Genomic DNA, 69,684 nt, shown 5'->3' on the forward strand with positions numbered 1-69,684 from the left:
TAGCACAAGTTCAGTCTAATCCTTCTGTAAGCAAGGTGCCGATGTCTGAAGATTGTCTGCCATGTAGTGTATGTGAAGTTCTAGTGCAGGAGACAGCCAGGAGGGACAGTGGCCGAAAGGAGAGAGCATGGACATGAAGGCAGATGCACAGGTGAAGGATCGGGGAGGCTCCGGAAAATGGAGTGAAAAATCATTGCTTTGAAGGATGTGGAGTGAGTGAAAAGGATCGTGGTGTTAGCAAGGGGAGAGAAAAAGAGGAGAAATCTAAGGGCTTTTCTTAAATGATTTCTGCTATGTAACTTAGGCAGGTAGCTAAATTTCAGTTTAATGCATTGTTGTGAACTAGGTATTAAGAAAATGCTGCGTTACTCTTCTAATTCAGGAAAATTCTGGGCAGAGAGATTTTGTTTGACTGTATAAATGGCTCTTCATGAAAAACAAACCTGACCAGCAAACACCTTCCTGCAGTAGCACTTCACTGGTTTGATAGTTTCAAACTCTGCTAGCCCTGTCTTCATTGGCTGTGCCCTGGGAATATTAGATGGTCTTCTCTGGAAACTGCGAGCAGGACAAGAAGGAAGTCCCTTCCATGAGAGGACAGTAGGACAGTTGGAGCCCAAAGCTCTAGTACACATGAATGCCATGTTGCCCGTGTCCATGGGGAATGTTACACCAACAAAAGGCAAATAGCTGTTGCACAAATCCCAGGGATGACTTTTATTTTTACTAGCTCCAGTTGTCAAATAAGTTTGCATTATTCAGTCAATTTTGGGAGTTTTGGAGATGTTTTAGTAACTTCTGTGTTTATTCAGCCAACTGACAGGAAAGTAATGTATTAAAAACATTGATAAAGAATTCATTTATTTGTCTCTCATCTGCTCATGTGCTGGCAGGCGCCTGGCTCTCTGGCGTGGGGGGCTGCTGTAGTGGGGACTGGGGACCGGCGGTGGCAGGGGCAGTCCTGCTGGCAGCAGAGCTGTGTCTGCTCCTTTTCAGAAGGGAAATAGCTAGTAAGATAGTAGGTGCCTCCACAGTAGGCAGCAGTGGGTGCAGAGCAAAAATCTGCGAAAGCAGCGGTGATTTCTGAAGTGTTACCTGGAGGTTTTTTGTACGAACTCAAATCACCATTTGAGCGTCTGCTGTTGCTGCTTCCCCGAAGCCGGCTGAAGCTGTTGGCATGAGATGTCTGCGAGAAGCTGATGGTCACTGCTATGGACTCTGTTACACGTCTGTACGGTGCAGGGGCTGGCACTCCCTCTGCTCACAGCACGGTGGGTTCTGCTCAACAGCAGCTATTTCAATGGGCTTCCACTCTCTCTTACATTCACGCTCTGCTGCTGTAGGAGCCTGTGACATGCATGGTGTTTCTTCCTGAAAGCACACACTTTATCCTGCGTTGGTCATTCACATTCATTCCGTGGGATTGTCGGCTGAAAAAACCCATGTGTTTGGCAGCACTTCAGCAGCTCCCTGCGGCCCGGGACCGTACGCTGTGTAATCTCTCGGCGGGGGGGGGCGTGCTTTACAGAAGTGGGAATTGCTCCTCTGACAGCACTCACTGCTTAGCGCATCGCTTGGCATGGCGGTGGGAAGTGGCTGGCACCGCAGGGAGGGAGGGACGGGGGGATGCTGTGGGGACCCAGGATGGGGATCACAGGCAGCCCCCTGCTCCAGGAGCCCTGGGCGGTGGGTGGGAAACATCTCTGCTGTCCCGCAGCCCCCAGTTACACTGAAGGTGTGCCCGCGGGGCTGGGGGCTCCCTCGGGGCTCAAGGCACCGTCTGTGGGGGGAGAAGGTTGGCAAATGAGTGGGAGAGGAGTTCTTTGGTGGTAAGAAGTTTATTCATCGTTCTCTCCACTGTGATAGCTGGTTAGAAAATAACCAGTAGTCGTGACTTCTGTTAATTAACTACTAAGAGTTAAGTAAGTGGTGTTGGGAAAACTGGCCTGTGTTTGTTTGGCACGTCTTTCCCCAGAGAAGGCTGGTGCTAGTTGGTACATGCTGGGTTTCTGTGCATGTCTGCAACCTGGTTTGATGTTTTCCGTCTCTATTGATTTTCATGATGCATTGGACGTGATGCAAGCAAAAAGCACACTTAGATGGCACTGGAGACAGCCGCCTGTTAAAGTGGGACGTTTATGTGTGCTGAAACGGCGCCAGGCTCTTTTCCTTCACTTTATCAAGTAATGCACACCAGTAATATTTCTGTGTTTAATTTCCTTTTCTAGGTCACTGGTATGTCACCTTTGTTGCGTTCAGAGAGCTGTGGTAGATTCTTACTCTGAACTTGAGTATCAGTTTTGTTCCTGTTATTTTTCTGATAATCCTTTTTGAGGTTACTTTGAAGTGGAGAGGGCTTTACATTGTGTTTGGGAGCCTGTATGAGAGACTCAGCTTTTCTCCCAGTAGAGCTGTTTTGGAAGGTACGTGTGGGAAATTTGGATAAAAGCAGAAGCCTATAAAGCTCTGGAAGCTGCTATGTAGCTTTTTCCAGTACTGATCTGTCTCTCCTCTTTGTATGGCAGGCTGAAGTTCCAGATGTTGTTTTGGCTTGGAGATAGCGAGTGAGGGGAAAAATAAGCATTCTTAATGTTCACAGAGTCAGACTGGCTGGTTCTGTGCTGACAGGGAAGCGGGGAGATAAAGGCTCCATTAGTGGTGCACATACTGCCGGAGGAGCCAATAAAGCACCGCTGGTTTCTCAGGGCCCGGGCTGGCAGTGGTCGGTGCCGGCTGCGAGGCGGACAGCCGGGGGTTGTAAAGGAAAACTAAACATCGGCTTGCTTGGAGAGCAGTGGAGGTTTGGTCGGGTGTGCAACACCCCCACACACCCTTTTTCCAGTTAAAAGTGAATTTTTAGCCCCCTTTCTTCCCCACCCCGTCTTAGACTCCTATGGGTTTACCTTCTGTACTGACGGTGGCTGTTGGGTGCAAAGCTGGGTGCAGGGGTGTTTTGGGGGGCAGATGGCTCTGTGGCTCTTAACTACAGCAGAGTGTGGTCTCGGACCACCGGTGTGGGTTTTGAAGCTCATCCCCCCAATGAGCTCCATGCGCTGTGAGTCGTGGAGCGGTTTGGGCACGTAAGGGCTGGCTCCCTTCTGGAGGCCACCAGGCTGCTGATCCTGGGGTGACCAGTGTGCTCCAGCCGGGGATCCGGGCGGGAAGGTCTCGGCCCCTTCGGGACGGCTCTGAGCCACCTGTGGAACCGGCAGCTTCCCATGCAGGGACTGGCTAAACCCACCGTGAAGTGAAACTGCTGAAATCCTTGTTAGGAGTATATACGGTGGCCAGGAATGCCATTTCCTGTACTAGTCTGTAGGCTATATGTATAACAGTCTATCCTTTTTCCATGTTATATTAAATATATAAATACGCTGTGTCCTGTGTCTCTTCCTGACCTGTTCCTCCTGTTGTGCTTATTGCTAAAATGTATGAGCAGTTTGTTTTTAAATGATTGCTGCAGTTCTGCATATTTCCTCCTTAATATTTTTTTTTCTCTCTCTCTCCGTTGCTGAGACTGGTGAATCGTGGTTCCTGGCCAGTGGGCTGCTCCCGCCACTGCCTGTCCCTGCCACTGCCGCATAGCTGTCCTTCAGGGGTTTTTCACCTGGATGGGTGGTTGTTGTAAGAGTGCTCAGTTCACTCGTCTTGTTTAATACCAGAAAGCTAAAAGTTGGTAGTGCTGACGCTGCCCGGTGTGGGTGAGTACAGCGGGCACAGCTCTTCTGCTGGCTGGAGTCTTCTCTCTGCTGCTTGGGATTGGGATAAACGTGTCCATGTCACAGTGGGTGTAATTTATTGAAACGAGGGTTTGGCTTTGTGTGGGAGGGAGGGAACCGGTGTGTGTGTCAGTGTAACAGAGTGAGAGATAACCTGGACAGCCTTAAGCCAGTGGGAGTGCATGTTACCATAGGCCAGGATTGCTGTGATTTAACCCTTTTGGCCTCGTTTTTGCCACAGAGGAGGGAGTGTGTGCCCGGAGCTGGCTGGCTGCCCCCCTGTGGTTGTGTAAGCATCGCCTGGAACCCCAGAAATACCACCCTTAGGAATACCAGGGGACGGGGCTGTAGGAACAGCTTCAGCATAGCCGGGCTGTTGCACAGGTTTGCTGGAGGAGGATACAGCCAGAGAAGCGGGTGCTGCTCCACATTCCTGCCCCCACTGCCCCGGGGCGTCTCGCTGGCGTCTTGCTCCTGTGGTTCCTGACTCAAGCCAAGCCCAGATGTTTTCATGCCCGGTCTGGCCTAATTTCTGAGAATCATTTTGGATGCCTCAGTCCATTTTATTGTGGTTTCCTTAGCGTCTCGTCCAGCTGAAGCTCAGATGATTCCTGGCCTAATTGAATGCTCACAGGCAACATGGCAGCTACTGCTTTATCTCTGCAGCCCTGTTCCTGCTAGCTTCAGAATGCTCGGAGTTAGATCCACGCTGGTGAGAAACTGGGGTTTTCTGTTGCCGTTTGTCTTTGAGGGGGAAGTTTTGCAGTGTGAAACTCAGAAGAGTCTGTCTTGTGGCCAGGAGATAGGTGAAAACTCTCTTGAGCGATTCCTGCCTTGCTGACCGCTTTGGCTCTCCATTTCCACTGAGCAGCAATGAGGACATGGAGACCTTTTCATCAGTACTATCATCCGTGCTGACAGGCTGATAACAATAACTATCCAGGGCATCCAAAATTTAGTTCTTTGTGCTTTTCACAATGCTTTTTACCCCTTTTGCAGGAACAGTTTCTGTAAAAGGTTATTTGTGGGAAGTATCTTCACTCCTCTAACTTGTGTATTCTCATCTCAAAAGAAAACAGCTTTATGCCAAATACTTCCTGATGTTAGAAAAAAAAAGTGGTGTGGTCACCTACTCTCTATGAACAAGTGCCATATTGTAGCCTGTTTGGAATGGTCTCTTGCTCCATCACTTCCCATAGTGAGGAGGGCTTTGACCCAAAGCATATTTGGGCACTTCCTTCTTCAGAAGCAGTTGGTGAACATATCGTTGACTTTTCTTCAGTCTTCTAGATTAAACAGTCATAGCTGGATCCTCTCTGTGGAGATGCTGAGCCCTGGAAATCGCCGGTGGATGTTTGTCATGCTCTCTTGATTGAAGTGAGACTACGGCTTCATTTCTACGTCATCAGGGAAGAGTTGCTTTTAGGCAGTCCTTCCCACAGACATCCAAAGCTAGGCTTGTCTGTAAAGAGGATTTCAGCTTGCATTTTACTTCACGTTTGCAGCTAGGAGTATGTGCAAGATCAGCCATGGTAATTTAGCTGTTAAATAGTAATTGGATTGATTGCTTTTGGCATGTGTAATAGCAATTAAAACAAAAGTCTGGGTAAATATCTGGAGCAGTTTTCTGAAGGTATGCAAGTACAGTCAGGTTTGGCAAGGCCATGTGAGATGCGTGAATTTGAAAGCTTACAGCTAAATAAGTGGAAAGGGAACACTTACAACAGCTCTGGAAAGATGTGTCAGAATTGTATATGTTTGGAATGAATTTGCCAAAGGGAGAGGTGACAAGATGCCTGGTGATTAGACGGAGGGTTGTGTAGTGTGGTGGTGATGAACGTCAGCTGGGACATGAAAGGGTAGTTCTGCTGCCAGGAGGGACACAGAGGTTTGCCATGAGATCAAGATGGACACGGCTACAGCAGCAGCTAAAGAATGTCAGGACAGAGTAATCTGGAGAGAAAAAGGTAAGGCTGGGGTGTGAACAGCAGCACAAGTGACTCTGAGGTTAGTATCACTAGTGGGGGGACACAGAGAGGTCTAGGAGGGAGAAACCCCCAGCTGTTGGGAGCCTCACTGGCTCCTTCCACTCAGCTCTGAGTTACCTTCATCTGAGAGTGGCGCCTGACCCCCTGATGTTACGTGTCCTGATTTATTGAGGTTCTGTACACCTCTGCCTGGCAGTGTCCAATTTGCATTATGCTGGCTGAAGAAGAGAGGTTGGGGACCACCGTGCCCATAATAGAACGTGCTTTTGTCTGCACTTCGTATTTAAGAACAAAATAATGTGGCTCTGGCCTGTCCAAACAGGCAAGACCAAATTGTAGAGCAATATTGTTAAAATTCTGTGGTGGTGTAATATAATCTCTGAAGAATTTTACTTTCTCGTGCAGCAGGGTGTTTCCTTCTTTTCTGGATTGCTAATTGCATTTGGCTTTTTGGACTCCAAAGTAATACTTAATGAAAGAATCTGATGAGATGAAAGGCTGTTCAGCGACACGTGCCTATGGAGCATTAGGAACTTCTGTTCTCGGTCTGATTGTTCTAAAAATATGTTGTTAATTTGTATTTGGCTTCCTCTGGCTGCTTGACGTTGGGGAGCAACTCAGCTTTAAGTAGTGCTACCTTGCTTCTACCTGTCCCTTAACCTTTCCCACTTTGTAGCAGCCCATAGCTCCTGAAGGATGCTGTTCCAGTCCCAGTATAACCAGTGGGCTCTGGGCTGGCGGCGTGGGGCAGGATCTCCCCACGTCCCTCCTCTCCCCACAGCCACCCCATGCCGTTCCTCTGCACCCCTGCTCCTCTGCATGGATCAGGGGGCCGTATCGTAATGGGGGCCTGTTTGCTGGCTCACGCTGCAGGTATTTTATTCTGCCAATGCGATGACATGGATTTTATAAAAAAAAAAAAAAAACAAACAAAACCAAAACCAAAAACCATAGCTATTTTTCATCAAAATACGAGGAGTTGTGTTCTGGTTAGGATGCTTGGGCTGAGGGATGTAAGCAGAATATTCCTGTGGTAACGACCCAGTGAAAATAACTGTGGAGGTTCGGATTTCCCCAGGCAGGCAAAGGATTAGTGATGTGCAAATGAGGGTCCTGGCTGGGGGTGAAATTCCAGCGCAGATAAGGGCTGACCGGAGGGTCCTGCAGCTCCTCACTGGGCTTGGCTGGGAGGGATCCAGCTGGTAACATCACAGCCTGGAAATAAAAAGCATTTGCGCCTCTCCAGGTCCCTGCGTATGTGAAAACACAGAACTAAACTGTAGTGAGACACCGCTTAATTAATGCATTTGTAGGAACTAGGCTGTGTTTTTATCTTTCAGCAGGGTTTGCCAGCATGAAGATGGTCTTTAAATGCTGTTCCTTCCCATCATATAGCCAGACCCTGGCTTCTCTACTAAAGGAAAAAAAAACAAAACCCACAAAACCAACCCAAGGCGAAGAGATGAGTATTTAAAATTTGTGTAAAGAAAATCCAGGGGAAAACCAGAAAAAAAGAGTAACTTTTTTTGAGGAAAAATTAGAATTTTTGTTGGTGAGACTGCTAATTTTCAGAAATGTTTGTTTTGTGTTGGCTGAAGTGTTCTGCGAGAAATTTTTAACAGGCAATCTATGTAATATTTGAATAGTTCATAAAAAGCATTTAAAAATCCTTAGATTAGAAGTCATTGATCTTATGTAGACAATAACTTCCACTGTCTCAGTTTTTTCTGATAATAATGCAATTCTCTGGCAGAGAGAAAACAACCTGTAGGCCAGGGGGTGTTTGGTATGTCAGGGTCCGCACACCGTGCCCCAGCCTTGGACTCCTGCGGGTCCGGAGGCGGGGCAGGGGGTTGGATCCCCGGGCTCAGTCCAAGGCCATGGTGTAACGTGTTTGACCATCTGGGGAAGCTGCTGCCCTGTCCCGCAGCCTGCTGAAGCTTCCCTGGGCTCCTCGGGGGGCTCAGGGTTTGAGGAGCACAGTGTTATTTTCAGTTTCCCCGGGGTGGTCTCAGGAAATGGGCAGGACCCGGCTGCCCGGAGGGAGCCGGAGCTGGGAAGGGCTTGGCCAAAGGCAAGTGAAAGTGAGGAGGGAAAACAGGAGCTTTGTTCTTGACTGGAAACAAAGCAACCAAAAGAAACAAACATGGAAGAATGTTCTGATGAAAATGTTTCTTTACTTGGCTGATTGTTAGGATTTTGCTTTAAAAAGGTATACTTTATTTGGAGAGCTAGTGGGGAGCATTTAAGACCCTGCCGTCTCTCTTGCGGATTCTCTTGTAGGGACTGAAGGTGTGTTTTCACTATGATTTTTTTTTTTTTTTCCCCCTTTTGTTTGGGATTTTGCTGCTACTGAAGGGCTGTCCGTCTCTGCCCCAGCTGTGTTCCCACCACCCCTGCCCTGCCGGCGCTGGCAGGGTTGTGCCATGGGCTGAGCCCCGCATGTGTGGTCATGGTGAGGACCGAGCAGCATGTGGGGCGATGGGTGGCCTGATGTGGGTCACCCCATGGCCAAGAGGAGGGGCGAGCGCCTGCTCAGAGCGGTGGCAGTGAGCCGGGGACACGGCTGGATGGCCGGTCTGGCACTGCCGGGGCTTAGATTGCTCCAGACTGGTTGTGAAACCCTACCCTAATAAAACCTGAGTGGTTCTGGGTCAGACGGGGTGCCCTTTGGGTGCAGATGTGAAATCAGCTCCATGTCTCTGCCCGTACTTCTTGTTTCTGTCACCTGTCAGGACAGACGCCCAGGGTGTGACAGAAGCAGCGCTTGACAGGCTGTTGTGAAATGCCTGACAGTATGTTCCTCCCCAAACTCCTTCCTCACACACTGCACAGATCAAATCCTTAATAAATAAAGCATTGCTGGCTGGCTGGGAGTCTGAAGAGAGAGACTTTGAGTAAGTTGGAAGTGAGTAGCGGTTACTGTGCGCATATTGGGTTTGTGTGCTTATTCTCTTTTTCCTAAAGAAAGCAGAAACAGCTTTTACAGGCTATTTCTGATAATGTGGCAGTTGAAAATATTTGTGTTTGGGTCTTATTCACAGCAGGTGGATAAATCCAGGTTTTCTGTTTAGATTAGAGGGAGTTTATATCTTCATTGGCAGTTCTGTGCTAAGGTCTGACAGCAGATACTGCTTCCAAGAGAAGGATTCTAGGGAAAGAAGCGCTGTGTCTTGCGGCAGGATTTGGGAGGGGATGTTGCATATGCCCAAGGCCCAGCACAAATGAAGTCACCAGATGTTAGTGCTTTGTGTGGGCACTTGGAAGGGCCGTAGCAAAGCCAGCGGTACCCACAGTTGTCTGCAGCCCTGAATTGTTTCTAACAGGGGAAATGCCCAAGAAACTTTCTGCTGCAGCCGTGCAGTGGAGCTGTTTTCATGGCAGCTACAGAACGCAGGGCTCCCCTCCAGTAGGAACTGTCTGTGCCACGCGTAATGCCTGTGGAGCAATGAAATGTATGCACTGTAATAAAATAACATCTTTGTTTATATGTGAAATATGTGAGAAGCCACGATAATTCATGTGTATCTAACAGTATTTGGAACTGATACCGGCTGGATGCCTCGGGCATGCATGCTGTAAGGTGGAGCTGGTGCACACTTGGCTGGCTCATGATCTGCTTACAAATTCCTGTCTCTTAATTTGCCCGTGTAAACGAAACCGTGTGTAGTTGGTTCTCTGCACACGTGGAATTGCATGCCTGACTCCCAAGATGCTCACAGGGATGACCCCATCAGTGAACCATATGCAGTGACTTGCGAACGGGTGTTTTTAAGGGATGCTGCTGTGTGCGGGCTCCGCAGACGAAAGCTGTTCCAGGGAGTGATGTTAACCCTTGGTAGCTGCCTCCCGGGGAATTTATTTACCCTGCAAAGCAATTAATGGTATGGAAAGATATGTGTTTGGCTTCAAAGGCGCTGGGAAGCTGTAATATGCATTGAGGTTTTCAGATCAATTTAAAGCTGTCTGTGCTTACTTCATCACTTGTAAGCCATCCCCCATCGGGTTGCCCAGGACACCTGTATGGATGCCCGGACACAACCCCAGTTTTACACTGGGGCTTTCTAACAACAAGCCTCTCCTGCCTCCTTCAGCCACACAGAGGGGTTCTGCTGCCCATGTTTGAGGTGGTGAGCCCGCCTGCTCACCAGGGGAACCTAGCGTGAGTTTTGGTGTCTGCTGTGCCCCTTGTGCGTCCTGGGCCTTCTGCTGGTTCTCCAGGGGCTACCCCTGCAGTAGCCCTGGGCACGGAGCCCTGCTGGCCCCTGCCTCAGAGGAGAGGCTGTGTCTGTGTCACCGTCCTGCCCCAGCCTGGTGAGGGGCTGGCGCTGCTCTGCCCAGGTAGGGGGTGTTCCCTCTCGGAAAAGCGGTTGTGTTGTCCCTCTGTGTCGCCATGTGTCTGTCCCCCACTCCGTTGTTGTGGGTGTTCCTTGTTTGTTGTCTCACGCGGTGCCATCTCTGCAGTTGGTGTGTCAGCTGGAGCCCCGAGGTGACAGCATAGGCAATAAATGGATTCTTACGGCATGTGTCAGGACGGAGACCAAACAGGATTTTATTTCTGTAAGTGATTTTATTTCTGAAGTTACCTCTTTATTTAAGAACTGAGGCAGCGGCTCATCAGGAGCATGGTCGGAGCTCCCAACCTCATAAGGAGTGACTTCCATGGCGTTTTACAGCGTATGGGTTGTGTTCCTCCTGGTGGCTTTGTTCTTACTCAGCAGCGTTGTGACTTTGCATTGTGTATGAGGGGCATGGGAGGACCGGTGTCTCGCTCGCTTGGCTCTCTCTGTTTTTGTGGTGGTTAGTGTTGGAGACGTTCTGGCTCCGGAGATGCCGATCTCTCGCAGCTCTCCCGGAGCTGAGGCCTGTTGGTGTGTGCCTCGAGCGCTGGGAGGCGGCTGCCAAAGGGGGCTGGTGGCTGGCTTCCATCTTGCGGAGTTCTGGCAGCAAGGTTTGGGCTTTAAGAAAGGAATACCCACGGTTGCCACTCGCTGCTGTTAGGAATGCTTTTGTGTGTGCTCTCCTCAGGCTGGTAGTCAGTTTGGGTGAGTTTCAATTAAAAATAAAAAAAAAAAAAAGCAAGCTGTGAATTATTGCTTTTAAATGCACATCTTTCCTTCTAAAGACGCAGCTGTAGATGAATTTAGCTTGTGTGGCCATTGTGGATGGCAGAATTGCAATCCAGTCTTATGGATGTTTTCTTTTGATAGAAATCTGGTGAGGTACATGCAAAATATGTGCAGCCTTTGGGCTCTTGGCGGGCTGCCACCGGGACTGCCGGCGATAGTGTGGGTGCTCTGATCTCATCGGGGACGTCTGAACTCCTCTAATGGTTCCTCTTCCCATGTCTGCGTCACATGGAGATGAAGCGTCATCTCCAATTTCTGCACTAATTGGGCTTGCTCTTTTGTCTGGCGCAGTCCTTGCTCTGGAAACGCAGTGTCCCCAACAGCCTGTGGTGGTGTTGCTGTGGTGGTTCGTGTCCTCTTGTCCCGTGGCCTGTCGCAGCACCAATCTTGGTGGTCCCAGCTGGGGGCCCGGGGTCTCCCTCCCCTCCACATTGCTGTCGGGCCTAAGGGAATGATTTGGCAGGAGACAAATAGCTTTCTTGGAAAGAAAAGAGGAAGCCATTCAGATTTGCTGTGAAAGTGGAAAAGGCATTGGGGTTTTCAGGGTAGATGATTTAAAGTGTTGGGACTTTATGAGTGCAAACTCTTAAGAATTTCATCAGTTCTTGTATCTAAAACAATCTGTTGTGCATCTGTATGTTAAGTTGGGTATTCTAACCACGTATTATATCTGCCATGTGATATGCTTATTATTGTTCATTTAGACTTCTGAAACAGTTCAATGGATGACTCCTTTGGAATCCAATGCTGGCTTCGGAGTAGATACCGGCCCGCTCTGGAGCTGGGTTCACTTCATCTGCACTTCACAGCGGGTTTGTCTGGAAATCTGTTAGTGCCACTTTAAAGGAGACTTTTCCATCATCACCTAGAGCAAGTTTCAGGTTTTCTAATTATATGCTTTTGTAGGAAAAAGTTAAACCCAAATGATCTTCTTCTCGGTGTAGGTGGGTGAGGTACAGAGACAGGTACCCTGTGCCCAGCCCGGCCGGGGGTGCGTGAAGAGGCTCGGGGTGCACTTGGGGTGCTGGGCTCCCAATGCCCTCTGGTGGCTACCGCTGCTGTGGGAGCTCCCCTGCAGCACGGCTTCCAGAGCTGCCCCACACCACGGCAAGGGTGGCACGTCTAGAGAGGAACGTGCCTTTTGTGCGTTATTTCCTGGTTGCTTTCTAGTTCCTCTTTCTTTATCTGGATTAAATCCCAGCCCTTCTCTTTGGTAAAAATCCTTGTGGATAATAACTGGATATCTTCTGGATCTCTAGATTCATAGCAACTTGCTATTGAGTGTAATTAAAGAGAGTTTTGTTCTTTACATTGAAACTTAGTTTTCTTCCTCTCTAAACAAGTAGTAAGTGGAAGAGACATGCTTGCTGGTGTCTCTAGAATCAGACTTTGGTTCTTAGGTATTACTAATTGCTTTTGTATTTTCAGCAATGGAAACAGGACTTTTAAACTCGTCCCTTGCTGTGCCTGCAGTTTGCAGCTGAAAGCGAACCAGCAAAAGCCCGGCTGCGGTGTTGTGTGGGGTTTTTGTGCCGTCACTTCACAGGGTGCTATGGGAACACAGACGACTAAAAACCAGCACAGGGTTTTGGAGCTGGGGGCCAGCACTGCCATCCCGGCTCCATCCCAGCACTGCGTCCCGCAGCCGCTGTGCTCTCCAGGATTATTTTTAACTGCTAACTTCACAGCAGCAGGGACGGCATTCCTGAGCAAAAATGGCAACCGGGAAGGGACAGTGACACTGCTGCCCAGGCGCTCCAGCAGGATTTCAGCTGGTGCTGGGTGACAGCGTGGGCTGGAGCAGACCTGGCCTGAGCTCACCCGAATTGTTCCCCGCCCCTAGAGCAGGGATGGAGGACTTGACATGCTTTTAATATAGTGAAGGGTTTATTTGCCACTTTTAATTTTTAGAGTGCTCTCAAATAATTTTTGAAGGAAAAATGAGTATTTTGCAGCGGTCAGAGGCTCCTTCCCTGCTCCCGGTGCCCCAGCCCTGGTGCAGGTGGTGTCACTGGGCTGTGCGGGGAACTTGCCAGAAGCCCCAGAGCTCACTGGGTCTGCACATACACGGACAGGATTTGAATTGGCCATAAGTACATACGGGATGGGGTTTTTATGGGTCATTCAGCTGGCCCTTCTGAGGGCACTGGGCAAGCCGGTCCTGGCCTGTGCTACATGCTTAAATGCATTTAACGATAGATTTGCTGTGATTTCAGGTGTGTTCCTCAATGAAGGAGCTTCGTTGGGCTTTGTTGAAGAGGAAATCTGAACAATGTTTTGGGTGAAGGATCGAGAGTGACTGTTATCGTGGTTTTGTGGCATTTTTGCGTATTTGATCCCTTTGGTGAGGACTGGTAAAATCCCTCCAGTTTGGGGAATCGTTGCCTGTCCCAGCCCGTGCTGGCTTTGGCCTGCAGCACAGAGGTGGGCTGGGGACCAGAGGATGGGGAGCTGACTTTAGCACCCCAAAGTGTGTTACAGCTCCCCGTCTAGAGACGGGAAGTGGTCACTGTGGGCCAGCTCCCACGGGAGGCTGTTTGCCTCTTCCTGGGGGGTGCAGTTTGGGTTTCCTTCCTCCTCCTCCCCCTGAGAAATGCGGGGCAGGGGCGCGTGTGTGTGTGTATATATTTATTTACTTTTTAGGGAATTGAACTGTTTGAAAAGGAAACAAATAGGTATGTGGGACTTGCAGAGTTTTCCTGGTTTCTGTAGCGTTTTCTGCTTCTGGTGTTTCAAATTCCACCGCTGTGGCCAGCTCGGGTCTGGTGTGTGGGTCCTCCTGCGCTGGCAGAGGTGCTCTGAGCCCTTGTGGGCAACGCAACCGCTCTCTGCGTCAGCAGCAGTTTAAGGTCTTAACCCACCCAATGTTGTTAAATTCACTTTTTGTCTCTTGTAAAGCTCTTTTCCGTATGCTGGGTGTCCCCGCTGCTGGGGGGCTCCCCATGCTGCCTGTCCCTGAAGTGCTGCCCGGCTCCTCGCTCCTTTTGTTGCTGAAATCAGCGTGTCCTGCCTCTGCTCTTTGGACTCTGTGTGGTGAAAGAACAGGGGCAGGTCTCCCGCGCCACCCTGGCCTGGGCTTGCGGAGTTCCCCGGGTGCGGTGCGAGGAAAGCGCTGGGACAGGCTGCTTGGCGTGGGGGGGCTGCAGGGGGACAGGGTCGCTCTCTGTCCCACAGCCACCCTCCTTGGAGTGACGGACCCCCCTGAGCCCATCCGGAATGCTGAGCAGCTACTCGCTCCCCGGGCTGGCGTGCTGCTGCTTTGAACTTCCCATAGTGGATTGCTCAAAGGATGGTGCTGTGTATAACTTCATTTCTCCGCCTTCTCCAGTGAAATTGCTGAAGGTTAAATATTGGCATGCGTTAATTACGTATTGACGTGTATCAGGAACGAGGAAGGCAAAGTTACTGGGTGAATGGGTGTTGGAAAGCGAGAGTTTCACTCCGGGGGAGTGAGTGGTGAATGCTGCCTGATCCCTTCTGTAAGGGCGAAAACTCTGAGTACTTGTGTTCAGAAAGCTTTTAGATCATTGTAGCTGATGGTGAAGCGATTACTGAAATGCTTCTCATATTCTGCAAAACAAATCCTTGTCAGGAAATAAATATAGAGGTAAACAGCTTGGCTTTCAGCACCAAGCACTTAAGCAGCCTGTTAATGATTTGAAAAGGCAGCAACAGAAGGTATCTGAAAGAAAAATGGCAATACCAAATTTATTTTAAGTTTCATCTGCTTCACTAGAATTAAATCTGAAAAATGAAGACACATACTCTACACGTAAGAAGAATGGTCGTCAGTGCCTTGGTCAGGGAGAGTAACTTTGCTTTGCGCATCCTACTTGCCACTACTTTTGACCGAAATTCTGTGGCTGTGCTTAGGCCAGAGTCTCTGCAGGAGCCGAGCAGCAGAGGAGAGACGAGCCCTTGGGGTGCTCCAGCCCTCCTGGTTGGGCTCCGTCCCAGCAAGGGCTGATTGCGCTTCGTCTTCCTTGGGAATAGTGACCGTTGAAATGCAGGGTTTCAGAAACTGCAGAACAGTTTCTTTCCGGAAGCCTGTTAAATAATTCTTGTTTCATAGTAAAAAGTGGAGCTTTTATTTTCTTGTACAGACCAAGTATCCTGGAAAAGATTGGAAATACACAGGAGGAATCACTCATTGTTTTAGAGGGAGCGTGTGCCTCCTCTGATATGCTGGGAACAGCCTGCGTTTTCACACAAGCTGTAGTTATCTGTCCTCGGCAGCGGGGAAGTGACGCTGGGCTGTCGAAAGGAAAACCTTTGGAAAAGCGGCTTAAACTGGGAAATCACTCTTCTGAGAGTGGTGTTTTCCCTATATACAACTTGCTCTTTTTTTCTTGCTGTCTAGCAATGGTTTCTGCTGCTTAAAGAAAGTTTCAGAGTTTCTGAAATCTTTTCTATTTCCTCTCAAAGCCCAAATAATACACAGTGGTACAGACCTTATTTTCAATTCACTATAATTTAACTTCTTAATACCTGGCTGAAAGAACATATCTTCTATTTTGCGTGCCTGCTTGGTACTGAAGGGGTTGATGTTTTCCTACTAGCATGCTTCTGTGCATGCACTGTAGTTGCATGTGATGTTTTTGTGACTCTAGAAAAAAACCAGCCAGTTTTAAGAAATTGCAGTAAGTGAATTTTATAAATGAAGGAAATGACTTAGGAAACAAGGCGCAGTGAAGAGGAGAGCAACCGACCTTCCTGGTTCTGCGTTTCATATCGGGAATTGATGGCTGACATTGCTAACACTGATTTTGGGGTGGCTGCATTTTAAGACAGCAGCGAAAGCGTGCACAGCTCTCACGTCTCCTCTCTTTCCGCAGCTCCGCCATGGCCCATGGAGTCCTGCTGCTTCCTGTGCTGCTGCTGCTGGCCTTCCCCTGCCCGAGCTGGCAAGGTGAGTGACCCGCATGGAGGGCTCTGCGGGCCCCTCTCTCGCTTCCCCAGCTCCTCTTGGCACTCAGAGCTTTGCTCCTCCATTGCCGGCAGCTTCCAAGGGCGTCTGTTGCCCATTTCTGTACAGAATTTGTAGCCTGCGCGACTCGCGTGGGTCTTGCCAGGGCCTGGGGAGGGGAATGGGGAGCCTCGTTGGCCCGGCAGTGACTGAGCTGTGTAACCAGCAGTTCCTCGCCCCTGGGCTGAGGGGCACTTCTGTCACAATTCTTGAAAGCAATTTTTTTTTTTTCCCCCTCTGGGAAGGCTCTTTGGAGTATTTAGTGTGGCGTTGGATAACTTTCCCATGGTTGCTACAGTGAGGCCTTTGGGTATGGAAAGTGACTCTTTATAAATCGTTTGCGTAGCTGTGTGCACACAAAGGTTTTATGACACGAAGCACATTAAGATTTGCCTCAGCAAAATGAGAGAAGGGTATTTGCGCTGTGGAGAGGCAGGAGTGGTGCATTTGAAGGTCTTCTGGATGCTTTGGGAGGTGACCTCCTGAAAGATGCATCCTTGCTACTTTGCAAACAGCCTTGTAAAAATGTTGGATACAAGTTTTCTGCAAATAACTTGCTTTTCTCAATTAAAAATTTTAAATGACTCGAGAGATGTATCTGGTGTTTGTTAAGGCATATCTATGTTCTTTTGTATTTACCATGTGAAATCTCTTTCTGAACTGCTCTGCTAAAGTGCACTTATTTTCAACCGTTGCTGCAAATAATAAAAGGCAGAGTATATCAAATGGAATGTCAGAATGGATTAACAATGCGTGGAGGTCTAATGGTTGACTTCAGTCATGTCTATGAATAGGAAATTGAGACAAAACTTAAAGAGGGAGGAACGTTGGATGAATGTTTGTGGAAGTACATTTAGCTGCTAATGTTAGGTTTGGTAGCAGTTATCACACTGTACCTTCTTATCTCTCTTGAAGTGCAGCTATCTGATTCTCGAAAATGTTTCTTTCAGCTTTTAGAGCTTCTTATATTAAAAATCTTAAACCACCTGCCTTACACATTCTTAATGTGAAGAGCAGCAGCTGGAGAAGAGAAACACATGGGAAAGCAAGGTGCACGTTAAGGTCTGAGGTTCTGGTCACTGTCTCTGGCGCAATGAGCGGACCCAGCCCCTATAGAGCTGTGTTACCAGCCGCCCTGTGGGCTGTCGGGTCGTGGGTGTTCGACCTGACTCCGCTTAAACACAGGAGAGTAGGTTCTAGGGCTTTAACGTTAGCTTTTTGTTGAAATGGTGCCAATAAGTGAGCAGCAAGAGAAGAGTGACTAAATCCATGCCAAGAGGTTTCCTTTCTTTTCCTGGCTGTCAGGGCAGTGGGACAGCTACAATGAACACTTCCCTGTACACGCCGTGGAGCTGCCGTGCCCAGGGAGAGCTTGTCCAATATCGCTTTTTAAAGAACTCTGTGCTTGGGCCTGCACTTCTCTCCCACAGTGATAGATAGAGCTCCCATGAAAGAATGTGTAGAAGAGACTGAAATAATTTGCTTTCCTTTTCTTGCTTTATTCCTTCCCTTCTCCTCCCCTTGTGCTTCCTATGGTGAGTTTTCTTTTTCTGTGAGCGATTGCTTGTCTAAGGCACATGAACAGTCCTGCTATTCCCCCTTCTCACGTTTGCAGTAGCGATGCTGGTCTGGTTCCTTTGGAAATAGTTCCCGGCTTCCAGGCTGGTTGTAGAGGAGTGTTTGGGGAGGCAGAAATACCTAGTGGAACCCTCAGCAAATTCTCATCTGTATTTCTTCATCCAGATTTTGGCTTCCTCACCGATGGAACAACGGGAGAACTCGGGGCTTTGTCCCTTGAGCGCCCAAGTGCCACTGAGGAGCCAGCAGCCTGTGGCAGGGCTGAGGTGGGGGCCCTGCAGCGCAGCCCCCCTGGGTTTGGAGTTGATGCTTTGGGGGAGAACAGTTCTTTTGTCTTCCCTTTGCACAGAATAACAACAACAACAAAAAAGCACAAAGCCTTCTGATCCCCACTGTGCATTTTATCCCAGATCGGTCCATTTCCTTTCACTGGGGTTTGGACCAGGTTGGTGGTTTTTTTGCATTTCTGATGAGTGGAAAAGTGTCTGGGCATATCTTTGGGTAGTGTTCAGGGGCAGACTCTGACTCTTCCTGCATTGCCTCTAGGCTTCAGGAGATGAGAGTAAACAGGATTTAAAAAAAAAAAAGCGCAGCCCACAACCCAACCCAAAAAAATCAAACACTGTGTAGAATTCTAAGTGCAGAAACACGTCTCTTCCCTGCTTGAGTGTCCAGAAAATCCTTTTATTCTAAAGGTTTATTGCAGCACTTACTGCTGTGTTACTTTTTTATTAGCCCTGTAAAGCGAGGAAAGAGGCTTTCCTTCATTTCCCAAGAAGCTAAACCCTGCTTCCTAAATAACGTAGTGCCTGTGCCTCAGAGCCTGAGGTTTTTCACTTGCCAGCGACGGAGCACAAGTGCTGTTTCCCAACACCAGCACTGGGAGCGCGGTGCCCGAGGTGATGCCTGTGCCCCTGCTCTCTCTGGCAACCGGGAAGGTGTCAGGGCCACATTTGTCTCTGGCTGCTGCGGCTTCCCTGCCAAAGGCAGCTTGGGCCCACAGACTGGGGACTGGACTCACCCTGGCCAGGAATTGTTTGGGGGCTCCGGAGGCCCCGCTGGCCCTGGGAACAGCCTGACCCCTCTCTGGTGCTGGGCTTGGGGGGGCTGCCCCTCTGCCTGCCTCCCAGCTTTCCCATGCACTGCCAGGGGCCGTAGCACCGGGGCTTTTTCTGGTTCCGGGGGGTTTGTGATATGGAGAACAATAATAAGGCTGAACGGCTGTTTCTTAGTGCTGGAAAATTCAAAGGCTTTTGTTAAATTAATAAATCCTATATAAAATAAATTATTATAGGCTGCCCACAGAGGTGGTTGAGTCACCGTCGCTGGAGGTATTTAAATGCTGGGCAGATGTGGCACTTCGGGATGTGGGTTAGTGGTGACCTTGGCAGTGTTAGGTTAATGGTTGGACTTGATGTTAAGGGTCTTTTCCAACCTAAATGATTCTGTTATTATTATTGTGGCTGTTGTATAACGCTTGTTACTGTATGCATTGAGAAAGAGAAAATAAAACTCTGAATGGAGCAGTCATCTCTACAAGCTTATTATTTTCTGTTTCCCTGAAACGGCTAAGAATCGTGAAGGGAAGCTAAGCATCAAAAAAGAGCTGTCTAATGTACAATTAAATGGACTCAAAAGAGACTTTAATTTTTCCAAGTCTACTTGCCTTCATCTTTAGTTTGTTATGGTATGAAGACCCAGTAGATCCCACCTCTTTCCCCAGTCGTAGTAATTTAAAATGAAGAAGAATATTGCTGCCTTTAAATACTTTAGCCTTAGAGCACAAAGTCTTTTTCATGCTCCTGGAGGTTTCAGCAGCTCTGAGAGATAAGCTTCCCCTGTGATTTGCAGCCTTTCTGATTTGATTTGGAGGTTTTTCCCTGGAGGTGGGGGGTCCTGCTGATGGGGTTCCCGGCCCAGCAGCGAGCAGATGGAGGAGGTATCCCCAGTGCTCTGGGGCTGGGAGCCGGCTGCCGCGCGTGCCAAGGCCGGCTGATGAGCACAGTGTCTGTGCATGCCGAGTATGCGGCTGGGGGGGGGCCGCCTGCGGGGCTGTGCAGCCGGGGTGAGCTCCCGGGGGAGCCCCTCTGCCCGCTCTGCTCCCTTGGGACCCAGGGTCACTCCTCGGGGTTTCCCTGCGCTCCTGGCTGAAGAGCGAGCGCTCGGATGGAGCTGTGGCTCTCACCCCTATGCTGGTACGAAGGCACGGCTTGTGGGGGGGAAGGACCCTTGGTGCCAGGCGTGTTTACCTCTGTCCCTCCCTGGCACCCGGCTGCTTTCTCCAGCCCCGGACTAAGAGGTCTGGTGGTCTCATGTGGGTCATCCCCCCAACGCTCCTGTGCCTGTGCTGGATGCGCTGTGTCGGTGCAGTCAGGTGTGCCAGGCTTTGTCTGCAGGGTGAGATTCTGTCCTGCAGGGAGCAGGGAGTGGGGCTTGATCCCTGTGGGTCCCTCCCAACTCGAGATATTCCGTGATTCTATGGAACTCTGCAAGGGAGGGTGTGCGGTGGTGGTGTGTGGCTGGAAGGAAGTGGTTTGATATTGTTAAAGCTCTGCTTTAAAAGGTACGTGTGATATAATTGGAGACTGTGTCTTTAGAAAGAAATTTGAGACTCTTACAGTATATGTTTTTACTTTTTATTGCTTTTTTAAAATTATGTCAATATTTGCTGACCATGTCACATAGTTAACATAGACATTTTTTCAAGCCAAAGGCAGGTGAAGAAGCTGTGTTCCAGTGGCGACAGTAAGAAAAGGTGGGCAAGTGCCTATTGTATGACCTGTTTTGATGGAAAACGAATGGCTCTTCTAAATGCAAAGAGATCACCTCAAGATTAAGATGTGTTCCCAGAAACTTACGTAGTGCATTTCTCCTTGGAGAGAAGAAGTTTGGTATTTCTACGAACAGTTAACAATGTCTCCAGTCTGGGAATTGGGTATAAAATATGAAATAAACCAGTATAGATTATTTCACGCAACCAATTACCGAACTTTGCGTAGAAGTAAATAACTTGTCTTTGTTTCCTGGCTTCTGCACGTTTCCATCACTGACCAGCGTCCTCCAGGTGTCCCGCAGGCAGGGCGATGGCTCCGAACGCACAGCACCTTCCAGCTCGCTGGCTGGAGCGTGGGGCTGTCTCGGTTCCTCTACTGTTGAAATACTTGGGTAATTAGAGTCAGCACTCTTAATTGTTGACTTTCACAAAGTGAGTAAGCAAACAAAATAAAGGAGCTTCAATTTTGACACTTTCATAATAATGAACTAATCCACTAGTTAATGAGAAGTTAATGCAAATCTCTGTGTCTTTGTGTGGCAGGTCAGATTTTTTGGTGTGCGTGCACAATGAATGCAGCAATGAGCCTCTGCATTAGGAAACAGAAGTAGATGCAGTGAAGGTGTTTGGGGCTGGGGGTATTTTTAAGCCTGGCTTCTTGCCTGCCTGTGTGGCCGGATGGGTCCACATGTCGCTGGCCGGCCAGCCTGGGGCTGTGCTGGAGGGGATCCCTGCCCCTGAGCTGATCTCCTGCAGCCTCTCAGCTGTGTTTCACTGCCGCTGTTGGGGAAGGAGAAGGAACAGAACTTTATTATAGGATTGTTTGACATAATTTTTCTTTTTCTTTTCTTTTTTTAAAGTTCCACAAAATTAGTGGAGTTATTAATTGGTAAGTGTATGACTGGGATCGTGTATGCCAGTACTTGAAATCAGTGTGACGGACGCTGTCTGATTTCAGGATTCTTTCCCTAGTTTGTGTTAGTGGTTCAAAAATGGAAGATCCTATTTGTGTATTTGTTCATTGTGGGAGGGGAGGGAAACAAAGCAGAAAACAAACTGCATTATGTTCCCAGTGGGCAGGCTCTAATGATAGGCTTGAAAAAGCCCAACACATGGTATGCTCAGCTGCTATTTTAGGAGCATCCAGTGTATTTGTGGCTGAAAATTTTTCTTGTATGTTAAAACAAAAAAAGAGAATGTAAATATGAATTAAATTGTCATGAACGTGTGCGTGTGTGCATGCGGGATGTGTGTGACAAAGTGACTTGTTCTGTCCTGCCCAGTTGTGCCGCTTCACAGTGGTGCTTTGGCTGTGTGCCACCATCAGCACCTGCATCTTCAGGGAACTGGGGACCTTCCAGTGCTCCCCATTAGCTGGCCAGGAGTGGTGTCCTCTCCCGCTGAGCCTGGAGTGACCCTGTGCCACCCCTGAAAGCAGCAGCGCTTGGGGTTCTGCCCCGAGAGAGGGCTTTTCCCAGCTGGGCATCTCGAGACATTTTGCTGAGGATGCTTCAGAGTTTAATTTCCTACTATATACCTTTTCAGAAAAGTTCTTCCTCTTGCTTGGCCTCTGGGGCTGGAAGGGAGGTGCTGTACCTGCTGATGGTCTCTGCTGCTTCTCCCTTTACCCTTTATCTCTGGGTTACTCACTCCTGAGGTGCTCCTCAAAGGCCTGTCTCCCTGGGAAAGTCACTCCAGACTTAACTTCTTGAGCGAGCCAGTTACAGCTGCACAGGATTTGCCAGGTGTGCCCGCTGCAAATGTAAATGGCCTTCATTGGATTTTGTTAAATCCATTTCCAGAATGCTTGAGAATAACTATTTCCATATAGAAATATCACATGGTGTAGCAAATCTGTTTTAAATTTACACTGTGTAAGTTTTTTCCCCTGCCGAGTGTCCCTGTGTAATGACCCTCCCACACGGTATCCTGCCTGCTGAGCAGTGATGGGGAATGGCACTGAACTCTGGAAATCTGAGTGCTTGGAGTGGGCAGATATGGCTGGTATTTCTTTGATGGTGCAGCTCATACCTTTGTCTTGCTCAAACGGCTGAGTTAGTATCGTTAGCTCCTACTTGGTGGTTCTTCAGCATGAGCTGCAAGTAGTATTTCTTCCCTTAAACAAGTTTTATGCTTGCTTCCCTTAAGCAAGTTTTATTTGTTCCCTTAAACAAGTCTAATGATTTCGTTATCTCAATATAACTAAGGCTATTAAGAATACCACGGTGTTTTTTTCCCTCAACTTTCCCCTTTCACAGATAATGAACTGAAGCTAAATATGGTCCACTACGAATGCGTGTGTGAAGGCATGTCCTGCGGGAACGGGGATCGTTGCCAAGGCCAGCAATGCTTCGCCTCCCTGAGCATTAACGACGGTGCTAAGGTTTACCAGAAAGGCTGCTTCCAGGTCTACGAACAAGGGAAGATGACGTGCAAGACACCTCCCTCTCCCGACCAAGCTGTGGAGTGCTGCCAGGGGTACCTCTGCAACATGAACATCACTGCGCAGCTGCCCTCCTCTAGAGGTGAGGAGTTGATCTGGAAACAGTGAATTCTGAGAAAGAGAAAGAAAAAAAGATTGGCTTTCACCTGATGTGATGGGAGTGAGGGCTTCAGTGGTAGCGAAATAAAGGTTTAACCAGCGTGGTAAGGTCCTGTCTGCGTGGTTCCCCACCCTGATGTCCACAGGGTGGATGGTCTGCACTGCTGGCTGGGTGGCAGGGGTTCAAGCACGCGGTCAGGGGTGAATTACTGCCTCCCAGGAAATTGCACGGTCGCAGGAGGGGTTTGTTCTGTAGGGATGGGGCTGTTCTCATGCTCTGCTGAGCCGCTGCCCCAGCATCCTGGGTGTCAGTGCACACTCACAGCTCCAGCAGTGTCACCGCTGCTCCGTCAGACGAGGTGGCTGCCAGGTTAAAAGTTGGTGTCAGTGCTGTTGGTTTTAAAGACTTTCTCTGGGAATCCACAGATGTATTATTTTCTCTCTCTCTCTCTCTCTCTCTCTCTCTCTCTCTCTCTTTCTCCCTACCTTTTTTCTTCCCCAGGGCAAACCTTTCAAGGAGAAGCTGCAGGTTACAGCATGGAAACACTAATCATCGTTATCCTGGCTCCCGTGATGGTGCTGATAGTTTTTTCTGCAGTAGCTGTGCTGATCATCCGGAGAATACAGAAAAACCACATGGAGAGGCTCAACTCTCGGGATGCAGAATATGGGACAATCGAAGGCCTCATTGCCTCCAACGTTGGAGACAGCACGTTGGCAGTGAGTAACCCGTGTGTGTGGGGAGAACCTGGGGGAGCTCCCTGTGCTTCCCAGCTCCCCTTCTCTATCCTCCGGGCACGGCCACATCCATAACAGCAGCTTTTGCTGCCGGGGGATGCCACTCAGCACCAGGACTTCTGTGGTGACGTTCCTGTGCTCGCAGAGCTGTAGTTTAAATGGCATTTAACCAAAAGAAAGCTTTTACAGGTAGAGCTCCTTTGACCTGGAGAATTGCCGTAAGCTGTAGTCACACTATTTACGTCCCTAGAAGCAATGTCTAAACAGCAAAACAGAGTATTAACCCTGATTGTTGGGTAGCATGAAGTGATGTGAAAGGTGTAAAAACGTACTGCGTCTTTGGTATATGAAAAACAGCCTGAAAGGTTGAAAGATGCTAGGGGAAGGAGAAAATACAGATATGTCTGACTTTTGAAAACTTAGAAGCTGACTCCCGTGATCTTAGTGTGTGTGTATATTTTTTTTAATGACTTTGTCAGTCTTTAATTAGCCCACAAGGCTTGACTCTGTGTAACTGTTCTAAAACAGCTGGTTTTGATGCCTTCACCAGCAACTAGGGGTGTGTGTGCCCCTGGTTATCTGTCTTTAAGCACTGACTTCCAGCTTTTACCGGCTCTTAACTCTTATCTTTGCAAGACCATTCCTGTTCCATTTGCAAACCTTTTGCACTTTGCGTCATTTGATGTTACTTGGAAACGATGATAAAACCTAGAAGAATAAATCAAAATTCTTTTCAAAAGAAACTGGGGAAGTCACAAACTGTAAAGGCTTAGTCTAATGGAGCTGTTTGTTCCCAGCTGCCAGACCCTCTTAGCTCTGTGCTCCCTGCTCTGAGTGCTGGGCATGTAAAAACACTATTGATAGTTCCTTGCCTCTAAACGGGCATCTAAACAGTCAGTCTCTTTTAAACTCCAGATTTTTCTTCTCCATTGTGTTTTAAATCGCTGGTTTTGTTACAAGTTAGATTAGTTTACATTTAGGATTAGTCTCCATAGTGTAGCACATGCTTGAAGCCCTCAGCTTCCTAATGGGGAATGGAAAGAGCCATGACCTCTTCAAATCTTGTTTTTACAGTTGCTGCAGATAAGTTTGGGTTTGGGGGTTTTGTTGTTTTTTTGTGGGTTTTTTTTTCTTTCTTTTTTTTTCCTCTGATACAAGCAGGAGGGAAATGAGCTCTGTGATCATATTAGAAAGTGAAATAGCAGTCTCCTGTCAGTCTTAGATTATCTTTTTCTTGAGTACTCACTGAAAAAATTTTAGGAGAGATTTCATTAGGTCTGGTTAAAGCCCAGAAGTGCAGTTTGGAAGTATCAGAAAGTTGATTATGCTTATGCTTTTTTTATTCTATTTTCGTTTGTAAAGAAAAAAGACTCCAGTAGTACAGTTGTTAATGCTTTGCACTAGTACGGAAGTGCTAGCCAGAAAAGTAGCTGGGTATTAGCATTTTAAAAGGCTAATAGGATTTTAACATTCAATTAGAATCTCACTCATGTTTTATAAGCTTACAGTTTAAAGTCATCTTTCCATGCTCTAAAAATACCAGAAGCTGATAAAAGCTTCTAAGACAGACCTTATGGAAAATTTTGTGGAGTATCAATGGCATGTGTGGTGTGGGCGATGCAGGTAATGCTCCTATCACCCTGGTGGTTGTAACACTCTTTGCAGTTATAAATAACTGTACCAAACCTGAGTAGTTCGGGCCAGAACTTCCCATGACTGTTAGCTAGCACACGAGGACTTTTCTTTTTGAGGGACTGTTCATCTGGCGTGGTTCAGCCACTGTAGGGAAAGAGACTTAGAATGAATTCTGTGGGTGTTGTCAGAAGCTCTAATTTGGGACAGGGACGTGAAGTTTATCAGAGAATCCCGACTGTAGGTTCTTCAGTAAAACTGACTTCCCTCTCCATATTACTTCGGACAAAATGGTCAGTTGAGCACAAATTGTGATTAAAAAGGTGCTGAAAAAGCAAGTTGTATCATAGGAATTTGTTGGGTTTATCTGTCTTACTATTTCAATTAGAAACTTTGTCTGATTAGAAGTTAGCCCCCAGGAATGTTCAAAAGTAAATGCTGGTTTTCTTTCTGCTAACTGTCTGGCAGAAAGTTTTAAGTATGGAAGTCAGAGAAAGTAAGTTTATTTCTTTTTGAGGTGGCCCAGATTATTGCAAGACATAGAAAACTTTTTGGGGAAAAAAAAAAAGTTGATACTAACCTATTTGAAACAGGTGACAGAGACAGAATTGAGAGAGCATAAGCTAAGTGAGAGAGGAGCAAAGTGCTGAAAAAGAGTAGAATTTCACTACAGAGGATGGCTTGTAGGCTACGAGTGAGCTTCCAGGCTCACAGGCAGTAAACTTGTAGTCATTTAGTTATTAAACAAAATAATACCATAATGCCAGATAAATGATAGAGACAGAAGACGACATCTGTGAATGAAACAGTACTGGACGGGTTTGCTGTTCCTTGTTGTGTTGTTTGTATCACACCAGCAGAAGGTGATTCTGCCCAAGTTGTCGCTCCCCTGGCAGTTTCCTCTGTGCCTGGGGCGTTCTTTGAAATGGTAAAACCGTGCAAAGAACACTCTCTGTCCATCTGGATGGTGATGGCAACGGTGTGTCTTGATCCTGAGTGCCCAAGTGGCATCACCAGAGCCATTGAGATACCAGTAAGCTTTAACTGAACCTGCCCTGCGAAGTGTTGTACCTCTGGGTATTGAAACGGAGGAAGAAAATGTAATTTCTCACAGGTAATAAACTTCTGCTTTTCCTTTTGCACAGGATTTATTGGACCATTCCTGCACATCTGGAAGTGGTTCTGGACTTCCTTTCTTGGTGCAAAGAACGGTGGCTCGCCAGATCACGCTTGTGGAGTGTGTAGGTCAGTATAATCCTTGTTCACATCTAGTGCCAAGTCTTGGTAACAAATGCAGGGAAAAGGCTTTATCTTCCATTGCAGTTAACTGGTTTTCCTCAGTTGCCTATATAATGGGTGGAATTCTTCAGGCTTCAGCTTACGGAACAGACTTGGGTTTGGAAAGTAAAGGGAAAAAATTCCTTCCAGTCTGTGCAGAGGAGAGGGGCAATATCATCTGTGCTTTATGATTGAAAAATTTAAGCTTTGTTCAGTAAGGTGATGTTAGAAAATCCAAACAAGCCTAGCTTGTGTACTTTGTGAAACAAACATTTGTTTGTTAAGTGGCGTTCAACTAGAAAGCTTTAGAATTAGAAAAAGGATCATCTGGATTTGAGATCTGGATTTGAACCATCAAGCAAAGTGGCTAATAAGGCATTTACAAAACCAAACCCAACCCTATGATTCTGGGCCATTAGAGTGGGAACCCGAATGGTTTGTCACTTGCTCTGTGCTGGGGCTTTGGGACCGTGCAGGTGATGATGTGCTGTTGCTGCACTTTTCCCCCGAAAGAGAGAATCTCTCCAGTAACTCTTCCCTAAAACTCTTCTGGGTCTATTTTTTTGCAGGAGTTCAGTGTTAAAAGGATCCATTAATTTTTTTTTTTCTTCAGCATATATATATTATTAATGGAATAGTGTTAAGTTTGAGTTTAGTAACTTTAGGAAGCGTTTGGGTCAAAGATATCCTGAGGTAGTAACGTTGAGCCCACTGTGAAGTGGTAAAAAGCATATGGAGGGAGCATCAAAGTACAAAGTAGGACAAAGCCACGGCTGCTGAGTTTGTCCTACCATCCAGCCTGTCCTTCTGTCCTGTGGAGACTGTTAGTTGACAACTTTTACTGTGTTTTTTCCCCCACCAGGAAAGGGCCGTTACGGAGAAGTTTGGAGGGGTCAGTGGCAAGGAGAAAATGTTGCTGTGAAGATCTTCTCTTCTAGGGATGAAAAATCCTGGTTCAGGGAAACTGAATTGTACAACACTGTATTGCTGCGGCATGAAAATATTTTAGGTGAGTAGGGCAACCGTGTCCATGTATCCTGGAGCAGCTGGTGGAAAGGGGAGGTAATGGAACAGTTCACTTGCAAAGCACTGCAGGTTTGCCAGGTATCTTGCAATCTGTGAGATCAGGTTCTTGTGTTTGTGATAAATAGTTGAAGGGACATTTTAAGGGGGAGACTTGCCAGGAGGGTGCTGAAGTCTTGAGTCTCATCTAGAGAATGTGCCGTAGCGACCATAAATCACTGTCCTCCTGCAATATTCAGGCAAGAAGCAGTCAGCCAGAGTAATTCATTGTGTGTAGAGGAGACTGGAGGTGCCATGGACCCGCACGCTCTGAATCCACCCCCGCGGCTCTCATTGCAGGGCAACCACAGGGCAGAAGAGATTACATGAGGTGCTGGGTGGAGAAGTTCCAGTGGACCTGTGTGTTCCTGTAACTTCAGTTCACCTGGGAGAAAAGAAGGGAGAAAAACTGGGGAGGTGTTTATAATGAGATTGAAATATTTGAATACTTTTCCTTGCCTGAATGACTTGAAGTACGAATCCATTATTTCCTTCTGTTTGACTGTTCTCAGGGTCAAACTAAGCTCCTTTGCTGTTAAAGCTTCAACTGTAGTTGCCCCTTTATGAAGCATCTCACTTCTGTGTAAATATGAAAGTGTGTTTGGATCTTCTGCATCCCTTGTACCTCATGTGCTCGGTTCTGAGAGCTTGGAAAACGGCTTTTTTGTGTGGTGAGCCATGGCTGAAGTTTAAGCAGCCCCTTTGATCCCTGGTCGCCGTGACCTCCTTTCACTGGTGTGCCACCTCGACAGATAAAAGCAGCAGTGTGTTTTTGACTGCTGACATCCCTCACCAGCGATCTGTCTGTCTGCAATCAGTTTTACTGGGGCTCCTTAGTCTCGTTTCCTGCCAGAGAATATTCCTTGGCTCCATAGCTCACCCTGCTAGATGTTTGTCTAATGTTTCCTGAAGCAGTTCCTTTGTTACTACAAAAATAATTTGGTGCCCTCCTGAAATGTGAATTATTGAACTTCCCTTCCCGAGAGAGCAAATAACTTGGCTGAAATTACATTACGTGTTTCCCATGTTCCTCTGTTTGTGTTTAGTCTTTCTTGATAACTGTCAAATTCGTTGGCTATTTTATAGAATTTTTTTAGATGCGATATTAAACAATATCGCAAATTACACAAGTGTCACATTGTGCAGAAATCTGACTTCAGGAGAGAAAGGTAGTGGGTGTTCTTCCTGACAAATGTCATATGTGGGCTTTTAATAAACACGATTTGTTCCTCCAGCTTGGGAATAAAACTTTTGTTGCTTCCCAGCTAAAGCTGTTGGGGTCAACAGTGTTGATACACAATAAATTCAGAGGTGACAGGAAAGGAGCTGCTCCTGAATTTTGGGTTCAGGTTTAAGACACAGTTTGGAAGCTGTACTTGAGGTGCACGAGTTTCAAAGAGAAATTTTTCTCTTCCTTTGTAGAAAATTGTTGTGAAATACAGCTATGATGCATAAAGGTGCTCTGCCTTGCTTCACCATGGAAGTGAGCTGCACACCAGTTGAGCTGTAGCATTTGAAGTAGAAGAGCAGCTGTTCTCTGGGTTTTGGTGCAGAAGAGTGGCTGTTGTCTGGGTTTTGGTGCTGGAAACTTCTCCACCCCCAAGTCCTTCAAAAAGAAGGACAAAAAATGAAGAAAAAACAAACCTTTTTATTTTTTTAAGTATGTGCTCCTAACAAGTAGTTGTGTTTGGTGTGACTGACAATGTATATAAATACATTCTGAATAGACTTGGGTCTTAGAGTTCCAGAGTACGTCAGCTCTTTTTTCATCATGATGGTACCTGCAGTCTGTTTTCAGCGCAGTACAGTCATGGAAAAGTTTTAATTAAACAGAGTTTTAAATTGCAAGAGGAGCCTAGTAGTATTGATTCTTTCCTTGAGGGAGCTTTGTCATTTTATTATGTTGTTTCTCCTTTTTCCTTTCTCTCTTTCTAGGTTTTATTGCATCTGATATGACTTCCAGAAACTCTAGTACCCAGCTGTGGCTGATCACCCACTACCACGAGATGGGCTCTCTGTATGACTATCTGCAGCTCACTACGCTGGACACCGTCAGCTGCCTGCGCATCGTCCTCTCCATAGCCAGTGGACTCGCACATTTGCACATCGAGATCTTCGGAACCCAGGGGAAGCCTGCCATTTCTCACCGGGACTTGAAGAGCAAAAACATCCTCGTCAAGAAAAATGGACAGTGCTGCATAGCAGATTTAGGTGAGTTCATTTCCATGCTAATATACTCGGTGTGTTCCTGCAGGAATCAAATGTATTGGATAACTCAACTGTAAAAGTCTTAAAGTAATCTTAAAATAACCGTACCGTGGTGTGATGTTCCCCTGAAGGTGTATGGCAGCCACTAGATGGCACTTACAACTTAGAAATGCTGCTCTGCTGCAGAGGAGGTGCAGTGCAGCCTCTCAGTCCAGCAGCACATTGAACATTTTGGACTTTTTCTTGGGCTTCTGTTGTTAAATCCCGTTCGTGGATACTAGCAGCAGCAGTTCTCAGGCTTCAGCTCATTTCTGAACTAATAAATGTCCTTCCACGTAGTCTAAGAACTGTGTGCTCACCGTCCCAAGCTCTGTGGGTCTCTCCAGCTCCAGTCTTTTGCCAGATAATTCAGAACGGGGTTCTTGGTGACCAGCTGGTTTTGAACTCCGAGCTGGTGGATGCTGAGGAGCAGTTGCCCAGTGTGGCTCGTTCACACTGCGGGCGATGTCTGACAATATTATCTTTTTTTATTTTCTCTGAAGACAAGGGAGAAAATAGCTAACTATGGTAGAACAGTAGTACTGGGGAGTCATTGCCTGGACAAAACAGGTATTGGGAGGTGGGATTTTTTTCAGTTGTAGTTCCATTGTGTAGTTCCTATCATTTTTGCCTGAGGGACATAAGAGGCACACAGGGAAAACATGAAAGCCACACACCTGGGCTTATCTAAACTTGCAGAGGGAATAGTAAGTAAAAAATGGAGCAGTAAGTTGAAAATACAAAACTTCAGAGATTGGCTTTTAAATAAGCTTGTAGCTCACACTGAGGAGGGGACAGTACGTACTGACATTGACTGACATCACACTAAAGAGTGAAATCTACTACGTTATTTATCTAGAGGCTGCAGATATTTGAGAGATTTTCTGAGAGACCACAGCAATAAACAGTTCCAAGTTTTTATGGTGCTAAAATCGCTATTTTTTTAAATGTGAACTCCTCATGCATGTATCTGACCTGTACTTCATTTGTTCCCTTCCTGGAAAGGAGAGTTACCAGGGAGTGAGTTTCTTCTGCCATATATTCATGCCCTTTTTTCCTGTATAGCTTTGGCTTTTTTTCCTCCCCTGGTCTCCTCCTCTGTTCTTCCAACACACGCAGCGTACAATAAAAACGGCACTTAGAGACTGGCAAGTACGAGCCGATGGAAGGATTCACTCCAGCTGCCCAGAGCGAAGCTGGGCCTGGGTTCTGTCGGTCACACCAGGTTCTGGACTTGCGATGTGCCCGCTAACAATAGGTGTCAGCTCTGAAAAAGAGGAATAAAACGCCTTTGATGCGTATCTTGTAACTGCCTGTCCTGCTGGCAGCCTGGGTGCCACAGCCCGACCCGCAGTGTGGCTCAGGGCTCGCTGTGGTCCTTCTGACTGGTGCCAGTGCAGGAGCTTCGTGAGGTGGCTGTTGTCCTTCGGCCAGCTGGAAACCAGCATCTCCAACAGCAGCCCGAGCCTCCGGAGCTGCGGTTACAAAACCAGCTGTTTCAAATACCTTCTAGCTAAGCAGAAACGGCGTGATAAAGTCCAAGGATGGATGTCAGTCTGGCTTCAGTCTGTCAGCACTGTGGAAAAGTTCTGCCCTTCTAAAGCAGTTCACGTGCACGGTGACAGGGCTCAGTTGAGCAACCTCAGAGAACAGCAGGATAACGCTTGTACCAAAAGGAGAAAAAGGCCAGCCCTCCTCTTGCTCCCTCCTTCCCGTCCATATTGAGTAGTGAGTGTCTGCTTGAAACCAGCGCTGGCGTTTGTAAGGAAGATGCAAAGAATGCTGACAAAACAGATTTGCTCCGTGTTTGTTTCCAGCACAGACTCCAGTATCCCGAAGAGGACTTTTTGGTGTCTTGAAGACCAATGTGTTTCATCAGTTTATATTCCCCTCAAGCTTTTTCTTTTTTTTTCCCCTTTTTAAATAATTAGTATATTATAGGAAGGGCTTCTCTGGCCAGCAGTTATGGTGCCCTGTGTTAAATGTGCCCTGACATCTCCCAAAGTGGAGAGAAACTGAAGCAGTGCAATGTCTGCTGCCGGACTCTCCTAGGCAGCGCAGATGCCACCACCATAGGGACCTGATTACAACACTGCTGTCCCCTCACCCTCTTGCAACAAGCTCTGGTTTGTAGCGTGGGGGATGCTGACTTCATCCCTCGGCCTTGAACCTTTGACCTGTCATTCCATTGACTGTTTTGCCCCATTTGGATGCAGTATTGCAATTTTTATCAAAGCGTTCTCCAAAGTCTTGATGTCTTCAGAGTTTGCCAGGAAATTTGTTTTCTAACCTTTGTTTCCAGTGTGCAAGTTGTGGGGTTTTTATATATTATAATCCATACGTATTGTATAATATAAATTAATATAAACCTAGACAAATACATAAACATTTAAGTGCATGTGTAAATATGTTCTCTGTGTGTGTGTATGTGTATATATATATATATATGACAAAATATCTTTTCATCCGGAGAGCAGGCTTTCCAAGTTATCTCCTCAGCGGCCATGGGGTTAGTAGATGGTATCTTCCTAGAGGTGCCATAAGCAGTTTCTTAGCAGCTTGAAATTACTTGAAATGCATTTAAATTGTAGGAAGGCGTTTTCCAAATTCTTGTTACAGTGAAGTACAGACTGTTTTTTGGAAAGAAAAAAAATAATGATCTGGTGATAGGTTAATTATTTGTGGGACTGAATTGAAAAGCTTTTTAAGTTTCCTCTAAAATAAACTGAGGTTAAATGTAAATAGAATATGTTATTCTTACAAGAGTTGTTGAGGAAATTAGGGAGAGTTTGTGTCGTCCTTCCTATTGCTTGGTTATGTCATGCACCTCTTGCTGTTCAATTTGCAGGGCGCTCTGTTTACCGTGGCAAAACCAGTACTCTGTGTTTCCAAATTTACAGTAATTTAGTCCCTCACATAATGTTCTTTGCTTAAATGTTTAGTAATTAGTAGAAACCAGGTAGAGTGGTTTTGACTGACTCATTTTAGATCAGCTTGAGGATGTTTATTTTTCAAGCTACTGCAAATACGCTGTTTTTTATTTCCCAGCTTTATTTTTTAACTTGTGTGTATCCATCATGCAGTGTTTTTCTTCTCTCTTCCCCGCAGTTCGGATATATCCACCTACCCAAAAGTTCTATAAATAAATTTGAATGCTGTGTAAAATTGTTTTCTTCCAAGTAACAGATGCTTGGCCTTCTGTGTATACGTGCCTGGAGCGCTGGTGACATCCAGTGGCTGCAAAACACTTAATGACAACATTTTGCAACAGTGCAATAACATGCTTAATGGTAATCCCTGGGGAGATAATTGGTCTCAGTCTACGGCCACAGAGGTTGTTTTCGATAACCGGTTTGGGGCTGACCCGCTTGGTCTGTGGACAGTTGGGACTCTCGGCTCCTTCTTTGTAAGAAACTGCCTGGTGGGTGTCACTGCTCACGTGGAATTTAAATGTACGCTGCTGTAGTTTTAAAGGGACTTAATAGAGATGTGTTTTTTCTGTCCCTCAGGCCTTGCAGTAATGCACTCCCAAAGCACCAATCAGTTGGACGTGGGGAACAACCCCCGAGTGGGTACCAAGCGCTACATGGCTCCGGAGGTGTTGGATGAGACGATCCAGGCAGACTGCTTCGACTCCTATAAAAGGGTCGATATCTGGGCTTTTGGGCTGGTCCTGTGGGAGGTAGCCAGGCGCATGGTTAGCAATGGTGAGTACTGGGACTCCTCTATTTGTCTGTGGAAGGGGTTAACAAATGGTAGTTCATGGTGAAGCATCCACCACCAGAACGTGTAAGATGGGCAGTGAGTACTGGACCTGCAGAGTATTTTGCCTCCTGACCTGTTGCTGCCTGTGCTGAAGCTGTTGGTACGTTGGGTACAATGCCTGAGCCTTGCTGTTGCTTCTGTTAAGGCAGAGAGTCCCCTGCTACATCCTAAATCGTGATGAGAAAGAGTTCATACCAAATAGTTAACATTTTAAAACATAAAGTCTCTAAACTTTTTCCGTGTCATCAAACCATAGTAAATACTTTCAGGTGGCTGTTTCTCCTGACAGCATCTAAGGAGCAGGAGAGTATGCAGGAAGCGAAGTGAAGTGATCAGAGCTGAGGGATGCCCTTGGCTTTACCAAGGGAAATGCACTCACAAAGCAGGACTCAAAGCACAGACCTGCTGGGGAGAAGCGCTGCTGCATCCTCTCCTGCAGCGCAGCGTTGCTGGTGTTTCCTTGGCCAGGGAGTCGGAAATTGGGAACCTTTAGGCTGGGGATCTCTTGGTGTGATTTCTTCTTGTGCCTCTCAGTTCAGAAGTCCACTCTGAATTCTGGACCTCAGGTCGTGCTCTCTGGACCCGAGAGGAGAGGAGAATGCAGAAGATGCCCTTCAGGAGTGCCTGGGAGCCCCAATGGTGGCAGGGCTGGTGCCTGCCAGGTGCCTGCCAGCTTGAGATCCCTTGGTCAGAACGACGGGCAGCAGTCAGCGTGGTGCACACTGAGGAGCTGGGGGGGCTTATTTTGGTGGGAACTGCTGCGAGTCAGAATGTGAGGGAAGGCCTTGGAGGAAAGAATGAAGGTAGCTTTGGAGATGTTCTCAGAAGTGGCTGTTGGGAGCCAGGGGAGGAGCGTGAGCGGCTCTGCGGGGTGTTGGGTGGGCAGAGGGGGCTGCAGCGATGTGTGACACTGAGGGCTTGTGGCAGCGAGCACGGAGTGACGGAGCCCGGCTCTGGTTCTGGTGGGAGTTACGGCACTTCCCTGGTGTTGGTTCTCATGTGTTGTCTCCCCTCCCTTCCCTGGCCCCGACGGACAGGCAGGTGTGCAGTAGCTCTGGAAGCAAACAAATATTGTTACTCTATTAAAGTACTTGACTCTTCTAAATATGAACCTTTTACTTCATCTGTTAGCTGTTGGTGGCCAAAATAATGTAACCATGAGGCAGCCAGTTATCTCCAGAGACACTGCAGTGAGGCTTGTTATGAGAAGGGTGCTGGAAGGTGGCCCTTCTGAGAAGATTTGCAGAGCTTCCAAGCTTGCTGTGACACTGCCTGGCTCTGGAGCACTGTCCTAAGCCCCTGTCTTCTCTAGGATATGTACAGGGTGCTGGGACAGAGCTGACTTGGGGGTAGCAAGATGCATCACGTAGGCTGAGGTGGCTAATTTAAGTCTCCTTGTAAGCCTGAGAGCTTGCTGTGATAGCTCTGGGGAGAACCAAAACAGGCATTTCTCCATGATGAAGAGAGCAGGTAATCCTTGCAGGTGGATGGCTGTGTTGGTCCATAGTGAGCAGCTCCTGTCCTGCTGGCGGCGGTGACAGGACTGGCTGTGGGAGCAGGAGGACACTTCCATAGGCTTTGTGGTGACCTCGCCTGCCTTCTCCTGTCTCTGCTGCTTGAGGGCGTGGGCAGCAAAAGGCATAGGTATTGTTCTGGTACAAGAGCGTGCGTCAGCTGAATCACAGAGTGTGACTGTGATGGCAGGTGAAGGTGTATGTGGCTAATTAGAGAGGAGGAAAGCCTTGTGAGTGCATGGTGTTAATTTTTCTGGCACTGTACTCTGTGTGTTGGCAAATGCGTGCTGTGGGCAGTTATCAAGACTTACTCCTTGCATTTCCCAATATCTGGAGACCTCTCGGTTGCAGTTCATGTCAGTGTGAGTGCCTTGAGAATTTAAGCTGTAACTTCAGTGTTTTCAGTGCAGTTTTATGTTCTGCACTTGGTCTCAGCAGTCTGTGGGCACTCTAAGTTGCCATAGTACGATGGGCTTACTGGGCAGGGGCTGGATTCACTGTGCAAGGGGTGATGCCGCACAGGGCTGCGTGCTTACTCCTGGGCACCCTGTGTGGTGTTGTCAGTCTGGATGTGGCACTTGCCCTGCGTGAGGATGAACCTTCACCTGTGAGCTTAAGAAGTCTGTTTTTCATTGCCAGTCTCGAGTTTTGAGTAGTTTGTCTGGACTCTGGCTTGCCACAGTGATATTCTGGAGGCTGGTCATCCTTTGTGGAATATTGGATGTCTTCATAGAATCACATGGGGTTGGAAGGGACCTCTGGAGATCTAGTCCAACCCCCTGCCAAAGCAGGTCCACCCAGAGCAGGTTGCAGTAGGAAACTCCTTTGCCACAACCAAGAGTACTTGTGTATTGTCTTTGTGCTGCAGCAGGAACCACTCAGCATTTCTCTCTGTACTTGAAAAATGCAACTTAAGCCTCCAAAGCAGTATTTTACCCTCTTTAAATAGAGCAGTGCTTGCTCCTTGTAGGGCAGTTGGTGGGTGCTTTTGGATGTGCTCCCTCCTTGCAGTGGAGCATCATTCCCCCCCTGGTACCCAGCTCCTGCAGCTCTGTTCCTGGGGGAGCTTCACTGCCCTTCCCAGAACTGAGGTCTTGTTCGATTGTGACAGATAGCAGCAGCAGGAGCTGAGAGGTGGTTGCTGCTCGGAGTCCCCTGCTGTGGTGGTGGCTGTATCTGCCAGGCCGTGTGGGTGCTGGGTGTCTCTGGGACCTTGCGTTGCTCCAGCAGCTCCAGTCGTGCCTGCGTGGGACAAGCTGATGTGAAAGTAACTGGGAATAAAGGTGAAGGAAACGCTGCTCTGTGTGTCAGTTCTGGCTGGTTTGAGGAGCAAAAAGCCAGAAACTCCAGCGGAAAAAAAAAACCAATATATTGTAAATTCTGGTAGTCATCTAAAACTGTGGGGGAAGTGGCCGTCTGTGGGATGCAGGGTCTTCTCTTGAGGGGGGCGGGCGAGGGGAGCGTGCCACAGGTCGATGACAGCTCTGCAGCGGGGCCCTGTGGGCTAGAGGTTGCGGTGGCTCACTGTCAGGGCCGGCGGTGGTCCCCCAGGGCCCGTGACGCCTGGCGGGGGCGGATCAGAGCACTCCGGTCACACTACTGGAGTAAAGGCTGCACCCGCCGCATCTCCTGTGTGTTGCTGTATGGCTGACCGAAACAGCCGGTCATATACCCTGTGCATTGGAAAGAGCGCATGAAAATAGGGAATCAGAGCCAGACTCTCAGGGATGAAGGTCACCTGGAGTTCCCTAACGAGCCGGGAAACATTCTCCGAGCCACAGGATGCAGCTCTGAAGCTCTGTGTTTGACTCCTGTAAAGCCTCTGCTTTATCCGAAAGGGAAGCACAGGCAACGTGCATGCACGTGGGGCTTCTTGTGTTCTGGAGTTCTCGCCGTAAACTGTACTCTGTGTTCTGGAGGGAGGCAGGAGGAGTGTGAACACAGGAGTTCAGCCCTGTAGGTGATATTTGGTGTGCGCAATAAGGAATTGCTGGAAGGAGGAGGGTGGGTGATGCTTCTTTCTACAGCATGGAATGCAGTCTGTGCTTCTGCGTCCCTGTGGGGACAGTACAGGGCAGACCCTGCGGGCTGCTGGGGATCCCGGCTTTCCACTGCCCTGCTGTCTTCTAAGGGAGCTGACATTTCCTGAAGACCGTTCCTCGTTTCAACTAGCCACCACAGATAAGGATGTACAGAGTATCTATGGGATCCTCATCTCCAACAGAACAAGAAATCTAAATCCCAACCACTGTAGCAAAGTTTGAGAACCTCTTTTCAACTTCAGTATATCTGAAGCAACAGAAATTTTCCCGGAGTTCATGAGCCCCTGCCTGCGGGACAGCTGCCAGCCTGCTAAAAAGCAGGGTTAAGATTGTTCTGCCCGTGTTTCACTGGACATAGAGGGCCTCGTTCGCTCGGGGTTTTTCCAAGCTGCTGACCCAAGTCCCTTGGCTTTTGAATGCTGCTTTTTAAATTGGCTTCCTAAGAAAGCTGAGCTCCCTATGGATCGTTTGTGAGCTTAGTCCACTGCTGAAACAGCAGTGCTGCCTGCGTGCCTTCCAGTAGGCAAAAGGCTTTTTAGCCTGCCAGTTCTGTGTGAGTTGGTGACAGGCTGTGAGAGCACACACACAAACTCATTTTCCAGCACAGAATCCTAGAAAATGCATACGGACACTCGGGTGTTTGCCTTTGTGATGGCGCGTGCTGCCAATTACCCTGGGTATTCCACTAGTGTAATAACAAGAAATAAAATTACCTGAAGCACCAGCGTGCTGACATGCTTATTGGGCTCTTTCAGGAATCACACCACCATGCAAAGTGTGTGGTAAGCTACTCAAAACCACAACGCATGCCTTAAATCTTTACATTTGCTAGTATAAATCCCAATTTTGTGGTAAAACCTCCATGCATTATAAAAGATGTCCTTTTGGCAAGAGAATTTATTTCTCGTCATTTCAGCTCAAGCATCTGCAAAATACAGATAGGTCTGTCTTGGTGGAATTGTAATATGAGCCAATTAATTAACATTGTGGGTAGAAAAAGCTGTTTGATGGCTGCTTGACACTGTGGTGCTAACTTTTAGAAGATTTTTGTGCTGTTTAGACGGCTGGGTTGCCTTGCTGTGCAGGAGTGCTGTTTCACTGCCACAGTCATTAATTAACGCCTCTCTTGTTTGTGTCCCACCAGGTATTGTGGAGGACTATAAACCACCCTTTTATGACTTGGTTCCGAACGACCCCAGTTTTGAAGACATGAGGAAGGTGGTCTGTGTAGATCAGCAACGGCCCAACATTCCCAACAGATGGTTCTCAGACCCTGTAAGTGGTTGCAGGAGATACCGGCTGACCCTTCTGCTTTGGGAAGCTATTGTCAGTTATCACTTAAAATTGAAACTATCTCAATGCTACTTGTCAGGAGCGTTATCCGGACAGATTTTCGGGAACATGCTGGCATGGACCTTTTATCTTGGAGCAGGAAAGAAAAGCAATAAGCAAGCTTACACCTCTTAAGTCTGAGCTATTCACAGATCAGCCTTCTAGTAGCATGACTTAACAATAGCTGTTCTAAAGCTGCTCTTCCTATGCTGTTACTCTCTCTCCAAGGGGAAATTTCTTTAAGGGCAAGGTAACATTTCTGTGGCTTAGAAGCGTGCAGGTGTTGAGCAGAATAAGGGACAAGGGACTGTTGTTCCTTTTGGAAGGCCAGCGCTGAAGTTTATTTTTCTCCTTCGGAATCAGTCTGGACTCTCCAGGTTGACCAGCTGGGAATTCCACCTGGGAATCTTGGCTGTTTAAATCTGCGATGGACACGATGAAATCACAGACAGAAAGTCTCTACCTCCTCTGGCTTCCTTCTCTGGTCTTGCAGGAACCACTTCCGTTGAAAAGAGAGTCTGCAGAATGTTTTCTTAGTTAGAAAAAACCCAAAACTCCATTTGTTTAAAACTACGCTGGCTCCTCACTCACACAGCCCCTTGCCTGGTCATTCACTTGGTTTAACCAATTTATCAAACTTGGATTTTTTTCCAGTGCTTGAAAGCTGTGTGTTTGCTAGACAACAGTAAACTCTCTGTAGGCTCCGAAAATTGGGTATTAATAAGTCAATAAAACCTTACTATGTTAGTGCTTAACCCAATCCAGTGCTTTCTTGGCTTGTGAGGTGTGCGCTTACATGTGTGTTTCCATTTTTATTCTTTTCCCAGACACTAACATCTCTTGCCAAGTTGATGAAAGAATGCTGGTATCAGAACCCGTCAGCGAGACTAACAGCCCTGCGAATCAAAAAGACTTTGACCAAAATTGACAATTCCTTAGATAAACTGAAAGCTGACTGTTGACCTTCTTCTCGTGGTGCTCTCCTGGAGGGAAGGCACGTCTCTGGCCCGGGAGAAGCCTGGCCAGGCGGTTGACACAAGCGGTCCCCACGTGGCAGAAGCTCTTTCCGAGCCTCTGGTGGGGAGACGTCGGACTTTGCTCAGTGACTACAAGGGGCATTTCACGGAGGGTCAAGCTCTAAGGACTCGCGCTGGATGTACTGTTGCAAAGGTAGTGGCCTGAAGGAAGACAGAGAAATCCTAAGACAAGATCAGGGCATTAAATAATGGCTTTGAACAGCTTTTTTTTTCTTTTTTTTTCTTTTTTTTTTTTTAATTCTCCTAATCACTCCCAGGGTGAACACATGGAAGTGGTAAATTTTAATCAGCAATATTGCCTGTGCTTCTCTTCTTTATTGCACTAGGAATTCTTTGCATTCCTTACTTGCACTGTCACTGTTAATTTTAATGACATGACTTGCCAAAAATCGGATTGGCTGTGTACTACATTGATCTATGCCTGAGTAATAGGAAACGAATTTGGTAAACCGAAAATGTAACTGTCAGATTTTAGCTGCATTTTACATGTGTACTGATGTTTACAATAATGCTGAACATTAGGAATTTCTCGTTTATACAAAACTTGCAAATTATTTATTACTAGTGCACTTGCCAGTTTTTTAAACTGTAAAATAAGTGCATAAAGTTAAAGCTTATTTTTATGTGGCCTCTTTCATGATTTCTTACACAGATGTTTTTGTAACACGATATAACCTGAAACATAAGTTGTTTTCTGTATTATCATATTACAACTCGATAGTCACATTTTAAGTGCTTCACATTTGTAGGTGTGTGGTCTGTAACATATTTTCAGTTCAAATACGGAACATATATATAGCCATTACCCACATGACATTGTGTCTAGTATCTTACTGATCTAGAACAGGAAAGCAACGGAGGAATTAACTAGAATTTTAGGTCATGAATGCTGTGGGGAAAATGCATTTTATTTCTTCTAAGCTATATAATATGCATTTAAACTCTGCCAGAAAAATAACTATTTTGTTTTAATCTACTTTTTCTATTTAGTAGTTATTTGTATAAATTAAATAGAATGTTTTCAAGTCAAACAACAGAGTGTTTTAGTTTTCTTACTGCCTGTTAGCAGCTGAGGTGTGTAAGGAGCAGTGGGTCTCCAGATGCTCGGAGCTGCCCCGGTCTGTGCTGGGCGGAACAGGAGGTGCTGGGGCCACCAGTGGGTGCTTCTCTGTGTCCGTGCAGAGGGACTGCCGGTGCCCTCGGCTGCGGGGAAGAACCCCTTTATTCGTGGGCAATCTCAAGACCGGGGCAGCCCTTTGCTCCTGTTTCCTTGCTGGGTAAAAGCCTTCTCTCAGGTTCCCTTCTGTGCTTTAAGTCTGCCAGGTTCTGCTCTCCTTTTTCGCTGTAATTTTTCCTTCTCAGCCCCAGTTTTCCGTGTCCCGCTCCAGCCAGGTGCCTTTCTTTTTCTGTGTCTCTGGTGCAGAAATGGCAGCCAGGTTTGGGGTGGGTGCTGTGCGGGGCTGAGACTGTGTGGTACAGCAGCTCTGCAGGGTGGACTGAAGTGGTACTGGTTGCTGGGTCTCTTAATTATTCTTGATGAGGATCTGAGCAGATCCAGTTCTGCAAAAAAACATAGGAAAAGCGGGATCTGATTTGTTTTTATTGTTAGTTTTTAATAGGAGCTCAAAGGCTGGGTTGCCTGAATGCATTCTGGTTTGCTTTAAACTGGTTTGTGCATGTGATGCATGCTGGGCCAACTGTTAAATCACTGTGGCCGGGGTGGAACAGCATTTCAGCAGTGACCGGTGGAACCACCCTGCTGGGCTGAGGGTTCTATGTGAATGGAAGTCACTGGTGACAGCCACAATGGCAGAGAGTGGCTGTGTCAGCCGTCACTCTGATACGGAGTATTGCCTGGAGTTCTTCAGTTCTAGGTGCCTGGCACACACACACATGTATTTTTTTCACCTGTATTTATATGATGGAACAGGTGACGGTATTTAAAACAAACGGGAAGTGAAGCTTGTGCTCGGAGGTGAGGACAGTGAGGATGTCTGGGCAGAGAGAGAGGAGGTGGCTCTGCAGACGGATGGGGACAGAGGTGAAGGTCAGTGTGCAATGTGAGTTTAAACCGACTGGGTTGGTTTTTCCTGTTGAGTTTTCCCATCTCCAGCATTTCCCGGTGCAGGTGTTGGAGGGGAGAGACGCCCTGTCGGGCTGGTGATTGATGGCAGTCCTGGCTGCGCTGGCGGTGCCCGTCTCAAACGCTGCCCTGCTGAGTCACGGCCTCTCGCTGGGCCTTAGGGAAGGTGGTCATGATAAATGCTTGATCCATCTCTTCTGTAGGCTGTAGCGTCTTCTGGAAAGTGCTGTGTGCAGGGAAGAACAGCATGACTTCAGGTTGGAAACAGCTCTGTGTGTGTATATGGATACACAGACATATGTGTGTGTGTTTCTATGTATAGATATCTCTCTATATCGGTTTACTCTGCTGTCTGTGAAGATGCGAGGTCTCCAGTGGCAGTGTTGGGTACCACTTGGAGTTGTTGGGGTGCCGCAGGAAGGAGGCCCCCAGCTCTCCAGGCGCTCTCCCAGGGACCGCTGGCTTCTGCCGAGTTCGGGTGCAGACCTGACTGAGGAACTTCACCAGGAATTAAAAGTGGAGTCCTGGCTCTCCCCGCCCGTGAAGCAGGGATGACCAGCTGAAGGATAAAAGTGCAGACCATCAGAACAGCCCGGTAACATCCCCTTTATCCTGTGTTAGGTAAAGAAGATTATCCAGTTGAGCTGCTGGCAGGGTAGGGCTCCAGGCACTCATGGACGTGCTGGGCAAGGTCATTTTCACTGGTGCTGCTGCTGGCAGCTTCCTTTTGTGTATCCAAACATCCAGGGATTATTTCAAACAAAATTCACATTCATGCTGCACTAATGAAGTCCAGGCTTTGACTGGACTGTTCAGAATATGATTTTTTTTTTTAATTAGGTGACTGTTTGGCAAACTTAAGAAAATTGAATGGAAACTAATCATAAGAAGTAATTTCTTAGCAATTTCTTATCCCTTGACTTAGGCATAAGTCATTCGTCGCTGTGCTTTTCTAACATATAGCTGCTACTGAGGATAGTCAGGGTCCTTGCTTTCAGAAAATAGCAGGAATAGCATTGTTCTGAACTCTTGGGGACTAGAGCACAGGGAAAGGTGAAACACGCGGTGGCAGCCAGTGGAGGGTTATCTCGGTCTGTGTTGTTTTACCTCATTTTCAAGTGTTTGGATGGTCATAGGAGAGAATGTGTTGCTGCTTTTCCCCCGGGGGGTGCCCAGGCTTGGGCCATGGGGGGAGTTTCCATGTGATGTATGTGAAGGTAACACCCCTGTCCCCACGCTATTTTCCCAGCATGTTTATTAACCGATGTTCCTTTGGTACCCCCATAAAATCTAATCTTCTGAAGAGATTTGGAATGCTTATATATATATAATCTCCTGCATTAAAGGCGTCGCTGCATTTATTGCTATGGAGAGGAGAGGCTGAGGGAACTGGGCATGTTTAGTTTGGAGAAGAGGAGGCTGAGGGGGGACCTCATTGCCCTCTACAACTCCCTGGAAGGAGGGTGCAGAGAGGTGGGTGTTGGCCTCTTCTCCCAAGGGAATAATGACAGGAGCAGAGGAAATGGTCTGAAGTTGTGGCAGGGGAGGTTTAGATTAGATATCAGGAAGAATGACTTTCCTGAGAGGGTGGTCAGGCACTGGAACAGCCTGCCCAGGGAGGTGGTGGAGTCGCCATCCCTGGAGGTATTTAAGAAACGTGTAGAGGTGGCACTTCAGGGCATGCTCTAGTGCCCGAGATTGTTGGGTTGTGCCTGTCTGTGGTGGGTTTTTTTTGTTTTTCTTTTTTTTTTTTTTTTTTTTTTGTTGGTTGGACTCGATCTCAAAGGTCCCTTCCAACCATGAAGATTCTGTGATTCTGAGGTGGCAGAAGTGGTCCCATGGCGGGAGCTGAGTTACTCCTGTCTCTGCAGGATTTGCACAGCCGATATGGGTCTGGGGTGGTTCGATGGCGCAGTGCCAGGCCCTGTGCCGGAGCCACAGCGAGGGGGGGCCTGCGTGGCAAAAACAGGTCAAATGGTTCCCTGGTACAAGAGCAGTGCTGTCTACCACTCAGCTGGACACGGGACGCCTGCCGGGTACAGGAGGAGGGGTAGGCACAAAACTTCAGGTTTTGGGGGGCGGAAGGTGGTCGGTTCTTGTTTGGGTTTCTCTCTTTCATGTGCAGAAGGCTTGTTTATCTGGTTAGTACTTGGATGGGAGACTGCCTGGGAATACCTGGTGGTGTAGGCTCTGGGGAGACCTTACTTATAATGGCCTTCCAGTACCTGAAGGGGGCTACAGGAGAGATGGGGAGGGACTCTTGATCAGGAAATGTAGTGATGGGACAAGGGGGAAGGGTTTGACACTGAAAGAGGGGAGATTGAGCTGAGATGTGGGGAAGGACTTCTTTGCTGTGAGGGTGGTAAGAGCCTGGCCCAGGTTGCCCCAAGAAGCTGTGGCTGCCCCATCCCTGGAGGGGTTCAAGGGCAGGTTGGAGGGGTCTTGGAGCAACCTGGTCTGGTGGGAGGTGTCCCTGCCCAGGGCAGGGGGTGGCACTGGGTGGTCTTTAAGGTCCCTTCCCACCCAAACCATTTTGTGATTCTATGATCCTTGGTCAGGAACAGGCTGCGCTTTGGCTGGTGTCCTGGGGACTCTGCCTGATGTAGCCCGTGGCCAGCGGCTCCTTGTGGTGTTGCTGCAGGGAAGTCCCCCAGGGCTTCCTCCCACTTCTCTATAACTTCCTTTGCAGACCTTCTGTGCTGGAAGCTTCCATGAAAAATCCATATTGAGCCTTCTAGAATTTTGTTTATTCGCCTGGATTAAGCTATTTTGATAGGGAGGGACAAGGAGGAATTCTCTTCCCCACAGGGCACAATGTCTGCTCTGCAAAAAGATCAGCCTTTTGTGGTGGTTGGCATTGGGGAAGGGAAACAAAGCTGTTGGAGGTGCTGTTCTGTTTATAGAGAGAGAACACAAACCTTCCTCAAACCCAGAATACATTTTTACATTGTAAAGTCAAGATCTGAGGGGGAAAAGCGAGCATTTTATCAAATGTGGAGTCAATGGTGAGCTGCGACAGATGCTCTCACTTGGCGATAGCACCTTTGCTTTATCCCCAGTTGGAAGGAGAAAACCCACTGCTCTCCTGGTGCCTGGAGCAGGAACCCATTGCCAAGACATGAGCCGGAGGGTGCCAGGAGAAGCAAAGTGCAGCCCAACAGGGTTTACGTCAGTCCTGGTCCCTCATGGAGGAGGAGACTGAGAAGGACCTCTGGTACTGCTGGAGGAGAACCTGGGACCTTCTCTGTGGGAAGTGCAGTTCCTCTGTGGTTATGGACTTGTCCTGCTACCTCCAGGCCCTGCGTGGTGGAGAGCCATGAGGAGTCTGCAGGAGGGATCTTCCAGGGGTTTGGGACGTCTCCTTGCTGGGTCAACGTCTTCTGTACCAGCCCAGCTACTCAGAGTTCCAGGAGCCTGGTCCTCTTGGGGGTGGTGGACCATAGCACCACACGCCAAAGTGCTGCCAGCTGTCAGACTTGGGAGATGTGGTTGGTGGGGATATTTTTTTTAAAAAACAGAAAGGGTGTCCCCCTTTCTGTCAGCGCGGTTGCCGTGTGCTGCTCTGTGTGGTGGCCTTTGTCCCGGCAGCGCCCGGACTGACGGAGCTGCCGACTCACAGGCGATGTGAGGTGGATTTTAAAAATCACGAGAAATGACTATGGTGTCTTTCCAGCTGCTGTCCCCACCAAAGCACTGACCACCTTTCCCAGGGCAGCCACTGAGGGTTTCGCTGTCGCAGGAGCCCCCAACTCCTAAAATCAACAACATTCATCAGTTTTGGCGACCGCAGGCGTGTGCCGCTGGGCTAAAACCTGTTGCTTTCAATGAGTGAAAACTGGTGCCACGTTCAGCTTCAGCGCCTGTATTTGAATTCTTCCGGTAGGCATCTTGCAAAGCTTAATTTTATTTATTTATTTTTTGGTGGCTTTCACGGCATGTAGGAGCCAGCACTCTGTGCGCTGACTAACGGCGGTGAGGCAGGACTCGAGGAGGAGGAGGTGGGAGAGCGCTGGTTACAGCCTGCACCGCTCTCGGGTCAGTTCCGGAGTTAGCGATGCGCTTTGGTTGTTTCTTTCTATCGATTTAAAGATATCGCTGTGCCCTGGGGGAGTGCAATTGTCACTTCTTGTCAGCCAAGATGTGAAAAACTAAGACCTAACTTGAAGATTTTCCTTGGTTTCCATGTTTTTCTCATCGCCCAACTGCAGCAAGAGATTTTAAATGTGCTGTGCCAGCTCAGGGTGTGGGACCTCTGATGGTGGGGCTCAGTGTGCCGTGAGCCTTTGGCCCAGGGGGGTCTGTACACCGCCCCCGGGGGCTTCCCTGCCATTCCATCTCCTTGCCTCCAGACTCCCTCCCTGTGTCTGTTCCTCCCTCGCGTGTCCCAGGAATTGTCCCTGCGGAGGGACAGCTTCCTCTGGCCGTGCCCACCTCCCTCTCGTCACCTGGAGCTGCTCTTCTGCCTTTCGGGCTCGGAGAAGAGCGGCTCGCCAGCCACGGGGAGCTGTGCCGGGAGGAAATGGGGCTTAGCGAGGCCAGGGACTGGGACTTCTTTAGTTAGAAGACATTAAAACCTGCAGTCGTTGTCATCTTTTGATCTTACAAGGTCGTGACACACTTGACTGAAGCTCGACGGCGGTTGCTAACTAGATTAAGGACTTTGTATCACACCCATCTCTTCCCCCACAGGTCTCTTGCGGCATCTCCTCCGCTTCCCACCACCCAGAAAACGCCCAAACGTCATAAATATTTCAGATTCACGGTGTAGATCTCTTTTCATTCCCAGAACACTCTCCTGGAAAACCTGGAGCCTTAAAATATGGTACCTACGGGAGGTGGTGAGGGGTAGGGGGCTGCTGGGTGCCAACCAGGGATTTTATTCTAAAAATCTGCAAACCCAGCTATGTATTACACTGTCCGCCCCCAGTAAAGAAGGTATCTTCAACACGAGTACTAAAAGGGAGGAAATTGAAAGGCCTAAAAGGCAGTTTATAAGAATAGCGGAACTGCCAGCGAAGAGCTTGCCATAACTCAGTGAGCAAAGAGGCTGCAAAATAAGGAGGGAAAAATAATGCCTTTTGTCTACCCATTTACCCTGGTTTGATTAATTACTGTGTGTGGATCTTTAATGCACAGAGTTAAAAATAGCTTCATATTCATCGTGCTGTTGAGCCATTTAAGCGACGTGGAGCACGGGTGATGGTTCTCTGAGGGGTTCAGGACCCACGTTGGAGGGTGTCACGCTGGACTGTGCGGCCACCGGTTGGAACCGTGGTGAGGGTCCACATGACTGGCTTTCAACTGACATAGAAAACAAGCTGAAAACTGTGGCAAATTTACTATGTCAAGTCCCTTACAATGAGATTGTGTGTGAATTTAAAATCCACAACTACCCACCTTCATTAGGAGAAAGAACATTGATAACAGTAAAAAAAAAAAAAAAAAAGACAAGGGATGGTATTTTCCTGTTTGTAATTGCCCACTGAAATGAGATAATCTTAAATTGTGTTTTCTCTGCAAGCACCTTGTTAAAGAATTGCCTGAGAAGGATTCTCAGTGTCTTCTGCTCTGTTGTATAAGCATCTGAAATTAGTGGAAGCCGTCAGGGAAGGGCTCTGGACTTTCCTTTACTCCTTCCCCTTGTTCCCTTGGCCATCTCTAGCAGCCACCAGCCCATGGCTCACTTCTGCTGTTCCTGGCGAGTCTCCTCTCACCTTGCTCCCCCAGGAGATGGCTCCGAAATGGGCCACCAGCAGCTCTGGATAGGAAATACCCTGAATAAGCCCTGATGGCCAGTGTCCTGTCCCCACCCCCGATCCAGACCCCAGGGCTGGTGGTAGGAGGGATGGGAAGACAGGAAGAACGTGTTCTTTTCCACACCAGCACAGAAATGACTGGTGGGGACACCATTGGAGGAACGTCTCTAGCAGCCGTCCTGCTCTGAGCAGTGGTCTGTACTGGTGCTCTTCCCCGGGGGTTAATGGTTGGAAGGTGAGGTCCTCACTATGGTGGGTCAGGCACAAGCTCAAACACTGGCCTGACCTTGGTTTGTGCTTCACATTCCTGTCCAACCTGCTCTGGGTGGACCTGCTGTGGCAGGGGGTTGGACTAGATGATCTCCAGAGGTCCCTGCCAGCCCCGTGTGATTCTGTGCTTCATACCTGACGCTGCAGGAGGTGGCAAAGAGGAGGCAGGACCAGGCACCCCAGTCAGCAGCGTCGTCCTGCCCGGGCTCTGCCGCAGTGTCCCCTGCAGCCACCGTGGTGTCCCCTGGCAGCCCTGCGAGGAGCAGGGAAGCCAGAGAGGGTGAGGAGAAGGTGGCACCATCGGCGGGGATGGCGAGAAGGGAGGACGCTGCCAGTCACCCCCAGAACAGAGGTAAGGAGCAGTCCCATTAGAGAATGAACTTCTTAATTACACTAATGCTTTGGACGCTTCTTACGTCTGAAAGATGCTAAAGTGTTCCCAGAAGTTCCGTTATTACCCTCCTCATCAAAGCAGCGCCCGCTCAGATTGAAGTGAACTTTTCAATAGATTTACGGGCTGCTGTTTAATAGGTTTCAGAGCCGTAGAAAGCAGCGTTTTCAGGGGAGGAGAAGCGTGACTTGTAATTGTAAAATGGTTCTTGGAACAGCCCGGGAATTTTTTGACACTTTTTCTAATTGCCATGATCAACTACATAATGTTATTGCAGAAATGTACCATTCTGATGGCAATTTTTGGAAGGCTTCATCGCGTTTCTGGCTGAAGAGAGCAGGAGAGAGACAGAGGGCTCCGGCGCTGGGACACCGAGGTGGGATGCGGAGGATGAAGGTGAGCGGTACCTGCGGGCTGTCCTGGGCTGCCCACGGGCTTCGTTTTGTTTTGCTTGCACAAAATTTCAATAGGTCTTAGTTTTGTCCTGATGTGGAGCAAAACAAATTACAAAACAAAATTCTTGTTTTCCAGCCAACCCTAGAAGTACTTCCAGTTGGCAAAGGTTTTTATGGTGTTACCCATTTCCAAAGACTCTTAAATCCCCAGGATACGCTATTTCTGGCCTACTATGAACCATGCCATGCAAACATCTAACTTGGGAGCACATTTGCCTCACAACAGTGTGGTGGGTTTTTTTTTTTCCTCCATCCCTTGTTTTGTTGCTCTTTTGTTTTTCACTGGCGTTTGGTGTGTCAAAGGCCTGATGAGGATGAGAGACAAAGGGTGAAAGATCAGTGATGGAGAACTGGGGACCCGGCCTGTGCAGCATCGCTGAAGCTCTGGAGACACAGCAGAGGTGAGTAAGGGGCTCTCCTCCCCCTCTCTGCCCCCAGGGCAGATTTTCAGGGGGTCCTGAAGCGCGGGGGGGTTCCAGCCCGTGGCCCATCAATACGTTCTGCCGCCGCTCGGGTGTCTCAGCGGGAGCTCTTCTCCCTGACCGGGGGCATTGGGAGGCGGCACTCGCTGCTTTGCGTTCCTATTCTGTACTGATAAACACAAACACAGAGAATCCTGCTTTTAAATTACAGCAGTTCAATTTAAATTCAACTTAAATAAAGCAGTTCAGTTTAAACCTCTTCTACTCTTACTGCGCCTCAAAGAGCTCCCCACGCTCCTGGCTGTAGAGTTAAGCAACGCTGGTAATCTTTGAAAAACAAAAAAAGGCCAATGTTCAGAGTGTGAACTTTGTGAAAAGGTGTTTCAGCATATATATGTCGTTGCCTTAGCAATGGGCTTTATTACGTGCTGTAGGAACCTCAGGTGCTTCCCAGACTGGGCTGAGGGCTGGAGGAAAACCAACACGGAGATCCAAGTGAGGGACCGAGGGCGCACCAGCGGGTTCTGTGGTCTGGGGTGGGTCTCTCGGTTTTAAAATTGGTTTCAAAACAATTTAAAAATGTAAGCAGCTTGTAATTCTGTGTCAATCATAGCTATAATGACATTTGTTTACATGAAACTTACTGAAATGCGGTGTTCCAGATTTCGCAGACATATAATATGAAACATAACAGCGTGCGAAGTGCCCAGGCAATCAGTTTTTAATGGCTTAGATGGAAACAAAAGGTATCAAGTGTGTTTTGAAGACGTACGTTATTATCAGTATTAAATCATGCAAACGGGGCCCTGTTTAGAACGGGTAATGCTGACAGCGTCCCGCGTGATGCACGGAAAAGCTGGATGGAGCGTTGGTCCCGGTAGCGGTGACAGAACGATGTGGTCGGTGCTCTGACGTACTGCTGCTCTTTCATAAATACAAACACAAATGAGGGAGGGGAGAACAGGAAAAACTTGTCGGGTATTTAAATTATACTGCCAATATCCATATTCTAAGCGCCAGGGATTGATTTGTGTCCAGAAGCCTTCACGTTTCTGTTTTCTAACAGATGTGTGCTGAGGTCCCGAGGGAACGCCCCCGGCTTTGGCTGCAAGGTTCTGCCACGTGGCTCTTCACAAACAAGTCTTCAGTCATTGGAGTTACTCCGTGTGTCTGTCCATCACCCTTCTGGGGTTCTCGAGACTGTTTAGGAACGGAAACCCCATGTGTAACCCCAAAGGATGAGGGATTTTGAATCCCGGGCGCTGGTGGGGTTCCCTTGGCTGGGTGCACAAATCCCATGGGATTTCCATGTAGGACTCTGTCTCTGAATGGCAAGAGCGCGAGCGTACAGACCCCTTGCAAATAAATGCAAAGAGAATATTGCAAATGAGGGTAAAAGTGGACTGGCCCTGGCACCCCCCTGCACCCCCAGATCCCCGGGCAGACCTGAGGGACCCTTCCCCTCTCCTGGGCACGATGCCCTCCGGGGGTGGGGGCTGTGGCTTTTAAACTGGTTGCTTGGGGTCATGATAGAGTTACTCATCAATTCCAGTTCCTCGGCAGCGGTGAACTCTGCAGCCGGACTGATGCACTGCCGTATTTGGGGAAACAGTCTGTTAATCTCTGCGCATCATCCCAGCCTGACGTTTTTGGTTAGATTTGGTCCAAACAAGCAGTACATTTATTGATAGGGGTTGCCACCGGGTTTATAAAGGAGGAGTCACGTAGGACTTGGCAGCTGCATAACTGTAGTAATGAGCCACTGCACAGCCTTATCTCCCTGGCTAAGAGTGACACAACCAGAACCACTGACTGCTGGCAAATAATTTATATGTAATAATAATATATATATATAAAAAAAAATTATTCTCTATGGGTTTCTAGGGTGCTCATTTTATATACATCTGCTCGAAAATGTGTTCTAGAGCAGCCCTCGTTTTTTGGAAGGACTAGAGACTTGATTAGACTTTTCTATCTAATAACCTATTAATTGCAGGTAGCATTTCGTGGACTAGATCCGTTTAACCCCAGTGTGCCTCATGGTATCGAGGAGTAAAGATAAACTCATGCGCATACGTTACTAGGGATGGTGGGGAAGGGAGGGATAGGAGGGAAGGGATTAAGGTTGTACAATACATAATTAAATGGCAGCCTTACTGTGGGAGGGTTTCATCATTGCAATGTTTATATATTCTGGATTCTCAAGAAAAAAATGCAATTAGGACAGTGGATGTAAGAGGGAAAGGAGATTCTAAAAATGCCCCAGCCCGAAAGCCAGGACATAGAACAAAATAATGCTTGAAAAACCCCTCGGTGTCTGCATTACTCAAGGAAAAATGTAGATGCAGCTAAAAAACTGTTACCATGGGAAAAGGGGGGGCAGGAACAGAAAACTGCAGACTGACGGCTTCATAAACTTGTAAATGAAAACTATGGTTCTGCGTTGCCCTGTTTCGATGTGCAATTTGTTGTGGGTAGTACTTCCAGGAGGAGTGTTTCAGCTATTTATAACCTCGGCTCCCCTTGACTGCACTGCCGGGTCAGGCGCTCTGCCTTTCTCAAAATCAAACAGGAGCATCTACAAATTTCCCTTAATGAAACCCGGCGTATGCGAAGGACAAACTAATTGGGACAAATGGAGGCTGACTTCGGCCCGGCTGATGGGAGGGGGGAGCGGGGCTCCGGGGCAACAGCCACAGCCGGCGGGATGGGAACACGGGGAGAGAGGAGCAGTAATGAGGAGCTGGTAATTAGTGCTCCCTCTCTCCCTCCCTGGGCCGTGCTCCCAGGATGGGAATGACGAGGGGTGTGCGGTTTGGTGGTGCCGGGAAGGGCTGCGGGGGATGCCAGCCTGTCCCAGTCCCTGGGGGTGTTGGGGGATGCTGGAGGCACAGGGCACCCCGCGGGCAGAGCTGCATCCCTGGTGCCTGAAGATGGTTACAGGACTAGAACATCTCTGATGAGGAAAGGCTGAGGGACCCGGGTCTGTTTAGTCTGGAGAAGAGAAGGCTGAGGGGGGATCTGATCAACGCCTGTAAATACTTCAAGGGTGGGTGTCAGGAGGATGGGGCCAGTCTCTTCTCAGTGGTGCCCAGGGACAGGACAAGAGGGAATGGGCACAAACTGGAACATGGGAAGTTCCATCTCAACATGAGGAGGAACTGCTTTCCTGTGAGGGTGGCAGAGCCCTGGAAGAGGCTGCCCAGAGAGGTGGTGGGGTCTCCTTCTCTGGAGACATTCAAACCCCCCTGGACACATTCCTGTGGGACCCGCTCTGGGTGGACCTGCTCTGGCAGGTGGTTGGACCAGATGATCTCCAGAGGTCCCTTCCAGCCCCAGCCAGTCTGGGATTCTGTATGATTCTGTTGCTTAACAAATCCTTTCCCGCTGAAGCCAGCGGCATCGAGGACCTCCCTACGATTCGGGGATACCCTGACTTACCCGCACCCGCACCGGCAAAGCCCATTTCTCTCTGTCCCCCCGTCTCTGGTGGAGACTCTGGCTGTTAGCGCTGGAGCAGTTGTCACTGGCTCCGAGGTTGTTCCCGGGAATTGTGTAGGGGTGTTGCTGGGAATTCCTTCCCGGACACCCAGCGCCGGGACGGACCCGGCTGTGCCGCTCGGAAGAGAAGTTCTGGCCAAACCCCTGGCGGTGGGAGCGCCGGCGGGCGATGGGGCAGGTTTCCAGACGCAGCCCCATCCAGGCGGGCAGCACCGGGGTCACGCCGAAACGCGGAGCCGGAGCTCTCCTCACCCTCGCAGCCCGTCACGCCGAGTTACTTGTTTCTGCAGGTGTCGCCAGCCCTCGGGTACCGAGCGTCACCCCCTCCTCCCCAGGGCAGGATGAGCGCGGCTCTGGAGCCTGCCCCAAAGTGCGTGTGGGAGCAGTCCTTCCCAAGGGTGTGAGGAGGAGGGGAAGGGGACAGAGAGAGACGGGGCTCGCGGGAAATGGCCGGGCTCCGCTCCCTTATTGTGCTGGGAGGGAGAAAGCGCGGAAAGCTCTTCCTGCTGCACCCTTTTAGCGCTTGTAATGAAAACGGACAATTTCACAAGAAAAGCCTTTCCTTTCTATTTGTGTAGCGAGATAATAGCATCCCCAAATGTACTCTTTAAAATAAATAGCTAACCATTTTTTTTGTTATCAGAAATGTTTATTTAAAAACAGAATGGACATTTTATTAAGGACTGGTTTTTTGCCAGTATGTGTGCTGCAAACTTCTGTCTATAAACTTTGGTTCTTGTTCTTGACAAGCACAGGAGATGCTGTTTTCTTCATCACTTCTGTGATCTAAATGTATTCTGTAGATATATATTATTTTTTTTTACTGCAGAATAACCTTGACTCCTTTAATTACACAAATCATAATTCTATATCTTCCTTCAAACAAAAAAGCAGAAGTAATAATTACATGCAATGAACTAGAGAGGAGTCTGAATGAGACACGTTCACACTTTCTAGTAGCACTGAGCAAATAGAATAAGTTATTTGTAAATCTTCAAAAGGAAAGAAAGAAAACATGGATTTGCCAAGAGCAGTGTTGTGTTTATGTCGTTTGCCAGGGAGATGGGCAGTGGGCAGGTGTTGGGGATCCAGCCGGGTGGATCTACCTGGGAGCCATGCGTGGGTAAGGGGTGTTTGGTGGCCGGAGGCAGAGCGCGACCCACTCCGGCCTTCCAGAAGGGAGGGACTTCCAAATCTTTCCTCTATTATTTTATTGCTTTGACACCCAAACCTGCATATTTTTTTATTTTATTAGATCTTGCCGTGTCCTTTCTAACCACTCTCCGTTATCTCCAAAGCAGTAAGGTGTACGATTTGCTGGATTCCGGTGTGACGTTGCACGCACCTGTAGCGTTCGCTATGAAACACTCAACACGTTGCACTTAATTGCAATAGGATGTTATAACTTCCATTGCATTTAACTGATGTTGGGGGACGCGGAAGTCCTGAATACCTTCCCTGGGTGTATTTGGGTGGCAATTAAAAAAAAAAAAAAAAAAAAGTTGTAGAAGAGCAGGTTTTTGGGGGTCTTATTTAACGGCTTCTTAATCCCAGGCTGCTTGGATTCCTCTTTGTTGTGTTTGTGCCTGGGTACAGGTTCATTCATTGTCTTTCTAACAGCATTTAGTCAAATGATTTTCGCTTGTGAAAGCGCTGCAGGAGCACGGGGGCGTGATGCTGATCTGAGCACGCGAGTTGAGATAAACACGTAACAGAATTCACAGAACAAACCCACAACACTGAAACAAACACAAACCCGTTTCTCTTTCTCTCGAAATCGGGTTTGCTTTGCCGGATCGTGAGGTGGGTATTTTTCGGGGCCAGCGCCCTGGGCACGCGCCGGCGCTCAGAGAGACCTCGCTCTCTGCACTGGGGGGGGCGAGGGGGTGCTGGGGCTCCCCCGGGAGCCGGAACAGTGTTTTCTGTGGCAGAGGGAATCCAGCCCGGCTTCCTCGCTCCCCAGGTGAAGGCTTCCGTCACTGATCTTGTTTCCACACGGCTGGGCACCCCTCCTCTGGGATAGCTTCGAATTTAGTGAGATCTGCTGAGGTTTTCCCAAGCAGGTGATGAAGGATCCACCCAGGGCTGTGGATCCCACATAGGGATGTCTCCCTGGGGTGCCTGGCTCGGAGGGATGGAGTGGGAGCATTGGCACCTCCAGGCACTTACTGCTCGCTGTCGGCAAGTTCTCCTTCAGGTTATTTGTGTCTCCATTCCGCAGCCTCCCGCTCCTAATTGAACCGAGTCCTAAATTAATTTTCCAATGTTAGCAGCAGCAAAGCATTGGAGTGCATTCAATTCCCGCATCCCAGGCCCATGCTGAAACTCCGTAACTACACTTGCCTTGGAAAAGGCACTGGGAGCATCCCTGGCTCCGATGGTGTGTGGGACCAGCCCGGTGAGCGAGGGGGGGGCTCAGCTGTGACCCTGCAGCGGAGACACCTCTGGGACTAGAGCGAGTAAAGACCTTGTGAACGTGGCGTGTTGTGACCCTGAATAAATACTTCAGGAAAATTACATGAATAAAATCAACAGGCAGTGATGACTTCTTTTTTTTTTTTTTTTTTTTTTTTTCCCCTTCCTTTCCTTTTCCAGGCATTTTAACTCAACTCTGGAACCGCTGCCAGGGCGCGTGGAAGCAGCAGGCAGAACAAGGTAGGGGCTGCAAAAGGCTGATTTGACAAACGTCACTAACCCCAGTGTTCGCAACACTGGAAATTACAGCTAGGAACCTACTGTCTCGGGAAGTCTAAACGGCTCAACGGAGATGCCATAACACCAGTGCGGTGTTACGTGGCAGTAATAAAAAATCTAGAGCTGCGTCTAGCAATGGGGGGGGGGGGGAAAGGGGGCTCTTGCTGGTGTTTTTACTGTAAAACATCCAGAGAAATGGAGCATGTGCAGCACCTTCCTGAAGGCCATTTAGGTGACACTCTGCTCCTCTAGCGCCTTCAGAACAGGCTTGATTGTATCTTGATTCAAATTTAGTCGATTTTTGTGCTGATACCCGTTAAGCATTACTGAGGCTTCTGGGTTATAGCGGCACCATGGCTTTAAAAAATGTCACGGTGGTTTGTGGTGTTTCGGAGAGCTTTGGGGATGCTTTTCCTCTCCAGGCTGCAAGGAGGTGGTGGGGTCTTGGGTCTCGGTGTGGAGTTAGACCATAACAAGATATTGATGAAATGCTGAAAACAGTTCAGAATTTGGAAAATTTGGCGTAGCCTGATGAAGCTGCCCAGGGAAAGATGCCAAAACCCACCGATAGGTATTTGGGGAAAAAAGTAATAAATTAAAAGCTGAGAAGAAGTGCTATTTCGGGCTATTTTTATGTCTATCTGCCGTTAAAACTTCCAGCAGGGTGCAATGACCACCCCCCCGCCCCTGTCGGCCGGGCTGGGCGGTAGATGGCGGCTCCCCCCGCCACCGCCCCCCCTTCGGCCGGCTCCGGCGCGGGGCGGGGGCTCCGGGCGCCCCTCCCGCACCCCGCAAAGCCCGGGGCGGCCCGTGCCCCCCCCTCCATCCCCGCCGGGCCGCGCTCGGGGGTCGCACCGGGGCCCGCCGGGCCGGGGGGGGGGGGGGGTTCCCGGGCGGGGCGGCCCCGCAGCCGCCCCCTCCCCGCCCGGTGCCCGTGGCAGCCCCGCGGGGAAGGTGCGCGGGGGCGGGCGGGGCCGGGCGGGGCCCCTCCCCGCACCGCTATAGCTGCCGCCGCCGGCGGGGGGGGCGGGCAGCTGCCGGCGGCGGGGGGAGCCGGAGCCGCAGCCGCCGCCGCAGGAGCCGGCTCCAGCCCCGGCCCCGCCGCCGGAGCGCGGCCATGGGGCGGTCGCCCGGCTCCGCGCTGCGGGTGGCCCTGCCGCTGGTGGCCGCCGCCGTCTCGCTGTGCGCAGGTAGGGCGGGCTCCGGCACCGGGAGCGGGACGGGAGCCGCCGGCATCCGCCGCGGGGGGGGGGGAGCGGAGCGGCTGGTCCGCCGCGACGACCGGCGGGACCCCCCCCCCTGCGCCCCGGGACCTCCCCGTGCCCGGGAACCCCCCGCGCTCCCGTTCCCGCCTGAGCCCCAGGAAATTCCTACCCCCCCCGCCCCGTTATCCCTCTATGCCCGGGACCCCCCGTGCGGTCCCGGCAGCGGTGCCCCCGCCCGGCCGGGGTCAGCGTTGTTTCTCGGGAGGTTAAGGAGCTTAATGCATTTAATTATGATGAACATGTATACGGGAGAAATAGGTCAGGCGGGATTTACCGGGAACTGCCGGCCCGCAGCGGGTTCCAGCCCCCCCCGCGCCGGTTGGGTACCGCTCGCTCAGAAGTTCTGGATGTGGGGGGGGTTTAAGGAGCGACACCCGGGGTCTCTCCCTGGGGGTGCTGCACCGTGCACCCACATCTCTGCCCCGTGTCTCCTGGGTGCTCGGAGGCTGCTTTTCCCCCCGTCGGTCGGGGCGAGAGCCCCCCGCGTCTGCCCGTGCTGGGTGCTGTGGGGGGAGCAGCATGTCCGTCCCATCCCGTCCCACCACCATGGGACAAAGTTCATGCCCCGCGGGTGGCTTCGGTCAGGGGTGTCAAACACCTCCTCCCGATACAGGTTCTCTCAGGCAGCACGGAACGTTCGTTGCCCTCGACCTGTCCTTTACAAACTGACCCCGTGCCCTCACACTCCGCTCTGCAAACCAGCACTTGTCTCTCGGGTGAAGTGAGGCGCTGAGACTAGAACACTAAATTTTTTCTCTTAGGTTTGCTCCGATTTACTTGTCTCTCCGTGTTTTCACCAGAAAAATCTTGGTGTGATGCTGATCACACTCCTGCAGGGAGAGGTGGTCACAGCCCCAGGCTGAGAGGAAGGACCGTGCCCGCCCCCACGGCAAAGTGCTCCCCTAATCCCCCCGTTAGGGAAGGGAGGAGCAGCAAAGCTCAGCCGCTGGTGTGTGAGGCGCTTCTGTACAGCGTCACACCTCTGGTACATCCCCGTTACCTTCCGGGGGCCTGGAGTGTGTCTCCCTGAGCTCTCATCTTTGTCTGTCCAGATTTCATTACTCAGGTTTGGAAGCGAACCACAGAAGCAGCAACCCCGTCCTGCGCTTGTTTCCCCCTGCTCTGCTCGAATGAATTGAAGCATCGGGAACGCTGTGACCGATGCCGCTTCCCTCTGGAGACCGTACACCAACAAATCTCATTGGCTTGGGTTGTCATTCATCTAAAACAGTCTTGCCTTGCTTTGTTCTCTGGAGGTGGTTTTCTCACCCCGTTAGTTACCCTCCCAGCGTCTGGATCAGGTGGGGGTGTGCATGGTCCAGGGCAGGCAGAGTCCTCTTCACCCTCACAGCCCCTTGTGGGGGGACCAAGGGGAGTCGCACATCCCTGGGAAGGGGCTTCAGGTCCTGGGCAGTGGTTGCTGTTGGGTGTTCAGCTGCGCGTCTGCTCCATCAGCCCTGTCTGCTCACACCCCACGGCGAGCCCGTCTGATCGTGATACATGACCAAGCGTGCTCTGGGAAACCTTTCCCCCTGTTCTCCCTCGTGCCGCTCTGAGGATGCTGTGCTGAGCAGTGGAGGTCTCCTGAGGAGCTTCCACTGTGCCTCGGTATTTGGGAATATTTATAAGATAAAGAGGAAAAAGATTTTGCTACTGATGTAATGGATGGTCCTACTGCTTCCTATCTGCTTACCTCCTGTGGGCTCCTCAAAATTGCTCCCCCCCCCGGCTCCTACCACCTTTGTCCTACACCACCTCCATCTGTGTCGTAGCCAACACTTTGCATGCTCTTCTGTGCTTTTCACAGCATTATTTCGGGGGAAGAAAGCAGTACTCAGGGTGCCGGAGGGTTCCTGGATAACCAGGTGTTGGGGGGGTGGATTGCAGTAAGGAAATGGGTCACTATCGCTGGTGATGCTGGTGGTGGCACGAGAGCCCCTCGCCGTGCTCACCACTGAGCTGTCGTGTTTTGTGTTCCTTTAGACAGATTCTAAGTTTGTGAGAGTTTGTTTCCCACTTCAGCACATTTTAACCCTCCGAAAGGCAGACGCCGGCAGCCATAAGCCGTGCCAGAGATGCCGCACGCACCACAAACCGGGCGGGTGGGAGGTGGCGAGCGCGGCTGGTGGCCGTGGTGGCACCACTGGTCCCGGCAGCCGAGAGCAGGGTGAGAGCCCTCGCCCGAGCCGCTGCTGCTCACAGCCGGGGCAAGCGTACCCTGTCTGCGTGCAAAGGAGAAGCAAAATAGATTGCTGCTGGAAACTGCTCCGTGAGGATAAATGCATGAAAATAGTGTAAAATTGGACTCCTGCTACACGAGCGGTGCTGTGTTCAAACAACTTTTCTTTTCCGTGTGGTATAATATCCTTGGATTGAGTTACAAACAGCCGCTGAAAGTGCCCCGTGAATCTTAAGCCTGAATTTTTTGCACGCTCCGTTTATTCCGGTGCTTCCCGTGGAAGGTAAACTCGGAAGAGAAGCCGGAGGTAGGCAGGGCGCGGGGCGACGGCCGCTGCCCCCACACCAGGCTGTGAAGCTGCACGTCCCTGTGTGACGGGCAGACCCACAGCCACGCTCTGCAAAAAGCAGCTTTGTGCCGGCTTAGTAATGTGGTTTGCTTGGTCCCCGTTAACTGGTGACATCGCAAAGCCACCAAAACCAGTCTGTCCTTGGAAAGAAGTACCCCACCAGCAGAGCAGTTGGACTTCACTAAACAATTTGATTCACTGCTACCTAACGAGTTACCAGTACGATGCGATCTTCTCCTTTCTGTGGGTGACTGAAGCTCTGTTTTCCTAGCTTTTAATAAAAAGCTTTAATAATAAAAAAGCTTTAATGAGACAACATGAATGAGAACCGTAAGCATTTAGTGGCCCGACTCCATGGTCTGGCAGGGTGTCTGCCAGCGATTCGCACCCATAAAAGCCTGGGTGTGGGGTGAGCGGCTGGGATTTAATTCTGCTTTTTTGGGATAGGCTCTAGATCCTTACCAGTCGCATGTAAGTGAGTATTCTGAGCTTTACTCTGGCCGGGATGTCGTGTCGCTTTTGAAGAGCTCCACTGGAATAAGAGCAGAACGGTCGCTCTCCCCGTGCCTGGTGTGGCAGTACAGCCCTCCGTCCGTGTGTCCATCCGCCTGTCCCTCTCTCGGGACAGGAGCGAGCTGTCGGACGCGCCTGTCGGTTCACCTGGATTGGTGTTGGAGCGTCTGCCGATGTCTGTCTTGAGTTCTGGGTGTCGGCATCGGGATGTTGGAGCTTTTGGTAGAAATCCCTAGAAAAAGGGATCTGGGACGTCATGCTGGGCCCCCCCCCTCCAGGACTCTAGTCCGTTGCTGTGTGCTTCTCCGTATCGGGAGCTGGGAGGGATGAGCTCAGGCTTTTTTCCAGGCTTGTTTTTGTAGGCTGGAAATTCAGCTTCTGCCTGGCTGGGAGGGTTCTGATAAGCTGGTAATTAATGGAACTGTGAGGCGAGAGCGTTGTGCAGCGGGCGATGCCGGGGAAGAGATATTTAGCTAATAACTCCATCCCAGTTCACAAATGGAATTTCCTCTCTTGTACCTCAGGTGCTGTTGGGCTGAATGACCCCGGGCTGTCTCTGGCTGGCGTGGGGAGAACGAAGCCCCGGTTGGGTGCCTGAGTTCAGATGCTGTGAATATGTGTTGGGGAAGGGGGGTACCCTCCCCGCCCCCCGGCAATTTTGGACACCTGTAGATGAATCTGGGTACGTGCAAGTGGTCCCGATGGAGGTTGGCAGATTTTTGTCGCTTTAGCACACGTCCTGTCCTTTCCCGTCCCCAATGTTTTTGGTGATGCTTTAATTCCTGTGTCCCCCAAAGGTGTGCATGTCCTTTCCCTCCCCAGGGCCGGAGCGATGGGTGTCTCCTGGCTGTGCTGCTGTCCCTGCCAGCCCTGGCTGCCTTTCACGGCTGACTGTAACCTCAGAAAGGCTTTTTTCCCCAAATCCATGGTCTTTGCAAGTTCAGTGTCTCTTACAGAGGAGCCTAGTTCAGCTGGAAGGGACCTGCCGTGAGCACCCGGTCCCACCACCAGTGTGCGGCTGGCGTTTCGTCCCTCCCTTCTTGGTTCATCTTAAGTTTGGTGCTGGCAAAAGTAAATAAAGTACATTAAAAAGTCAATGTTTCTTTATTCGGTGTTTACCAGGAAGGTGATTGTAGGTAATCAAAGCAGCGTTTGCAGAACTTGTGCCCCACTCGCTTCTCCAGCAGAGCACGTTCTCAGTCTGACATACGATGGGGCAAAACCAGTGACAATTAAGTAAAAGAGGACATTTTAGGTTTCTAAATGTTGCTTTGAAAGATTTTTCTCTTCTTAATACAGTAATTGTAAACCATTCAAGTTTTCATTTTCAAAGTCAAGTTTCATTCCTCGGTAACACTCACTTTTTTGTGGAAAAGGCTGTGTTTAACCGTGGGAGGGGGGCTGTGTGGGAACAGAAGAGACAGTCAGCATGATCTCCTGGGAGGAAAACACCTTTTCAATCCGCTTTCAGGTGCAGGCTGTGTTCAGCTCTCGGTGCTCGGTATTCCCGGTCTGTGCAGCCCTCTCAGCCCTGCCCTCAGTGCACGGCCCTGGAGTTTGTCCCCCCGTCCCTGCGCCCGACCCTCCTCCGGCTCCCTAGGGGCTGCCACCAGCTCTTCTCACCTCTCTGTATGGACCGGATTTTGCAGAATTCTTGCAAAACACCTCCATGTTTTACTACGTAGCTTATGTTTCCTAAAGCGTTGCTTTCCAAGGGATGCCTCGCCTATTTGGAGCTAATGAGAAATTAGCAAATGTCCTTTGACAGCTTATTCCAACAAAAATATTTCACTGGGTTTTATTACCCTTTCCCTGCTCCGTTAATATTAATTTAAGTGCCTGGCCTCAGTTTCTGTCTGCCGGGATTTTTTTTGGTAATGGTTGCTAAGCTTTTCTAGAAGAGGGATTTTGAATACCTAATACCCTCCTTCCGAAATTAAGATACTTGCACACATTAATAAAACCACATATTTTTAAGAAATGAAAGCAGTGGAGCTGTTTAAGGTCTATCGTTCCAAGATAGTTTCTTCATTTCTGGAATAATTACCTTCCCTCTCTCCAGTTTCCCCGTTTTTGCCTGGTTTGATATCAGGCCTTTTTGCAGTGTGTTTATATAGAGAACTTTTAATCTACTATTGCTCCTGCTCCTGTCCCCGGGCAGGGGACCCCGATGACATGGAGCCCCCACGCTCGCATGAGCCCCGGGTCTCCGAACCTGGGAATAAACTGAAAGTGTATCTGGAAGAGCACCGTGCGGAATGGTTGATATCCTGGGTATTCAGCCCACCTTCCCATCATGATTAAGGACGAGTAATTGCTGTAAGGCCACTTAGATACTTGCTTTCCAGTTCAGTTGTGACGTGCTCTGCCGCCCCCCGGGTCCCAAGGAGAAGCCACTCACTGCTGTGGGTGCTGCCGGATTATGACTTAATGGAAGATTAATGCCTTGTTAATCTCTATAGTAAAAAGCCTGTGTTGAAAAGTAGAACTTTGTGTGTCTCGTAAGAGGTAGCAAGTCTGGGGCTTTCCCCCCCCCCATAGTTTTTAGTTTATTCTTTCAGTCCGTTAGTTATCTTACGGCAATTGCATGCTCAGTTCTTTCCGTTTAACTGTTGAGGTCGCGCCGTGTCTATGTGCTTGCGTTCCTTGTTGGCCGCTTCCATTAAACTGGTGTCTGACTTCAGGTTCTTCCCTCTCTTGTTCACACGTAGTATCGTTCTTGTTCCTTCGTTATCTAGTGATTCATGGATTTGAAGCTGACACTTGAGGAAAAACTGATAGAAGCATACAGAAAAATTACTCTTCTGTTGTGCGTTTTTGTGTTGATTTCTTGTGAATCAGATGCTGGTTCAAACAGCTCCTGCTACGTAAGTAGATTGCGCAGTGGGTTTGCCTGTACTCTGTGTTTTCTTATGGTTGCATTGAAAACTAAGAAGAAAATAAATGTAGCTTTTTTATGTAAGTCAGTCATGCAGGTTATTTTCTGCTCCAAAGAGCCAGTCATCCTGCCCTTGATTCATAGTGGGTCTCATCCAAGAAACTGGTCTATAGTCTCAACTCCTCAATTACAGCAGAAAAAAAACCATTGGAAACGCTAAAGCCAGGGAACACCTGCCCCTTGTGGTCTCCGTGTCTAAAATTTGCTTTCCCTGTGTATCTAACAATGATTTATGAACCGACTTCCCCGTCGCCTTGGTTGGCGGCTGGTTTCTCCCGTCGTTCACTTGGGTCTTGCCCAGCCCTCGCTTCTCTTCGGGAGGGGAGAGGGACCGCTCGCCCCCGTCCCGCAGCCCGTCTTTGCTGCCCCCGTGACGTGAAGCCACCACGTGTCCCCTCCTGGCCTGTGCTGCCAGGGCAGAACAAACGGCCCCTCATCCTCGGGGGTGCGGTGCTTCGGGGAGATTCAGGACAAATTTGGTAATGGCTGCTGGAGAATTCCATGCTCGGAGAGCTGTAACCCTTGGTAACCAAGTTTGGGTGCCTGGCATAGCTCTCTGAGGCCGTGGTGGATTTCAGTTGTTCTCTTTCTCCTAATTTCTCAACCAGAGGATGCAATGTTTTGAGGGGAACGTTGTTGTGCTTGAGTAAATAAAGGACTCGTGTTCGTTACTGGATTAAAGAGTGCCTTGTTTTGAAACTTTGGGAGACATTTTCCTCCTGCCTCTTTGATCCTTTTCCCTTTAAATCCTTCACAATCGCCGTATTCCACTTCTCTGGTTTCCACGGTGGTGGAATTCCCGACTTTCCCCCCATGACAGTGAATTCCCGGTAACGCTGCCGGGACCGTCCCCGGGAGCAGAGCTGGAGCAGTGCGGTGCCCCTTCCCCGGGGAGGGAATCACCATTTCTTCCCGCACACGGGAACTGGCAGGATTTAGGTCAATATTTGGAAATGTCTTCCTCTCCCTCCGTGCCGTCGCAGGGGTCGGTGGGAGGGGACGCTTGGTCCGAAGGTGGCATTGGCTTGAGCGGTGCGAGAGAAGAGGACGGTCTGTCGTCGTGGTGCTGGCATCCCTCTGGGCCGCAAATGGAGGGGAGCATCTTTGCCAGCTTCTCTGGGATAACAGCAGAGTCAAATTAGAGCAGGAACTGCAGATATGTAACGTGAGAGTTTGAAATACATTGTTGATTGCCCGTGATTGTCTGTTGCCTGACTGTAGAACTGAATCTGGACAATTTTTTCCATAAGAAGGAGAGGGTAATAGAGGAAGTTGTCATGGATGAGCTGGAGCAGCCCTGAGATGTGCCTAGCAGATCCACACGGATAAGCCACAAATTCTGGCAAGGAATTCACAAATTCTGGCGAGTCCCGTGTCCCTGAGGGTGTCAGTGGGGATGGTGACAGCGGCTCGGCGGAGGAGCTGTGCTCGGGGATGCGACGCTGGGTGATGGGGCTTGTGGTGTCTCTGTTCAGCGGGACTGACCGGGAGCAGGAGAAATGTGGATCTTCCCAAGGGCACGTTCAGGAGTTCCTGGGCTCCTCATCTCCCCGTTCCACTGAGGTGAGGCCGCTGAAATAGTATGGGTGTGGGAAGGTTGTACTTTAAGGGTTATATTTTAAGATCATCTTTCTGCTTTTTTAGCAAAGGATTCTTGATGTACATAAAAGCTCTTACAAACTAGTATCCGTATCTGTTTTGAGTTTTGTGTACTTTTTTCTATGTGAGAAATTAGCCAGTAGCACAGGCTGGGGAACCTTGGGCTTCTATTTTTGTAGAATTCTATTCAATAGTGGTCTATGTAAATGTGGGAAGAGCCTTGTCTTGCCCACAGCTCACACTCTGATCTTCTCTTTGAACAGATTCAGCTGCACTGTTTTTCTGTGGTGGGTTTTTTTTTTCCTGCATAAGGGCTTGAAATTTGGCAGCGTTTAACCTGGGGTGAGCGATGGCAGCAGACACAGCGCTAGGGAAATCTGAAATATGAGGCTGAAGGGGGGAAGGAGGGTGGATTTCACCTCTCGGTGGGACCCCCTGAACCTCGTTAGCAGCAGAGACGTGTGGAGCCCTCCAGCTCTCACGGACCGGTCTGTCTGACTCCTGCCGTGTGTCACCCGACAGCCCGGAGAGCCCGGGTGCGGGACGCAGGGCTGTCGGCAGTGATGGAGAGAGGAGCAGCCTCTCCGGGTGCTTCCAGCGCGGTGCTCCCCCCCCCGCCCCGGCACCGGGAGAGGACGAAACCTCGGCCGAGCGATGAGGAGGAGTCTGGTGGAGCCGGGGCTGAGGGGCTGCAGGTGACACCGCAGATGGGAACCCATCAGAGGGAGAGCGGGATGGGGAGCTGGGGAGTAATGTGGGAATGGGGAGAGGGGGAAGGAGGAGACGTGTGGAGTGGGAGGATGCATCGGTGAGGCTCTGGGCATGGTGTCAATGGCAAGTGTGAGCCACCTTGGGGGAGCGGAGGTGGTCCGAGGGTGCAGGGAGCTGGGGGAGTCCTGGGGAGAGCTCCTGGGATGAGGTGGGGTCTGGGGCTGCCTAGTGATGGGGGGACGGCAACTGGGATGGGGAGAGAGTGGGGACCAGAACAGGACCAACGGAAGGAGCTGGGTTGGGAAACACAGGGTGAAGGATCTGTACCCGCTGGGGCAGTGGTTCTCAGCTTTTTTTAAAAGAAATGGTTAAAAAAGGCAACAGTTCAAGTGTGGTTCAAGTGTGGACAGAAGTACATTCAAATGTTTTTTAGGATGTGATGTTTTTGGGCGTGGACAAGTTTTTCTTCGTGTGCTCCTCTGCCTCTTCCAAACTGAACGCAGTGTTCCCATCAGAAGCTCACGTGCTGGTCTCACGTGACTTCTGTGAGCTCAGCATTTCCCAGGGAGAAGAGGGAATGCTTGTCGAGCCACCTTGGTCCCCAGGACTTTCTAGTCTCCGGGTGGCATGAGCATTCTCTGGAATTACTGAGTTCAACATGCTCCTGCCCCTCCTCCTCCCAGCTTCTCCTCAGGTGGCTGAGTGAGTTCACTTTCAGGAGCAATAATAACGTGATTGCGTTGTATTGAGAATTTTGACCAAAATTTTATTTCTTTTTCTTCTTCTTTGTGTAATGGCTTCTCGCAGAAACAACTCTGTGGGGAGCAGGGCTGATTTCCATCCGCCTGTGACCTTTCGGTTGTGGGCGGTAGATTGGACAAGTCGGTTTTGAGCAAAACACTCGGAACTAGAAGGGAAAAATGGGGTTAGAATCTTTCTGTCAGTGATGTAGAAAGAAAGAAGGGCATCCAGCAGAATAAAACACTCTCTGAGTACACCAGGAGAAAACACTGATCTTCGAGCACCCCTTGCTGTCCCTGCCACAGGCACCAGCCGTCGGCCAGCAGGACCTCCAGCCAGCGCTGGTCACGGGTAGGCTCGAGGTGGCCCCTTTCCTTCTGGAAGTGGCTGTTTAGCTTGGTCCAAGGGGGTCACAGGGCCCTTGGCTGTCCTTTTCTCGCCCCGCGTTCCCCGTGCTCAGGGGAATGCCCCTGGAGCTGCTCAGGACTGGCAGTGACAGCTGTGATCAAAACTCCTCTCTCTGCAAAATCCCAGAATATGGATAAAACTGTCAGTTACCTGCTGTGGATGACGTCGTAGAGACCATTTCCCATTTTATTTTTAGGCCAGGAGAAGGGGGAGAAAAACAGCATAATGACGTGTCTGAAACACTGAAGACACTTGCGACAGCTTCATATTCATTTCCCCAAGTAATGCTTTTATTTTGCAGTGTTGGTGATGATGTGTCTATTTTTCTCCTGCTAGATCTCTTATTTATTTGGCTCTGATGAGTCTTGCTCCTGGCATCTGTTCTAGGACCATGGTAATGTCTTTAAGGGAGAGACTTGTCGGTTCTGTTGCTGGGTGATTGATGGTGCTCGCTCCCCACGCCGGGCGAGAGCCGGAGCCGACAGGCAGGGACACAGTTCCCCGCGCATCCCGCATCCAGGATAAACACGAACATATGGTGCCAAGGAGGTTTGCTGCGGGCCTGAGCCGAGGATAAACACGACAAGCTGTTATTTTGGAAGGGGAGCACCAGATGAAGATTGTTGTCAAGAAAACAAATAGCATCGGAGATGCAGAAATGAGATTTGCGCTGACGTCTGTCAGGGCTCTGCTGGGGACTCGGGGTGGAGAGTCCTGGCTGCTCCTACCGCGTAGCGAGCAGTTCCTCCTAATCCATCCTCCTCATCCATCATCACCACACTTCAGGAAGAAGTTCTTTGCTGTGAGGGCGGTGAGAGCCTGGCCCAGGTTACCCCGAGAAGCTGTGGCTGCCCCATCCCTGGAGGGGTTCAAGGGCAGGTTGGAGGGGGCTTGGAGCAACCTGGTGTGGTGGGAGGTGTCCCTGCCCAGGGCAGGGGGTCAGAACTCGATGATCTGTAAGGTCCCGTCCAACCCAAACCATTCTATGATTTTTCCTCAGCCATTGTCACCACACTTCTTCCTCAGCCGTGGACACAGGATGCAATAAATCACACCGAGAGCCATGATGCTGTCATGTAGACAAACCTTCTGTTGGCCTGGGGTGATGGCAGAATCCGGTTTAGGCTGCGGCTTGATCAGGGAAAGGCATCGGAGAGAGAAACGTGGTGGCTGTTGGAGTACACTGGCTTGTCAGGGGCTCACTAGCGATGGGAAGAAAGCTCTTCTGTTCCTGGTGGCCATCCCAGCCATCTCATGATTCCACTTTTTAGATGTGTATTATTGTTAAGTAAAAGAAACAGCCTCCTCCTGCCCGTTTCCCAAAGAAACAAAGTGGTTTTATGGATAAAATAACTTTTTTTTTTTTTTTAAATACCTTGGCTCCTATAAGTAGAGCAGTGTTCCGTCTTGCAGCGTTGTAACTGATCCAGGAAGGTGCACAGAAGGTATTTTGGGGCACCCTGTGCTGAGATAAGAACAAGTCAAGTTGAAGAGATCATGTGTCTGCACTCCAAAATGAGGTATTGGTTGGTTTTTTTTACAGAAACAAAATAATCATATAAAGTGCACTTAAGGAAAGGCTTCCTGTAGAAATGGCTGTCAGCCCAAGGTTAAGATGCCTTGGTTATTGTATCATTGCTAAATATCGCTCCCAAACTTGGCATGAAGCGAGCAAAAATAATTTGTTGTGACACAGGTGAAGAAAACAGGGAAGACAAAATAGTTGGCATCTGGTGTTCCACTGAGATGATGTGGCTTTGGTTTCCTCCTGCTCTTCCAAGGAAGAGTCAATAAAGCCTGAAAAACGTAGTAGTTATTAAATGTGTTTCTGTTTGATCTGGTAAAACATGAAGGTGTGGTTAAAAACACGCAAAGCTCAGAAGTCGTCAGACTCTTGCACCAAAAGAAATGGGGCGGCTGTTTGGGTGCCTGAGAGAGGTGCGTCGTCTGAGAAGACCTGGGGAGGAAAAGCCCGTCGTTGCTGCTGCCGGTGTCTGTCCGTAGGGTGTAGGGTGGTGCGTGCCAGGACCTTGGTCTTGGCCATTTCGCAGGCTCCTTGTGGTAGCCCGGTCGGCTCTGGTGTGGCCAGCGTGGTGCTGGCGTGGGACGGGCTCAGGTGAGGGCTGGCCGTGGCTGGGGATGTCAGCTCCGCTGCAGTGGCTGTTGACAGTACTTGAATTCGGTACGTAATGAGCGTAGCTGTGTCTAAATATACATCTGGAATTGAGCATGTGCCCCTGTGTTTGTCCTGAGCCTGGTCTGAGGTGTCTTGGGTCCGCGGGAGCTGAGAACATGAACCTCAAGAGTTGAAGCTCCGTCTTCCCGTCTAGGCAAAAGGCAACTCCCACGGGAACTTCTTGGGGTGGTCAGTCTTCTCCCCCAGGTGAGATAGATGCTATATGCTTTCCTGTGACCGAGGACTGTTGGAAAACTTGTCACATGTGGGTGTTGGGGACCTGCGCTGCCGGGGTTGATGTCCTCCAGCAGCCCAGGAGCCCATTCACCGGCCCTGGACCCATGCTGGAGCTCTGCTGGCTGCTCGTGCAGAACCGGCAAGCCTTGGCCAACCAGCAAGATGAGCTGGCTCAGTTGTCATGAGGGGTTTTGTCTTCCTGGGGTCTTCTCATGAAAGCTGGAACCCTCTTTTTCAGGTCTGAAGTGCGTGTGCCAGCTGTGTGAGCACACCAACTTCACCTGCCAGACGGAGGGTGCCTGCTGGGCCTCCGTCATGCTGACCAACGGGCGGGAGGAGGTGATCAAGTCCTGCGTCTCCCTCCCGGAGCTCAATGCCCAGGTCTTCTGCCACAGCTCCAAGAACATCACAAAGACTGAGTGCTGCTACACCGACTTCTGCAACAACATCACCCTCCGCCTGCCCGTGGGTAAGTGCCCTCCATGCGCTGGGGCGGCAGCTGGGGGTGCAGGAACGCCGCGCAGGGGACGTGGCCGCGAGACCCAGCCAACGGGGATTTCAAGGGCTGCCTGTCAAACAGTAGCTATTTTTTTCCCCAACTTGTTTCAGACAGGAAATTCTAAACTGCAACTCTTATTTGGGGGAAAGTGAATTTCTTGCATCTCCTAAAGATGTAAGATAGGGCCACGGAGATGCTGGGAGGGCTGGAGCCCCTCTGCTGTGAGGACAGGCTGAGAGAGTTGGGGGGGTTCAGCCTGGAGAAGAGAAGGCTCCAGGGAGACCTTAGAGCCCCTTCCAGTCCCTCAAGGGGCTCCAGGAAAGCTGGGGAGGGACTCTTGATGAGGGAGGGGAGCCCTAGGAGGAGGGGGAAGGGTTTGACCCTGAAAGAGGGGAGATTGAGCTGAGATGTGGGGAAGAACTTCTTTGCTGTGAGGGTGGTGAGAGCCTGGCCCAGGTTGCCCCAAGAAGCTGTTGGAGGGGGGCTTGGAGCAACCTGGTCTGGTGGGAGGTGTCCCTGCCCAGGGCAGGGGGTGGCACTGGATGGTCTTTGGGATCCCTTCACACCCAAACCATTCTGTGACTCTATGATATTCCAAATGCTGTCTTTGATATCCCACAAGGCGTTAACTGTGAAGATGAAAGGAGGTGTCTGAAGGAAACAGACTTGTAACCTCACAGATTTTATGGGCTGGAATATCTTAAGGGAGTTTGTGATTTGAATTGGCATTAGTCTAGATGTTAGGAAGATGGCTGAAGTACTGGGGCCTTTCCACGGGGCACGGATCAGCAGTGTACTGCAGCTGTGAGGAGCAGAGAGCTGTTAGCTGGTGCATCACGAGGAAGTAATGAGGACCTTGCACTGGATAAAGTTTTACAGTCTCAAAATCTCTGTACACAATTTAAAAGACCTGCTTTAGATGGCTCAGGTGAGAGTTCAGGCTGGAGAGGCTTGGGAAGGTGGTGGTTAGTTGTAGGTGCTGGCTGTGAATTGTGTATGGGAAACGCACCTCGTGTTTTCGGATGGATGAGTGTTTGGGTTGGTGGTGGGGTTTCACCCATGATGGGACTGTCCTCCACTGCCTGAGGAGCTGCTTTCCTCATTGTCCTTGGCTGGTCTGTGTCACCGAGTGCCACGTCTTTGTGGTGGGGACTG

General features: G+C 49.4%; 2 protein-coding genes across 7 annotated transcripts in view; both read left to right on the forward strand.

Moving 5' to 3' along the window:
* Positions 1-15,678: 15,678 nt before the first annotated feature.
* ACVR1 (activin A receptor type 1) lies at positions 15,679-40,370 on the forward strand. 2 transcript variants are annotated; one of them, XM_074145761.1, is made up of 9 exons: positions 15,679-15,745; positions 22,412-22,678; positions 23,198-23,415; positions 26,211-26,310; positions 27,206-27,352; positions 29,341-29,616; positions 33,162-33,359; positions 38,118-38,248; positions 39,133-40,370. In XM_074145761.1, the coding sequence occupies exons 1-9, from the start codon at positions 15,679-15,681 to the stop codon at positions 39,265-39,267; spliced, it is 1,539 nt and encodes a 512-aa protein (XP_074001862.1). In that variant the 3' UTR covers positions 39,268-40,370. The 2 variants fall into 2 exon arrangements, with proteins under 2 accessions (XP_074001862.1, XP_074001864.1); XM_074145763.1 differs by having other exon boundaries at positions 23,213-23,415.
* A 27,900-nt stretch (positions 40,371-68,270) lies between these two features.
* The window catches only part of ACVR1C (activin A receptor type 1C), a 17,212-nt gene continuing 15,798 nt past the window's right edge, over positions 68,271-69,684 (forward strand). For 3 of the 5 annotated variants that reach the window (XM_074145681.1, XM_074145682.1, XM_074145683.1), the window contains exon 1: positions 68,277-68,499. In XM_074145681.1, the coding sequence (XP_074001782.1) occupies positions 68,346-68,499 (154 nt within the window). In that variant the 5' untranslated portion in view covers positions 68,277-68,345. Of the gene's footprint in view, positions 68,500-69,355; positions 69,359-69,684 lie in introns of all 5 variants that reach the window. The other 2 variants (XM_074145679.1, XM_074145680.1) reach the window with 2 other exon arrangements.

This window comes from Numenius arquata, chromosome 3, assembly GCF_964106895.1.
Source record: "Numenius arquata chromosome 3, bNumArq3.hap1.1, whole genome shotgun sequence".
Taxonomy (NCBI): Eukaryota; Metazoa; Chordata; class Aves; order Charadriiformes; family Scolopacidae; genus Numenius; species Numenius arquata.

Coding starts and splice junctions, on each gene's coding strand:
- ACVR1 (XM_074145761.1), top strand. CDS start 15,679: ATGGCCCATGGAGTCCTGCTGCTTCCTGTGCTGCTGCTGCTGGCCTTC. Junction 22,679..23,197: donor GCAGCTGCCCTCCTCTAGAG/GTGAGGAGTTGA, acceptor TTTCTTCCCCAG/GGCAAACCTTTCAAGGAGAA. Junction 33,360..38,117: donor CAGGCGCATGGTTAGCAATG/GTGAGTACTGGG, acceptor GTGTCCCACCAG/GTATTGTGGAGGACTATAAA.